General features: G+C 37.3%; 7 protein-coding genes, 1 long non-coding RNA gene and 4 pseudogenes across 9 annotated transcripts; 4 read left to right on the top strand and 8 right to left on the bottom strand.

Moving 5' to 3' along the window:
• Nucleotides 1–99: 99 nt before the first annotated feature.
• On the bottom strand, nucleotides 100–2,106 carry LOC113681843 (uncharacterized). Its single transcript, XM_089186437.1, has 3 exons — nucleotides 1,932–2,106; nucleotides 933–1,127; nucleotides 100–429 (listed from the first exon to the last, which is right to left on the bottom strand). The coding sequence occupies exons 1-3, from the start codon at nucleotides 2,064–2,066 to the stop codon at nucleotides 100–102; spliced, it is 660 nt and encodes a 219-aa protein (XP_089042563.1). The 5' UTR covers nucleotides 2,067–2,106.
• Nucleotides 2,107–7,204: 5,098 nt separating this feature from the next.
• LOC149038141 (uncharacterized) lies at nucleotides 7,205–14,685 on the bottom strand (annotated as a pseudogene). Its single transcript, XR_016181047.1, has 14 exons — nucleotides 14,429–14,685; nucleotides 13,998–14,195; nucleotides 12,999–13,294; nucleotides 12,583–12,670; nucleotides 11,750–12,040; nucleotides 11,467–11,540; nucleotides 10,920–11,102; nucleotides 10,029–10,202; nucleotides 9,227–9,373; nucleotides 8,762–8,845; nucleotides 8,216–8,390; nucleotides 8,032–8,092; nucleotides 7,731–7,797; nucleotides 7,205–7,503 (listed from the first exon to the last, which is right to left on the bottom strand). The product of XR_016181047.1 is annotated as an uncharacterized LOC149038141 (transcript).
• A 2,763-nt stretch (nucleotides 14,686–17,448) lies between these two features.
• Nucleotides 17,449–18,940, top strand: LOC149038140 (uncharacterized; annotated as a pseudogene).
• Nucleotides 18,941–19,128: 188 nt separating this feature from the next.
• LOC149038139 (uncharacterized) lies at nucleotides 19,129–21,013 on the top strand. Its single transcript, XM_089186485.1, has one exon. It carries the CDS (start codon nucleotides 19,131–19,133, stop codon nucleotides 20,433–20,435), a length of 1,305 nt encoding a protein of 434 aa, XP_089042611.1. The 5' UTR covers nucleotides 19,129–19,130; the 3' UTR covers nucleotides 20,436–21,013.
• On the top strand, nucleotides 20,532–21,181 carry LOC149038138 (uncharacterized). Its single transcript, XM_089186486.1, has one exon. It carries the CDS (start codon nucleotides 20,532–20,534, stop codon nucleotides 21,171–21,173), a length of 642 nt encoding a protein of 213 aa, XP_089042612.1. The 3' UTR covers nucleotides 21,174–21,181.
• A 2,474-nt stretch (nucleotides 21,182–23,655) lies between these two features.
• LOC149038137 (uncharacterized) lies at nucleotides 23,656–26,908 on the bottom strand. Its single transcript, XM_089186484.1, has 2 exons — nucleotides 25,947–26,908; nucleotides 23,656–24,161 (listed from the first exon to the last, which is right to left on the bottom strand). The coding sequence occupies exons 1-2, from the start codon at nucleotides 26,873–26,875 to the stop codon at nucleotides 23,753–23,755; spliced, it is 1,338 nt and encodes a 445-aa protein (XP_089042610.1). The 5' UTR covers nucleotides 26,876–26,908; the 3' UTR covers nucleotides 23,656–23,752.
• A 7,760-nt stretch (nucleotides 26,909–34,668) lies between these two features.
• Nucleotides 34,669–36,703, bottom strand: LOC149038136 (melanocortin receptor 5-like). Its single transcript, XM_089187167.1, has one exon. The coding sequence runs from the start codon at nucleotides 35,593–35,595 to the stop codon at nucleotides 34,669–34,671; it is 927 nt and encodes a 308-aa protein (XP_089043293.1). The 5' UTR covers nucleotides 35,596–36,703.
• Nucleotides 36,704–38,780: 2,077 nt separating this feature from the next.
• Nucleotides 38,781–40,079, bottom strand: LOC113672701 (melanocyte-stimulating hormone receptor). The gene has a single exon (XM_089187157.1). The coding sequence runs from the start codon at nucleotides 39,898–39,900 to the stop codon at nucleotides 38,953–38,955; it is 948 nt and encodes a 315-aa protein (XP_089043283.1). The 5' UTR covers nucleotides 39,901–40,079; the 3' UTR covers nucleotides 38,781–38,952.
• A 169-nt stretch (nucleotides 40,080–40,248) lies between these two features.
• Nucleotides 40,249–42,307, bottom strand: LOC149038135 (melanocyte-stimulating hormone receptor-like; annotated as a pseudogene).
• A 1,440-nt stretch (nucleotides 42,308–43,747) lies between these two features.
• Nucleotides 43,748–45,530, bottom strand: LOC149038134 (adenosine receptor A3-like; annotated as a pseudogene).
• An 8,300-nt stretch (nucleotides 45,531–53,830) lies between these two features.
• Nucleotides 53,831–55,124, top strand: LOC149038133 (hsp70/Hsp90 co-chaperone CNS1 homolog). The gene is made up of 2 exons (XM_089186436.1): nucleotides 53,831–53,927; nucleotides 54,922–55,124. The coding sequence occupies exons 1-2, from the start codon at nucleotides 53,831–53,833 to the stop codon at nucleotides 55,122–55,124; spliced, it is 300 nt and encodes a 99-aa protein (XP_089042562.1).
• A 595-nt stretch (nucleotides 55,125–55,719) lies between these two features.
• LOC149038132 (uncharacterized) lies at nucleotides 55,720–59,476 on the bottom strand. The gene is made up of 4 exons (XR_016180757.1): nucleotides 58,931–59,476; nucleotides 58,682–58,833; nucleotides 57,834–58,369; nucleotides 55,720–57,560 (listed from the first exon to the last, which is right to left on the bottom strand). It is a non-coding gene; the product is annotated as an uncharacterized LOC149038132 (long non-coding RNA).
• Between the last annotated feature and the right edge of the window lie 7,256 nt (nucleotides 59,477–66,732).

Genomic DNA, 66,732 nt, shown 5'->3' with positions numbered 1-66,732 from the left:
CTAACATCTTAGATAAAACAATAATTTTACTTTATAAGTATAATTGTGAAAAAAAGTTTCTAATTTAAGCCCTCCATCATTTTTCCAAATCATGAAGCCTCATTCAAAGTTAGAATTCTGGCTAGTACCATTTTCTCTGTACCTTTCATGCCACATCGTTCTTATGAGATATGCCGCTACCTCATCTTTCTCTGCCAGTAAAGCCACCTCAACTGGTAACATGGCTCTTGTTGTCCTAGGTCGTTTTGTCTCCAGAGAGAGCAATGATGGACATTGCTTCACAAGTGTTTTGGCAACTTGTAAAAATCCAAGTTCTGCAGCATAGTGTAGTAATGTTCTCTTAGTCTTGTCATTCACATCTCTGAATGTCTCATATCTGTTGCCCAAATTCAAGTCACTCCTTAGCAGAATTTCCAGCAAACGATTTATCTGCAATAAGACATCCATCCTTCTTTCAAATACTGCTTTAAAATCAGCAAGGTTTCATTTTGCTCACCAATAGCCTATAAATTAACACATACAGATGATTTCTTATAGCATGATATAATAACTCAGTGGTCAATTACTTTCTTCATGGTATCTATTAAAATAATAGTTGCATTCAATTTGATAATTTGGAAACAAGACTGCTATCTCCCACACAGAATTGGAAAATTTAAGTGTTTGGCAGAAACTAGTTATCATCAAATTACTAAGCTGAAGACTATAGACACACGATGCACAGATAAAAAATTGACTACAAGTTTACACATGCCAAATTTATAGCATAACAATCTATTTAACTTATTTCTAAGAGCATTACAAAGTATCCTAAAGACTCTGGATATGTACTAACAGCCAAACTTCATGATGGTATATTTCTTTACACCAAGGAAAGAGGTAGTGGGGAAACAAACAAGGCAGTCAACGCCGTTTTATGTATAATTAAAAACCAGTTCTTCCAAGCCTTGAAGCTTCTCAGGATTATCTTTGTACTGTTTCGATGAAGGCCAAATTTTCAACATCAACAAAGCTGGATCCTCACTATCCAGTTCCCCATTATCCTTGTCAGTCTGAATCAGTCTTCCAACTTGGACTTCATCTATAGCTCTGTTCCACAGCATTCCATGACTCCGCTTCAGACTAACCTACAGAGTAGAGTCGAAATAAAGAGGCTCCATAGTGTTTTTTGACCGCGCAAGATTAAAAAGTTTAGGCATGCTCAAATATCGACCTTGAGCAAGTTTTAAAGTATGACTTAATGAATAGCGAGCAATAGAGGATCAATTTCAAGCTGGAGGCAGAAAACAAAAGTTTTTAAAAAGCTGCCTGGGTGACCCCGTTTTCTTTCCAATATAAATAATCGGCAGGACAAATTGCACATATCATTAGAATTGAGGAAGGTTATAAAAGCTAAAAGAAAACCTTACATTAATATTAATGGCATAAAACAATAGTCCGACCCTTGCTCAATACATTTTGATCATTTTTAGTGACCTCGAAGACAAAACACTTAAACCATGAAAACTTAACGCCGGCGTGTGCGTCATGATCAGAGTAAAACTTATGGAGCCAAAGTAACCTGGTTTTCAGGTTGCGTTTTCAACAAAAAATTTCACTGGGATATGAAATAAAAGGCTAGTTATTTGCTTCATCCCTAGTTTTTGTGAATGGCAATGTAAAATACAAGTAAACTTGATCAACTAGTACTGTAACAGTTGTAAATTTTCTAATAACAGCTAAACATGCTGTTATGCAGCAAAAGTCTACTCAAAGTTTGTCACGAGGATGATTGAACTGACGATTTACAGCTGAGGAAATATTTTCCGCGAGAGTTTTCTTCCGATATACTGAGGGAATATTAAATCCGGATCGGCATCAGGATTAAGTTTAACAATGATTTTCAAGCATAAGCGTCAACAGTAGTCGATTTCCTAATTTAGCTAAATTACCTCGATCCAGAAATTTCTGTCATACTGAATGGACAAGAAATCTCCGTGGTGACGGTCAGTTTTAGTCTGAGCATTTTCTTTGATACTGTTATCCTTAACAATAAAATCCTCCTCAACTTTTTTCATAATTTTCATAATAATTTATGTGATAATTTAGAGCCTGCTTCGCAGGCGGTCAGCATTAGATTCCATCCACCAAAACCACCTTGGTCGAGAGGGACTGAGATGGAATGATGGAAAAAAATTACGAAGCTACGACAACATGCCGACTTATCCCGATGGCCCAAGTGTATTATTTGTTTGGGAAATTGCGTCAAAACTTTTTACTAAAGAAATGGTAAGTATTAATTTATTGTTCGATTGTAGTATTATAAAACATTTTACGCAATTTTATGCAGATATTTCACGTATTTAAAAGGTGCTTAGATGTTACGTAGTTTTGGTGGATGTCATTAGGGAACATCCACCAAAACTTTGACCAAAACCATCAACAATATATTTTTTAAATTTTATCTATAGCCATTGTCAGATGTTCAGGGAGACAAAAGATTTATACCACTAATTAGCAGTTAGTGCTCTGGCTAATTATTTTTTATGGTGCACAATTGCTGACCGACCAAACGTTCATAATGATTATCATAACTCTTAACACATAGAATAAAGTGGTTTTGGTGGATGTTTCTCTCCATCCACCAAAACCACCACAGAAATTTCTGCTACTTCCTTACAGAAGACTGATGTGACATAACCACAATCTATTTCTTTGTATGTAGAGATATTTTGGAAAGTTCTTGAGTCAGCACCTTTTATTATTGAAACCATAATCATAACATGGTGCATAATATAGAATACAAAAGGTTCTGGTGTGGTAATCATGTAATCTTGAAACATGAGAGTTTTTAACTGACTTAAACTGATTTAAACAAACATTTGCAACAAAATTCCAGGTCCAGAAATTTCTTCCACTATTTCCGCCAAAATCACAACCTTTAAGTACAACAAATCTGCACATTAGTAATTGTTATCAGGGGTCTGAAAATCCCATAAATCTTTCACATTTATTTCAAGTAACCTTTAATTTCACATGGATGAATAAGTATACACTCAACATGCAGAATGTCTTACAGTTTACAAACTATTTCCCTTTTTATGGATAGACAGTGAAAGGCCTTTACCACATTGGTGAATCAAACCATTGTATACCATGCATTTTGTGATAATTGTTTGTTTTTGCTCACAATACCCAGAAAAATGGAGGGGATAAATTTAAATAGCAAATTCTATGGTTAAAATTAAATAACATTGGAAGATCAAATTAACTTTGTACTGTTTAAAATTCAGTTTTGGTTTCTTGCTTATTCCAGCCTCTTGATATTCAAAAGCATTCCTTGTCATTTTTGTGTTCTTCTGTTTACATAACTTGAAAAATAAACACAGAGAAAGGAAACCATAAAGGATTAAACTTGAAGCTAAAGCAAAGTTTAAGTTGAGCCATAGCTGATCCAAATACTGAGCACTTTGTATTGTAACCCATTTAGCAGTAGAGTTTATCTATATGTCTGCCAGCTTGTCACAAGTCTTACCCCTCTCCTTCAAAAGTCTCTATAAATAAATTTTTCTTTGTGGTCCCTAATTGATGATTAGTATATTACAGCTCCTCAATTTTCCTCTCTCAAGTCAAGGTTACTCTAAATGTAACAAAGTAATGGACTTGATAAAACTCAAACTATAACTCAGCTGGCTGCTACTTGCAACCTTAATTTCTAGATATCAGTATACAATAATCAATATGTTATAAATAAGAACCCTAATGCTTAATTTTGCAGTGATCACCTTCCTCCTTTTCATTTGCAGACGAGACTGGAACCTCTATAGGTGTGTTTGCTTGTTTTGAGTGGGGATGGAAGAAAAGGAGTCATGCCGCATATCTGATTTATTAAATCGCATTTGTTCTGTTTATACATGAGTAGAACTACCTTTTTCTCTGAAAAAAATAAAATTTCTCGCATTTTTATCTGTGCTTCGCAGTCAAACTTCCTTGTGTCTTGGACAAGAAATCTTATTTTCTTGAAAACAAAATCTTTGTTTCCAGCCTTCTGTAATAGGTAAATATAACAGTGTAAGATGAGTGACAGTGTATTTCTCAAGTTATTTTTTGGAATGTGACAAAACGGAAGTGTCATAGTGTGATAAGGAGCAAACATATGATTGTTTGATAGAATGCAAAAAATGCAGAATTGCATATATTTTCTCCTTTGTCAGCAGCATATGTTAGTGAAAAGTTCTTACAATTGTTAACTTCTAAACCATCTTCAATTTAGCCAAGATTGAACTGTTATCACGTTTGTCATAAAAGTATTCTGAGATCAATGTCATATGACCCATTCATGTATTTGACCTTTCAAATTAGCAAGCCATAGTTGACAGAAACACAAAGGTTGAGGATAAAAAGAAATTATTATATACAGTACTTCTTCTGTATCTTTTCGTTTCCTTTTCTCTCCAGCTGTTCAATCTATGCCGTGCTGGCAATTGAACACTTTCCTTCCCAAAATTGGGAAAGGCACACCAGTAAAAAACGAATTTTTGCTCCTTAAATATCTCATGCATCTTCCCCCAGTATTTTGTGACTTCTGTCCGAGGAAGGAGGTGTAAGCATTAAATTAACCCGAATGATTCCACGATTGTGGTATCATCCAAGCCATGCCAGAGGACTTGAACTAGACAAACTAGTGAGAATGCACAATAACGATAGCAAAGCTTTGTAATGCTAAAGAGCTATATCAAATATATATAAATATATGTTCCCGAAACCTTTGACAGCTTTAAAGAAAGAAAACTTCGTCGTCAATCCTGTTTCAAATTCCGCAATAAGTTTAAGCGCCTCATCAACAGAATTTACGTATCCTAAATGATCTGCATGTCTACCATCAATGGTTCGCGACTTAAAATTCTCGCTATGCTGTTTCTGTTTGTTCCTCAAGAATCATGGGATTTACAGCTTCGGATGTTCGGCTACATCACTTGCGGAATTCCGAGAATCTTCGGTTATGTTTTGCAAGTCATTAAATATTCCATCTCAGTCCCTCTCGACCGAGGTGGTTTTGGTGGATGGAATCTAATGCTGACCTTCGCAGGCGAAATGCTCAACGTAAAAGTAACCGCTCCTCGAGCTCTTACACGAAGGGACCTGGGGATGGGACCTGCGGCTTAATTAACAGGTTATTTAATTCCCTTCTTTCTTTCTATTTTTTTAATATTTCTTTCCCAACTTTTATAATAATTTAATTCAAAATATCCATGGCCAAGAGATCATAACAGTTAATAATCTTTTGCCATAGCCTGAGGGATGTTTAAATTATTATGGGAACCAAAAAACTTCATAGCATCGAGCAGAATTCAAATCTGTCCCACAGTGGAAGTAGTGTTAGTAATATTAAACGAAAAAAGGGTGAAACGGCTCGTTACATTAAAGAACATCAACTATTTTTTACGACCCCCCTACTAGTTAACAAGAGGCAAACAGCATTCAAACCCAATTTGCGCAAGCAGAGAAGAATGTTTTCAAGGGCTGTTCCTGCCTTACGATAGGTGCTAATTGGATGGAAAATATAATTTTCATATGAAAAGGTACAGCTACATTTTTCAACACCATGGAGTAACTCTTGCACGGCAGTAGGTCACGCCCTTATTAGTTTTCACGAGTTTTGAATCTCAAGATCAAAGTCAATGGCAATTCACATGTTTAACCGTTGACACTTTTGATGATATTCTTCTTTAACCAACGTTCTTCATGCATTCGCTTCAGGTCGATACTATGAGGTAAAGGCGTTTTTTATCGGCACCCACCTTGTTCTTGACGTGTAAAACGCCTACTTTGCATTTCTTACTTAAAATAGTCATCCTCCTCCAGTCCTATCCCTATGATATAAATTCACGGGTGCTAACCAACACCGCAAACCCAGCTTAAACAAATCATTTGTACTGTTGTGCACATATTCCAATCGAAAATGAAGTACGTTATGTTCCTTAACACTGGACACGACTGCGACGCGGCCGAAAGACTCGAAGATTATTTACAGGGCAGATTAAGAAATATAGCTGACTTAAGAAGTATCGCGGGCATTTTAGCACAGAAACGGAATCTTTCTTGGGCACTTCGCAGCAGTGACTGCGTCGTGTTGTTCGGAACAAGCCAGGCGTCCTCACTCATCAAAGACCAGAAGCGAGAAACTGAAGATGGTTTCATTACGTTTGACGGCAAAGTTATACTCGACGCGTTCACAGGAAACAAAGAACTTGTGGATAAACTGATAATCGTATACCCGGCGGAAAGGAGGGAAAATGATTGGATTCCCGATGGTTTTGATGAAAAGAGAATATTTAATCTGAAAGGTGAAAAAATCCAAGCAGGTCCTTTGCTATACCAGCTTGAATATTCCATAAGACGGACTTTGGGACAGCCTTCAATAGATATGTGATGTAAATGTTGGCTACTTAAATAATTATCTACCCATGTAACCTTGCCCTCACCTACCAATCAGTTAACTATATATTACGTAATGACTTGGGTGTGTGTTATGGAAATCAGTTCAAGCCGAAAGAAAGACAGTGGATGAAATAAAAAATAGTAAAAAAAAAATTGAAGTGCGTCGAAAATGTTAATGGCTATACGGTGGATAACTAATTACTTTTTCTAAGCATGTAAGGATTCATTTAAAAATGCTAATAATCTACTGCATAATTAGAAATTGTTTACAGATAGGACTTTAACTTGTCAAAAGATATAAGCATAACACATGCCATTAACAGGAGTTAATAAAAGTCATCTATGACATCATATGCTGTGGCATTCGTTCACTATTCGTTCCGCGTAAACGTTTCCCAAATAAAGTATACCAATTTTAAATCTAAAAATCTGCGCAATGGATAAGTGGTGATTGAATAAGAAAAAACATTTAACAAAGATTTGTGTACGGCCCCATACCTCACGGTGGATACAGTTTCTTGATAAAGAAAAAATGGCGAAATATTTTACTAATATGGGCATACACGGAAATCTTTAAAACATTTGTAACAACATTACATGGTGTAAGGTATTCATTGACATAGAACACGAGTGGTCTATAAGTGCAAATGGACTTTGCCATTGAATTATTTGCAATGATGCGCTGACTAAGTCAAATGTCTTGACAACAACCTCGCCTTTCAGATGGGCAAATGAACATGAACATGACGAAAGGCCTGGTGGTGCTTATCTTGTTTATATTTACCATTCACTACGTGATACCCATTAAGTTTTTATCTCCTTTCATCACCACAACTGTGTCAGAGTAGTGTTTACAGTAGTTTTCTCGAACTGTTTGTCATCATAACCGTTTTCTTTGTTGCCTGATAAGAAATTCGGCCTGAACTTCTTTCTTTTCTCGTTAGTGGCGTACAAACTACAAGTGAATACAAATTCCAAAGAAAGCGGAAGTAATATATCCCTCGTTGAGTCGTCAAGAACACCAACAAATCCGTTTATTCTCGTCCTGGCCTCATCTGTTTGACCATTTTTCTCATAATGTCCCTGGAGAGAGAAACTCACAATATAGAAAACTGCTGACGCACAAAAAAATTGGAAGAGTGGGGTGGGATAAGTAAGCTTACCCTATGATTACCCTTTATCTGATTGGTCACTGTCAAGACTTCAGTTTTGGCTTCAAAGAATTCGATAAAAATGCGCTCAGTGTAGTGGATGGGGCTAATAAAGAAGCTGATAGTGAAAAAGGGAGGCAATGAAGGCATTATTGCTGCCTTATCTCTATAAGTGTCTGTTCCACCGACTCTCAAGAATTGCGATCTTCACTAAATTCAAGAAGTTCTAAAAACAAACCAAGATAACATTTCAGAACACAAAGAACGTTATACCTGTTAAGGCATGAGAAAGCAAAGTATATTTTCCCATTTTAGCTGAATAAGTAGGTATCCTTCAGCTCCTCACCATCAGAAAGGTAGAAATAAGAAACAATATAAAAAAAAACAACAACAATTTTCTCATAGCGCTGTAGATAACAATGCAGCTGGAAGCAGTCCTCGTAAAATACTTCACTCCTACCTTGCGCGAGTTTCATTTCACTGATCCAATCTCCCTCTTTGTATTATTTCACCCGCAGGTTCTGCATAAGAAAATAAAGATGTAAAACGAGGAATGCAGATATTCACAACCTCCTCCTTCCCCTGCCGGTTCTTTATCTCCCTCATAGACGCCACACATTCATTAGCGACGAATTCGTTCATACCAGAAAAGGAAATCTCTCCATGCGAGTGAGCTGTAAAATACGATCCACATCATATTCCAGACGAGCGACATTCTTGGCCTGAGTGAAGGTCGTACTCATTTGTGCAATAAGAATGTTGAGGAGAATCACAGTCACTGTTCCCATGTACGCCATCATCAGCAGAATTGAAAGCCAGCTGCAAGATACACCACTGGGATTAAAAAATTGCAAACTTTCCAAAACAGAGCCTCCTTCAGGATTATAACCCCAGCTCCAGAAATATTGCTCTCTTAAGAAGATGCCTGCGTTAAAGGAGGTCTGCAGCTGGTTACTTGACTGGAGTGCAACGAGTGAGGGCAAGCTTACCATTGCTTTTAGCGTTGGAGAAGCACCATTATAATTAGCCACGCTCTCGTTCGAAACTACGACGAATAATATAAACTGATTTGTAGAGACGTGTTCGTATATTTTGTGCCTATAATTGCAACGTCCAAGTGGTAGATATCACTAAATAATCTAGATAACCAAAATTGCTAAAAATGATTTCTCCTTGTCAGTCGCACTTACTTGAATGCTGAGTAATCTTCTACCACCATAGGTTGTTGTTCGGTCAATGCACGAAATCCGCTGATAAACACGTCTTCAAGGTTCCTAAAATAATAATATGCGTAATATATTTAAAGAAAGCAGACGAGAACACATGATTGTTTCGTGACGTGGTAGGCCAAGCTAAGAAAAATATACATACAAAAATCATCGCAAATTTAAATGATACATTTTTCAGCACTTAACTGGAGCTCAATGAAGACTATGCCGTTTTGGAAGCTCAAATTTCCTTGATTCAAATAATTCTCATTGTAATTTTGAAATGTAATTATTGAGAATTTCTCGGTCAACCAAACCAAATAGTTTTGATCTTAAAACTGCCAACTAACACTGGCATTGTTCCTTAAACAAACCAATTAGCAAAATCCCCGCTAGAAACTTTTTCAGAATAAAACAAAGCTTCATGAAGGAGAGATCAATACACACCTAAAGTGGTGGTTTTCAGTGGAGTAACGGAGAGATAAAGCTATTGCTCCACAGAAGGAGAGGAAGATGACAACGAAAACAGTCATAGATTTGGTGACATCGTGTAAAATGATTTTCGCCAAGGTTTTAGTGTATAACCCTGTAGTCCTGGAAAAGATGCGAGGGTGGTTAGACGTTTTGAAAACGCAAATTTAAATCAATCAACAGAAAGGAGAAAAAAAAAAACAAAAAGCAATTTGAAATTCTGAGAAACTGAAAGAAACGTGTCAAATAGTATCTGTAAATGCTCAATCGTGGGCGAATCATTGGACCTTCGCGCGTGTCACAGTTACGCTGAGTTTGCTTCCAATTTGCTTTTGGACTGTAAATAATGTTAAAGGACTGCGAAGATATGAAAATCGCATAAGTGACCTACGGATTAATAAATGAATGCGAAAGTAATCTTCACCGGCAAAAAGCACTACTGCTAATTTCTATTATTGCTTAAGTAGAGTTCACTATTGGGATTACTCTCGTATTCATTTAGCATATAAGTAAAATTATTGACTACTAAAGTGGCAAGATATTTCATCAAAGTGCAGCGCGAACTATTGGACTTAAAAAAAAGCTCTCAAAATTGGATTCAAATTTTCTCATTTTTCACTATGAGAATCTAAAATCGGCAGAACCGACGCCTAGGCCTTAAGTCTGAAATCTGTGTTAGATTTATAAATTGACTCATTATAAATGTAAGCAACTTATTCCAAAGTGTTATCTCCGTAGTCTTGACTTTTACGACGGTTACAACGGGTGCGAAGGTTACCTTGTCACGCAGGAAAACTTAAATATCCTCAAGAAGTTGAAAAGGAAGGCTAAGGAAGCCACCATCCACTGTAACTTGCTATGAGTGCACCGTAAAGGTATTATACACAGGATCAGCTGCAGGCCTAACCAGTCAAACAGGGTCATCCAATCTGTGAAGTACGTGCTCCCAACTCTGATAAAAATCAGACAAAATAAAGTTTGTTCTTGTGTATTCATAGATGTGACTCTCTTAATAATAACGCGATTAATTCAGTGGCCTTTTTTTTCTTTTTCAGGTGTGATCAATCAGGGCTGCTAGGCTCCGTCCTTAACCAGCGCTCCCTTCCCTCCCTCAACCCAGGCCGTTCCCTATTTCGTTTACCCTATCATCAGACTTTCTGGACTCTTAAAATATTACTGCCGTAAACGGAGAGTCGAGCAGTAGAGGAATTTATGTTGACTAGTTTTCTTGTCCTTCAGAGTTAAATTCATAAGTATCATTGGATTTCCAACATGGAAAACAGTTGACAAATGTACAAATTATGAGAACAATGGCCGAACTGCATCATGTGGCAGGCCTGGTCACATGGCATAACAATATATTTTAGGAAAGTATACGGAGAACAAGAATCATACACAAACACAAAGACACAAAGAGGGAAATTCTATCTTGTCACTGTGAGTATTGTTTGAACGCTTAGAAATGCTACAATGTGACATCGAAACTGATCTACAATTGCATGGTTTTATCATCTTAAATCTGTTTGAAGCCAAAATGAACCACTTTGCAAAAACAGGACGTATTTAAACAAGATTTAAATTCCGTTTTCACCAAGGGGTAATGATTCCCAATGTAAATTGAGCTTTCACTTGTGAGGCGCTCGTCTGATTAAGAACAAATGTCACTTACACTCTCATCTGATTGAATTCCTCACAGATATAAAAGACAGCCATAGCAAGAGTGACAACCTCACAAAATCCACGCAAGAAATCCGTCACACCCCTGTACTGAGTTGGATCCGTTCTTGTCGAGCCATGTATTAGAGAATACGACAAGAAGAGCAAGAAGATGACATAGAATGCCGCTTGAAGGCTGTGGAAAGCAAGCAAGGTTAAATTCGTACATAATTATGTTGACTGTATCATCCTGATGAAAGTTTCAAGTGGTGAAGCCTTTTCAATTCTCTTTTATATTTACTACTCCTCGAGATAAAAATTGCCTCTTGATGTTTTTGTTCTAAAGATTAAACCTCATAAATTTAAATAAGTAATTTATTCATAATTTTTTTATAGAAGCTAATTAACCCCAGCTCTTAATCTCTCTGAGAGAAAGTAATCAACAACTCAGATAGTTTGCAATGGGATACCAGCTTTTCCCCCTTTAAGAACACTCTCTGGTCTGCCTTGACCTGTAAGTTATATTACTTTAACCCCATAAAATCATCAAACAAATTTACCAGAGAAATACAAATCCATAACTGTTCCATTTTGTTTTAATCAACATCCTGACCACAGGATGCTGCAAAGCCTCCTGAAATTGAGAGTAAGAAAGATTTTTAATAAAAATTTGTTACAGTGCAAGCTAGTACAAGTTGTCTAATTTTCTTAGCTATTTTAAGTATTGAACTGTTAGAGTCTGACAAGCAGTTTGAAACAGACTGCGACAGCCCCCCTTTTATAATAAATCCAAGAACATAGAGAAATATGATTAATACCTTTGTCATCAGTTTGTTACCCTGCCATATGTTTGCTCTTTGCAATCAAGTGTAAGCATGATTTGTCCTTGAGGCTAAAGTACTTGTTATCGATCTGTTTATCTTCCACTGACTCTATAATCTTTGGAGGTCTTCCTCCTTCATCACCATCCAAAATGTGATAATAAGAATGATAGCTCAAGGGATCATCAGTAATTGTACTCCAGGCTCCTTCAATTCCTTCTTCCTCTTCATCCGTGTCATAGGTGTCTTTGCGTTGTGGTAGATAAGGCCAATAGGGAATCACCATTTGGTCCAATAAAGCCACTATTGTTTTCTGAAAATGCGATAAAAAACAATCATCTTTTGTATCAATATGAACCAGACAAGAAGGTTCTATTGATTCTCTATGTTCTGTGTGTGAGGACATCAAGATAGAAGCTTCAAGGTCATGGAGATAATAATGAATGCACTTCAATTCAGCACACATCTTCTTAACCCTTTAAGCCCCAATATCAACATGTATATTCTCGTCACTGTTTCTCCATATGTTTCTTATTTTACTGATTGAGAGAATTTGTTCAAACATCAAGACATTTCATCATTGGTGATCATCGCATTCATTCTCATTACCTGTACATTTGATCAGGCAGTTATATTGTTAGGAGAAATTAAATGCTGGTCACTATTGGGGCTTAAAGGGTTAACCCTTCAAGTAATCTGTTATGCACAGATCAACTCGGATCAAATTCCCCACCCCACCCCACCCATGCAAACTTGAAATTCTCCACCTCTGGGAAGGCCTTTGAATCAAATGCCAGTCACTTTGTGGCTTTGAATTTATCAATGCACTAGTTGTCTTTATAAGTATCTTCTTACCTTCATTTTGGGATTCTCAATAATGGCATGTAAATTGAAGAAAGATGGCTGAGGTTTTCTCATATCATCAGGTTTCCAAGAAAATAACCTTTGCGTACGAAAGAGAATTGGGATAAAATTAAATAATAAAATTTATGTGAAACTAATTAATAGGTTATTTTAAGAATTTATATTCTGATTGTTTTATTACCCCTCTCCCCTCCACACTGCTGACTTGATGGTTATTATCATTTTTGAGCTAAGGTTGAGAGGTCTAGATGCAATTCCTAGGGAGATCAAGGTGCTGTATTCTCAAGCAAGACACATTACTAAAGGGAGAAAGGAAGACATCCCATGATGGAATGAAGCATTCCATCCAGGGTAACAGTAGCAACACATCTAGACTAACCCTTTTTTTCCAACCGATGTCACTCTACCTTTCATGCCACATCATTCTAATCAAGTAAGCAGCCATCTCATCATTGTCTGCCACTAATGCCAACTCAGCTGGTAACAAACGTCTGATTTTCTCAGGTTCTACCTGTTCTGCTGTCCTCAGACCAAGGAGCAAAGGACACTTTTTTACAAGTGTTTTTGCTACATCTAAAAAACCAAGTTCTGCCGCATAATGCATTAATGTCCTCTTGATTTTGTCTTCTTTGTCTCTGAACTTCTCATATTGGTTGTCTAAGTTCATTTCAATATCTAGAAGAATCTCCAAATAACGATTTATCTGTAAAGAGAAAATGCCAAGTGCTTCATTCGACTCGATAAAGAAAGTTACTATATTTTTACAACAAAATTAGGTCATTTATTCAAAATGTGTAGTTTGCTATGTTTTGACAATAATTGCAGAACCCTATTGGATGTTAAATTTTAACAGGGATTTTAGGCATACAGCTTGCAAAGGTGTACAAAAAGACCAAACATCATTTGTGTTCAAAGCCTCAAAGACAACAACAACAATAACAACCTAACAGATTACTATGTATAATATTATTAAATCAGTTCTCTGACACTCTTAATTTTGCTGTTACTTCAGGGATCTGTTACTCTTCCATGTTTTCATTTGCCTTGAATGGTTGTATTTCTCTTAAAAGAATGTCATGGTTACAATAATAATAATAATTACAATAATAATAATAATAATAACAATAATAATAATAACAATAATAATAATAATAGTGATTAAAAACTGTATGATCTCTTGATGTTTACAGCACTGCTTACATTTACCCTTACAAGCAGCCATTTATGCATGACCAAAGGCCAGACAAAATTCTCCCAAACTTAAATACTTCCTTTAGAGAGCTGTAAGGATTAGATTCTTGGTAAAGAGCAAGGACACATTCCTGAACATACGATACAAGCTCCATTCAACAAATCCGTTTAGGAAATAATATGTAAGACAGCTATTTCATACAGAACTAACATACCACTTGTTCAGGGCCTGGAAGTTTATCAGGGTTACTTTTGTGCTTTCTAGATGCTGGCCAAGCTTTTAACATTGACAGTGCTGGATCATCACGGTCCAGTTCCCCATTATCTTTGTATTTCTGGATCAGCCTTTCCACAGTAACTTCATCCATTGCCCTGTTCCATGACATCTGCCCTTCTTTCTGCCTCTCATGGACCTATACGTAAAAGATGATCGCTAACCTGGAGCTTAATGGCCATTTGACTTAAACACATCCCGAGGTTATAAATCGGCGTTTTGAGCTTCTAAGGTACTCACCTGCCCCAAAATAAAGCTTAGTTTTCGATGAGGATCAGACACATTTATTTCCGACATACACGTAGTTCGTTCTGATATCTGAAAATACCTGACATAAGAATTTTTCCTCTGAGTACATCTCACGAAGCTCACCTTAATCCAAAATTCCGTGTCCAGTTCATCTCCTAAAACATCGTCTTGTTGATCTCCTTCAAGAGGAGGTTCTTGCTTATTGTTGATAGCACGTAAATCAATGTGCTCCACCAACTGTTGGAGTGCTTTGCTCATTTTATAGTGGATTTTCAACAACCACATCTGTGCTGCTTGCAAAGTACGCCACTTACGCGACGACACTGTGTGATGTGTTCGGAAACTTGTCGGGCCCAGAAAGATTTCGGAACCTCACCGACGCCAATCGTTGAATTCCGAAAGTATTCACCCTATGTAGAACGAAAAGAGACTGGGAGCGATCAACTTGAAAACGAGGCTAGTTGGGCCTTGTTTACGGGAGTTACTACATCACGGGCGACGAGCGGGGATAGAAAAAACGACCCAAATACGAGTGGTCAGCGGTGAAACAACTTTCATACTTTATATATAGACAGATCATTTGTAGTGTCAGGAAACAATTGTGCTGTAAAGCCGAAGTGTAAACAGTTTACTTCGCTAAATAAAATGTTAAGCAATTCAAAAGTGTTGATTGTACATATATCTTTTACTGCTTTAATAAACAATGAAGGCATCGGTGGCATCCGAAAGGTACCAAGAAGAATTAAATGTACGTTTTGTAGTTGCAGAAAACAATCGTGTTGTAAAGCCGAAATGTTACCAAGTTACACTTCGCTACTTAAAAAGTTAAGCAATTTTCCTCAAGCTTTAACTGGAACAATACTTCTTATGCTCTATTGACCAACGGAGGCATCGGGAAAGGCATTGCTGACACCGGGAAAGGCATCAAGAAGAATGATATTCACGTTATGTAACTTGTTGTGTGACGAAAAAAACGTATCTTGACTTGTTCAAAGCATTAATCACAGTTGGCTTCCTTTTCACTTGAATTTTGTTTCCACAGCTTAAGATGAGAAATTTAAAATTTCTATCTGCTGACGTTCTTTTACTGCATATTATATCTATTCAATCGCCCCCAATTTACGTGGAAAAAAGGCAAGTAGGAAAACACTGAGCTTCGAGAAACAGCCATGTTAAGGCTAATGTATTTACCATTCCTTAAATATTTACAATCAAGACCACTCGTTTAGGAGACCTTTTCTCAAAAGATCCACACGTGCAAATAATGCTGTTTTCCGTTCGAAATGTTTTTCTTCCTATTCAATTGGACAACTGACTTAGCTTTTAAGCCGAGAAAAAAAATCACAATTATTGAAAAGGTCATAGACAGGCCTACACAGACTCCCCTGTGTGGTTTTACGTTTGCGACGCAAAAGCCTTTAATTAAAGCTTCGCTCTGACGATGATGGGTAACCACGTGCTTCAAGTCGTGTTTTGAAGTTACACATGGCCTCCTGGAAATTTCTTTCCGAGGAGTTTGTTCTTAGAAGTCTGATAGCTTCTCCTTTAATAAAGCCTTTCTTAACACTTGGCGGGTGGCAAGATGAATAGTGTGTATATTGAAAGGTCTCGGTCAGTTTGTAGACTGATTTTTCAGAGATAACACTGTTGTACTTTTCAACATGTTTATTATCACTCTGAAAGCGTGTACATATAAGATCTTTCAGCTCTGAAAAAAAAAAGCCAAATTGAAAAAACGTTATCTGAGGTCTCGTTTGCCGCAAGGCAGTCGACACTTAAAAAACAAACCAAAAAAACTAAAGGCAAAATATTGCCTTTTGTGACAGCATACCACCCAGGGGTTAAAAAATTTAAAACAAATACTGATGTAAGAATGGAACCTCATCCAAAATCAGCCACTGCTGAAAACAATTTACAAAACGCCTCCGATTATATCATACAAAAGAGGTAAATCCTCAAAGACATACTCGTCAGAGCGAAGCTTTAATTAAAGGCTTTTGCGTTGCAAACGTCAAACCACACAGGGGAGTCTGTGTAGGCCTGTCTATGACCTTTTCAATAAACATTTCGGCTTTACAACATGATTGTCTCTGGAACAACAAATTATATGTCTCTATATGAAGTATAAAAGCTATTTCACCGCTGACCGCTCATATTTGGGTCGTTTTTTCTATCCCCGCTCGTCGCCCGTGATGTAGTAACTCCCCTTGTTTACTCGTGTTAGAAATATGGCCGCTCATGGCTCTGTAAGTAGCCGTCTTTCTCAGAGTCTTACGGAGGAAGATATCCCCGGAGCATCGCTTCAGGGAAGAAATCCGACTGCTCTTAAAAACAGATGAACTTTGCTTTTGGTTAAAATGTCGTGGCGATCCAGCAAAGGGGTTAAAAACAAAGGCACAATTGTCGAAAAGGTAAGTACAGTGAATGAAGATTTTAGATATATGAAAATTCATATATTTGCACTGCGGTGGAGAGATGAAATTAAGAGATCCTCGCAGCTAAGAACACTACTGAAACGAGTAGTTGTAAATAGGACCTGAAAAAATTCAGGCCCGTACGGGATATGAACCCATGACCTCTGCGATACCGGTGCAGCGCTCTACCAATTGAGCTAACAAGCCAACTGGGAGCTGGTCAATGAATTGGGTCCAAGTTAACATCCAAGTGAAGAATTAAAAGAGACTTTGATATTGTAAATGGAGATCAAAAGATTTAGGAGTTATTTTTCTCGATGAAATGTTTCAAAAATGTAATGATTAATAGTTTTTCTACTTTTCATTTTGAAGAGTTCTTGAATATGTTGCGTCTGGTCGTGATAAAGATGTTGTGGATACCGATAAAAATCTGATATACACGCGTCAAAAGGCGAGACAAGAACAACTCGCTTAAAGTGATGCGATGCCTGAGGAAAGTACTGTTAAATTTCCATCAGCTGGATGGTCTACAAGTTTGCAACGAATGCCATTATTCACAAGGGCAGAGATGGATTTACATATTTCTAAATCTGGAAAAAACTTTGACAGAAATAAACAGAACCATGCTGTTCCAACAAGCATGAAAAAGGCAAAAACATTTCTTGATGATGAATACCTGAAAGACTTAACTTGCGCAAGTGATGACCAATATTTCTATTTCAAATGCTTGTGTTACCATAGCTTTAAAAAAATGAGCCACCCCACAAATTACAAGTTGCACTTTGTTTAGTGAGTGGAGTTGTTAAATATGCTTCGTGTACATGTGTAGCAGGATCTGTTGGTTTTTGCAATCATGTGCTTGCTGTTATGATGAAACTCTGTAAGTTCAGCTTGTATTGTTGTCAAGGTATTAAGGACTTGGAAAATGAATCTGATATGACACAAGCTAAGGCATGCACTTCAAGTTTACAACTATGGCACAGGCCTGTAAGAGGAGATAAAATCAAGCCCCAACCTGTCATGGAACTTGAGGTAAAAAAGTTGAATATAGACACAGAGTATAACCCTGATAGTGGAGTAAGGTGCTTGTTGTATGAAGCTAGGAAAAATTTGGGTACACAAGCATCTGATGAAGTTTTGTTTAAAAAAAAAAGCTTCAAGAGATCAACCCTAAGTTTGCCTTGTCTCAAATTATGTCAACTGGTGGTACCAACTTACAGGAAACAAAATTTGGAAAATGTCCAAGTGGCTCATATGCAAGTTACCAGTTACAGTTCACAGAGTCTAATTTTCAAGTTTTCTGTAATATTGACTCAGTGCCTAGAGTGGACTGTAATGATGAACAAAATGCTATTTCTGTATATCCTCCATTCCCTTTGCAACAATCTGAGAAGTATGAAAAGCCAGATGACTTAAGCAGCAACCAGGAAGCACTCCTGGATCATTTGATTGTTGATGAGGCAAAGCTTAATACCATAGAGAAGAAAACAAGTGAACAAGCAGCCTCACAGGAATGGCAGGCTGAAAGGAAATTTCAGTATACAGCATCTAATTTCCACACAATTGTAAAAAGGCAAAGGAATCATAACACTCTAGTAAATAATCTGCTTCATCCCAAACCATTCACTGCCAAACAAACTGCACATGGGAAAACCTGTGAGTCTGTAGCCTTAAGAGAATATGAAAAATATATGTTTTCAACAAGGAACGCAGTTTCAGTGTTGAAAAGTGGCCTTGTTGTCAGTATGGCCTCTCCCTTTTTAGCAGCATCACCAGATGGCAAGGTCATTGACCGAGGCTGTAGCAAGCCTTTTGGGCTGGTAGAGGTTAAATGTCCCTACTCTAAATTTCATGTGAGTCCTTTAGAAGTATGTGCCGATGAAACTTTTTATGCAGAAAATGTAAATGGAAAACCGAGGCTTAAAAGGGGGCACCAGCACTACTTTCAGATACAGGGTCAACTAGGTATTACAGGAGCAAGTTGGTGTGACTTTGTTATCTATACTAACAAAGGCATGAGTATAGAGAGGATCACATCTGATCCTCAATTCTGGGACGTATTGAATGAAGGCCTAAAGAAGAGCTATTTTGAACAATTCATAGCACCAGCTTCTGTGGAGTCCAGTAACCATTAGAAGGGTTAACTACCCTAATCTAATCTTGGAACGAGTACAGAGAAATTTTGTGTCTCATACCTAACTTGATATGTTTAAAACAGAGTATCAACCAACATGGTCTGCATAATAAGATAGCTTTCTTTATTCTTTGATTTTAAGATCTTTAGAACTACATGTAAAAGCTGACATCTTTTAAGTGTTTGGGACTGAAAGCAAGCGAATCACATTCTTAGTTTTAGTTGGTTTAGAGAATATTTGACCTGAGGTGGATAAGCAGTAGTGAGTAGTGGCGTGATGGCGTGCGGACGTGATTCCGAGGGCTCCGCGAATTCTGTCGAATTTGTTGGCATTGAATCTTCCTTACTTTCCTCAAACCAATACCTACTTTGGGACGACAAACAAAGTCTATTCAAATGGAAAGGGAGCCTTACACAACTTCAAGAGTTCTGTTTCAAAGATTTGAATTTGGAAGTTTCTACAACCGCGAGTACCTCTGAAAGGTCAAGTACTTTGAAGTCGAAGACAATCACGTTGGTTTTATTTAACAGTACCGGCACCCTTCAAGTCCAAGGTCCTGAAGCGAAAACGTTAAAAGCTAAGCTGAAAAAGCTTCTTCAGCTACCGGTTGATGACGACTCGGTTATTCTCGTAAGAGAAGAAGAAGCCAATACACCGGCATTTAACAAGAACGGCGCCAAATCAGTACAACAGGAGTTGGACTTCTTAAAATCCGAAGTTCTAAACTTATGGGCTCATGTAAAAGAGAAACCTCAAGAGGAAGATCTGAGATCCGAAAATTCTCGACTTCGGGAAACAATTCTTTCTTTGAAGGAAGAAAATAAAAAGTTAGTCCAAGAACGCGATTCTTTAAATTTTGCATTGCAAATCGTATCTAGAGAAGCAGCTGCACAATGCCTTCCAACGAATAACACCCCTAATGAACGCACTATTGTCCCAAACTTGGGCGAGCCAACACCTTGTGCCAACAAACCTCAAGACTCCATTGTGAAATCAAAGAAGAAAAGAAAGAAATCGAAAAACAAAGGAGGTCTTAATAACACCCCAGAAGGAAAAGAATCCGAACCGACCAAAACAGATCCAAAACAACCGAAAGAGCGCACAACCCTGCTCATAGGCGATTCGATGATCTCAAGAATACCTGGAAGAGACCTGGGAAAAGCAGTGGGCCATAGGGTTATAGTCAAGCCTTTCTCGGGTGCTACGACAAAGGCCATGAATCACTATCTCAAGCCAAGTCTGGAATTTTCGCCCAACGAAGTGATTTTACACATTGGGACTAATGATCTTAAAACCAGGGAACCAAAGGCTGTTGCCGAATCGATAGTCGACCTCGCGAGACAGATCGAGAGCACCTGCGATACTACAGTCACGCTGTCGGAGCTTGTATGTAGAAAAGATAAGCTTGACCTGGCCGTAAAAACAGCCAACAAGCATCTAGAGAAGTTCTGCCATCAAAACGGATGGAAATTAATTCATCATGAGAACATATCTTATAATGGACTCAACAAAGGTGGACTGCACTTAAACTCTAAAGGTAATGTGCAGTTTTATAATAATTTTAAATCGCACCTAGAATGAGATAATGTGCTGTCCGTCAATGCCGTGCGAAATCGATCAAGCAGCCAAAGGGGCGTAAAATCTGCCTCAATATTGCCACCTTTGCGTGGCTTTAGAATGGCCTCACTCAATATAAATCAATTAACTACACATATAGACGAACTAAGAATCCTATTAGCAAACAACGATATAGATATTATTTCTATAAACGAAACAAAACTGAACGAGAGCATTCAAGATCACGAAGTTCATATTCCAGGATACGAAATAATTCGCCGCGATAGACTTACGAAAGGCGGCGGGGGGGTATGTTTCTACGTTAAAAATTCAATCAACTTTACAGTACGATCTGATCTACATATGGATGCATTAGAGAATCTTTGCTTGGAAATCCATAAGCCAAAAACAAGACCTTTTGTGATTGTTACGTGGTATAGACCACCTGACTCTCCTATTGGCATTTTTTCACCTTTTGAATCCCTAATTGGGAAATTGGATAGTGAAAATGTAGAATTTTTTGTACTGGGAGACATGAACTGTGACATGGTCACTGCACGATATGACAATGATACATCCAAATTAAAGAATATTGCTGATGTCTACGGACTCGAGCAACTCATCGCTGAACCGACGAGGATAACACCCACCTCGTCAACTTTAATTGATTTAATTTACACCAACTGCTCGGATAAGATCGCCTGTTCGGGAGTTTGTCATGTTGGGATAAGTGATCATAGCATGGTGTATGTTTATAGATAACTTTCTCTGAACGGGATGTCGAATGGACATAATTCAATAACATACAGAAATTTCCGAAAATTCGATTGCCAAAATTTTCGAGATGATATTCAGTCTCAATGTTGGAATAATGTATATGAGTCTTCCGACCCAAACGAGATGTGGCAGCAATGGAAATGTACATTTCTAGCTATCGCTGACAAACATGCCCCACTGAAAACGATGCGCGTTCGTTCACGAAGTTCTCCGTGGATTACCGCTGAGTTGAAAGACTTGATGCATAATAGAGATATATTAAAAATCAAAGCAATCAAAACAAATGATCCCAACAATTGGGCAGTGTTTAAGAAACAAAGAAATTTAGTCAATAAGCAAGTACGCTTAGCAAAGCAAGTTTATTACCAAAATATTTTTAACAAGCACACAAGCGACTCCCGAAAGACCTGGCAGACTATAAACGAGCTAACTTCACGTAAATCTGGGAAAATGTCAGTGACATCACTAAAAGTGAATGGATTAACGATAACTAATCCACTGGAGCTATCAAACGAATTCAACAACCATTTTGCTAATATTGGTCCAAAACTTGCCAGTGAGATAGATTTTGATAGTAGTAGCTATAAACGATATCTTGCCGGTACAGATAAACGGTTTGAGCTCCAACCTACTAATCCAAATAAAGTATTTTCACTTTTAAATAAACTAGACAAGTCAAAAGCAACGGGCCTTGACACAATATCTGCTAGGTTTATCAGGGAATGCGCTGACCTTATTTGTGTGCCGATATGTGATATTTTCAATCAATCTATTAGCCAAGGGAAGTTCCCAGATGATTGGAAATATGCAAGGGTTACACCTCTCTTTAAACAGGGTAACCGCGATGATGTCAACAATTACCGCCCAATATCGGTGATTCCAATAGTGGCGAAAGTGTTTGAAAGGATAGTTTACGATCAATTGTATGCCTATCTGGAAGAACATGATATTCTATATCAAAATCAATCAGGGTTTCGTGCTACTCATTCAACTGTAACAGCATTGTTGGAAGCGACAGATTCTTGGGCATATAATATTGACAACGGGAAAATCAATGGAGTCATTTTTCTAGATTTGAAAAAAGCTTTTGACACTGTTGATCATCAGATCCTCCTATCGAAATTAAACTATTATGGCATACATGGCAAATCTTTCAAATGGTTTCAGTCATACTTGGAAAACCGTACACAGAAATGTTCTGTGAACGGGTCGCTGTCCGGCAGCTGCTCATTAACTTGCGGCGTCCCCCAGGGGACCATCCTCGGTCCACTATTGTTTTTATTATATATCAACGATCTTCCAAATTGTTTATCAAATTGTGAGCCGAGGATGTATGCTGACGACACACACCTTACATATGCGGGCGGTGATCTTGAGAGTATACAGCTTTGTCTGAATGAGGACTTAACAAACGTTTTCAACTGGCTACAAGCGAATAAACTCACACTGAATATGACAAAAACCGAATTCATGCTAATAGGGTCAAGGCAGAGACTGGGTACTCTCACAGCTTCACCAACAATTAGAATGAACAGCACTCAGGTGAGTCAGGTTACTTCTACAAAATCGCTTGGTGTGATTATAGACGATAGGCTCGATTGGCATAGTCACATCGAAAAATTGACAAAAAAGATTGCCTCTGGTATCGGGTGCCTAAAGCGAGTCAGGCATCTGATCCCAGCATCGACCTTACATCTGCTTTACCAAGCTTTAGTAAAACCTCACTTTGATTACTGTGACATTGTCTGGGGTAGCTGTGGGATAACGCTACGAGATAAGCTGCAGAAATTACAGATTAGAGCAGCCCGTGTTTTGACATTTTCCAGCTATGATGCCGATGCAACTAAGCTACTTGAATTTTTAAGTTGGAAAAATCTGACAAGCCAGCAGGAAATTCATAGAGTTACCATGGTTTTCAAATGTCTGCACGGGCTAGCTCCTGAATATCTTAATTCTAAGTTTAAATGGCGTAACTCTGCTTATGACCTCAGGGACTCTGAAAATAAATTCAATGTTCCTCTACCTCGCACTAACTATTATCGAAAAAGCTTTAGCTATAGTGGAGCCACATTATGGAATAGTCTTCCATGTGATATAAGGAACACAGAGTCTCTGGGGTTATTTAAACGCAAGATCAATGCCACTCTATAACGCACGGCATTCACGGAAAACAGCTTTTAAATATTAGTTAGAGTTTTAATTTTTAAATAGTTTTAGTTAATGTAATTGCTGATGAATTGTTTCGTGCTTAAATAAAGATTATACTACTACTAAATAAAGATTATACTACACTATACATTTATTAAATTGACTGAAATTCTGTAGTGTGCCTCAGAGCTCTGCCTAACTCAGTGTTAAGTGGAAATAGGAGGGTCCTGAATGTTACAGAAAAAGGCACAGACACTCCACATTTGGTTTACTACCCCAAACAAACTGAGGGGTACAACACTATCCCATAAGTGAAAATTCTTGATTTTATTGATGGCCCGTTCAACGTGTACTCTAACAGAAGCAATTTCTTGAGTCTTGATAACATCTTCTGCTGTCATTTGGCTATTAGACCCTTAAAAGGGGGGAATGTTTAGGGTTACACCTAGTGGGAGTAGGTCTTCAATTGTAAAACCTTTATCGGCCATCACGGTGTCACCATCGTCAAATTCTAACTTCAGGAAACCACTTCGTTCAACAACTTCGCGATCGGAAATGCTTCCACTATATAGCTGACTGATAAAAGTTATAGCTCCACTGGGAGCAATTCCAACTAAGCCTTTTAGAGTTACATGGTTCTTATAGGAGCTGAACAATTTGGAATTCAACAGAAGGCTGGAAGGCATTTGGCATCTAATTTCTGTACAATCGATTATTACACGGGTGCAAGAGTATTTCTCTTTAAAGCTGTCAGGCATTGTAGCTCTTATAACCTCCCTATTAGGCCATATAGATACTTGACCAAATTTTAAATACATGTAATTTGTGACCTCTCACGCGAAAACGTTCCTTACGGTTTGCCGTTTTGAAACGGATAGCCGTTCGTTAGCCGTTCATCAGCCGTTCGAGCGGGATGGGATGCCGTTCGAACGCCTTGAACTATCCGTTCAAGAACAACTAGGAGCCGTTCGAACGGCTGGAGCTATCCGTTCCAAATAGATTGGGAGCCGTTCGAACGCCTTGAGCTATCCGTTCAAAAAAAAATGGGAGCCGTTCGAAAGGCTGGAGCTATCCGTTCCAAAAAAATTGGGAGCCGTTCGAACGGCTTGAGCTATCCGTTCAAAAAAAATTGGGAGCCGTTCGAACGGCTGGATCTATACATTTCAAAAAAGTTGTGTTTTTTGCTGATGCCGTAGAGGTTCAGAAACATCTCCTTGCAGATGGGCTGAGACCGATAAAGCAAGCTGTAAGGTGGACTTCTTTTTCTTTTTTCCCCGATTGCTTCAATCGCCGTAAAAGCTTGAATGTTTGCTAAGACAACCAAGTCCAGCTCCACGTGAGACAGTTCCAGGCAGTTGTATAGATTATCTAGAACGGTTTCCTCTGTAAGTTGATCAGAACACCGACTACTTTTCAATCCTCGACGACATCCGCACCCATCTTGCATGAATTTTTGCACGTTGGCGATGATACTTTCCTTGTTTTCCGTTTGATTACAATCCATCTCGACTCTTGATGATTCCTCCATTTTGCGATTGTGATATAAGCCGAGTTATCTGGCAGTTACCAGGGCAACGCATTTTCCATGAGAATCACTGAACCGAAAATTAACAGTGATTATGCAAAGTGAAAAATTTGCGGCTTTGTTCTAGAATCGATAAGAAACATGTAATCTATTTTACGTTGAGATTTTCTTTTGCATTGCATCGCAAGATTTAAAAACTTCGCATTCGAGTTGCTTTACCGTGCCGCGCCACGCCGCACAGACTGAATTCAGTGAGTTAATATCCCATGAATGCGTCAAACGGCAGAGAGTTTCGAATCGAGCGAACTTTTTCACACTGTAATTGAGCCGTCATAAGCAGCGCATTGATTCTTATAATTTCCCTTACCGGTAACTTCAAATGCGATATAATTATTATAGTCCAAGACTATGTTTTGTTCATGCCTCGCACGTCTGCCTCGCATGCCTCGCTGATTCGCTTTTATTGTACACACTCACATCAACGCAGCGGACAAAAATAATGGCACCCGCTTCTTTGTTAACTTAAAATAATTGCTTGCACTCAAGGTAGCGAAAATTACTCGGCTCATCGTAAAAATTGTCACTATAAATTGTGCCTGTTAGTTCCGAAGATACATGGTGGGGAAAGCGTCGCCTGTGTTCGGAAACGAGATGTTTACAAAGTCAATTAATGGCGTTACATTACGAATTCTGGAAATGGTTGCATGACAATTATTTTAAAAGAGAACGCAGACTATTACCGGCTTTTGTTTCTCCCCCGCGAAGACGAATTTGCTTTACTCTCAAAAGACTTATTATTTTCAAAACAGGATTAGATTTATTCTAGGTTTTCTATCAGTTTTCAGATCTAAGCGGCGCGTGTCGCGTTTATCTTAATTACTGTCATTTCGTTCGAATGTTTTTGATCGGCCGTTCAACTGTTTACTTTGACCTTATCCGTTGAAAACTTCTGCCGTTCAGCCGGTCGAAATTTTCCTTCAGCCGTTCAGCCGTTCGACTTCAACCGTTCGAAACTTTTCTGAAGCCGTTCAGCCGTTCGACTTCAACCGTTCGAAATTTTCCTTTAGCCGTTCAAGAAAAGAATGAAGAAAGAAAGGAATATTCTGCTTACTGTCGACTGCGAAATACCAAACAAGTGAGCTAGATGTTTTTCTGCAAATCCCCTTCTCAGTCTGCAAAGAACAAGGAAGAACTCCTCTCTGGGTTCTAAGCTTCTTCGTCTACCTATGCTAGTACATCCCTCTGGTTCCTCGTTTCCACTATCGTAAAACTCCTTTTGGACAGTTCTTTCTTTTGATGAACAGTACTTAATGTTTTCCCCTTTCGATCCAGTATTTAAAAATTCAAACACAACACTAAATGTTGCTAAATTAGGAAATCCCGTATAAAAGGCAATGTCCTCGTCGGTAGTAAAATTGCGTATCTGAAAAAGGCGAGAATCTTTAAGGCTCCTCTGGCGTTTTAATACCTCTATTTCAGCCTTTAACTTCGCATTTTCAAGTTCAAAACCTCGAATTCCTTCAAGTTTTTTAACTTCTTCTGTTTGATCTTCACACGAACTTAAGCTGTTTTCCACATCATGATAACTAAAAGCTGCTGATGAAGTACAGGTTTCAGAAGTTGCTTCAGCTGCATCTGCAGTTGTTTGACTTTGAGATGATTGCAACTCCTTGTTTGAACACTCTGTTGTAGACGAAAGATTGCGACATTTAGGAGGTGCTCGCTTTTTCGGAGAACCTTTGGACCACGAAAATCGAGATGGAATTACCCCTGCCTTTACATAAACACGCTGACCTCCAATAGCCTTAACCAAGTCCTCGGGCTTAAAATGACGAGAACAGATCTTCGTGTTTTGGTTGACTCTAAACGCTTTTCCTTCGTCTCGACGAATGGCATGGAGCCAACGTTTTTTGACGATAACGTCGTCTGGAAACTTCAAGTAAGAAATTTTCTCCCCGTTTTCGGTTCTGTAATTCTTTTTGGTACAGTTTGGAACACAACAATTTTGTGGCATTTTCAAAAACTGGCGCCCTTCACATCAGGCGGCCATTTTTATTTACCAGGCCCAACTAGCCTCGTTTTCAAGTTGATCGCTCCCAGTCTCTTTTCATTCTGCATAGCGTGTATTTGAAGTCGAGGAAAGCCACAAAGAACTTTCAATTTGTCAACTTTCAATTTGTCCCAGACATAGCGACGACTTCGGGACTAGATGGTTGTGCAATAAAAAAAAAGAATGCTCCTATCCATCGGATTGGGCTCCACATGGGAAGTCTTCTCGGAAAGGTGATCGAGGCATGACTCTGCAACAGTCTCAAAAGCTTTATGTTTTAACATCTACACTTCAGTTCCGGTGGGGGTCACGTGAGTATACATCAGAATTCCATCCTGACCGCCACCTTGATAAGAGATAGCATCAGGATAGTAGAAGAGAAAACTACCCTCATTGATAAAAGCAAAGATACTCAATGTGCGCTAAAAATGAAAACGGAGAGCGTCGATTTGCTGCTGGCGAGTTTTTATCACCACAGCAGATAAAGTCGTACTTCTCAAGGTCAGCAGCAAAGATCAAACAGGCGGAATCGGTAGCAGAGATCGATGTACCAGCCATTGATGAAGAAATGGCATACTCCTCAGCTCATGACAAGATAATTCAAGAGTGCCAGCTTAGTCATCCCATTTTGTATGACACATACAACCTCTGTCAACTGTATGCCACGAACAAGCTTACTCGTTTCATTATTTCTTTCCTTCAAGATATATGCACATATTTCCAAATGGAAATTGATTCCCTTCCTGCTACACGAAAAGCGCCATACGTTGGTCTGATCAATGAACTGATAAAGTCGTGTACGTGCAAAGAAAAATAGGAACTTTCCAGCTGGAAGTGACCATAGTCTTCGTATTCAGAAAGTAATGACTCCTGAAATAGAGGGACACCAACATTATTCCAACTGCCTTGAGAGAAATAAGTACAATAGCTGCATATGCGTCATACACAGCTACGATATGACATTGTCCCTTTGTAGCTTTGTTATAAAAAAAATTGACAGTGAAAACCTCACGTTTACATACACATGTTTTAGATCGAAAGGATTTTATAAAGACCAACCTTGTTCTGTTAAAAACGTTGGTCATCTTCTTTATTATTTTCACTAATGGGCTTCCCGTGTGTAACGCAATCACATACCATCGATCGCGCTGTGGTGGCGAGAAATGGTAGCATGGATAAGTCTTGAAAACGGTGGAGCGGGTTAAAGTGCATACTCTAGGCATGGAAACCACTTCTAAAGGTAAAATTTTGTGTAATTATAGCCTGGACAATTCCTTTTGATGCTAAAAAAGCGTTTGTTATCGTTGGGTTGCAGTATTAGTTGCGTATATGACCGTTGTAATAACATGAACTAGTAATTTGCATATACTAGACTATCGAAGATTGCTCAGATTGCTATGAATTTTTGGCTTCAGGAGAAAATTATATGTATATTTAACATGAAGGAGACCTTTTTCGAAGTTTTTATATGATATAAGAGGGAATTCGAGTGTTTTGGTATTGTTTTTCTTGATGTGACGTGCAAGTCATGTTGGTCACGTAAGGCGCCTCTTGAGCTCAAATACGCTTATATAAATCGCTCTAAAAATTAGTGGTTTGAGTAGCCCAAAAACTTTATTGCAGTTTCTAAAAGAAGAAGCCTTATTCTTGAGAATGGTTATTGTCTCATGGTCAGTCTATGGAGCCATGTGACAATGGCCGATTTTAGTCGCCAAAGTTGAGCTATGTTTGATGAATAAAATTTTACCTGAATTAGAAAATTCGTAAAAAAAATCGCTTTTCAAGGAATCTTGGAAAAAATACTTCACAACCTTTAAAAAACATCTCTTGTTTTAGAATTGTTATGAGGTTTCCGAATTGCTGGCGAAATAAGTTTTTTTCGGCCGTTATCTTTAGGTGTACTATTTCACCGGGAAAACACGGTTATGAACCCCCAAAACACAAAATGTCACCGTTCTCCCAACATAATTTTTTTCGGCATTTTTTATATTTTTCCATAACTAAGGCCATTTATACCTATGTTCTTGCAAAATTTGAAAAAATTTCAATTTTTTTTATTTTCAACACCTCTGCTCGATTTTTACAGACGACCACTCTTAAACCACTTTTTAAGTTTTATCCAATGCTCTGATATTGTTTACAAAGAATTAATTCGTTTGACGGTATTCAATGCGGACTTATTTTAGCTTTTCAGGTTTTTGAAGTAAACGGTTTTGAAACATCTGTTGATGTTTCGCTAAATGCAGTCTTTAAATCGAACTAAATGCTCAGCATTTCGCTCACTTAGAAAAACCCACGTGGTCTGTCTCTTAATTAGCAGCTTTAGAACAAGCTTTAGCTTCAATAGACAATATTATTCGTTACCTACCTCTGCACTGAGTCGTTTTGGTCGACTAAACTGTTCAGTGGAAAATTTTGCGGCAGATTTCTTTTAAAACTTTCATCACATATGCAACATTGTCAACCGATTCGTTCAATAAAAACTCGAATTACCAGGACTCCAAGAATGCAAAACAAGAGCCCTGTTTCGATTTTTACTGACAAGTAGGATTTTAACAAGCGTACACGTGCGTTCGAGAAGGAAGAGCCATTATTTAGCGAGAAATTGAACAAATTTAGAACTAGATCAACTCAATATAAGTTATTTAAAGCTTGTTAACTTGTACATTGTAAAATTTATTGCTAATTAATTCAGAATATCCAAGATAATCCGTGAAAATGTTTAAATGTCAATGAAGGATCGATCGGCACCAGAGCAGCAACCATCTGAAACCGCATTCTAGCCAGTCCTTAATAAAAACTGTAAGAGGCAATTTTGTCTCTTTCGCTTTCTCATAATAACATTCATGAGAGTATTATTTACGTCAAGAGATTGTAAGAGACTATATTCTCTTTTGCACGTATATTTTTCCTTCGATGAATAATTTATGCATTCAAAATAAAGTTCGGTAGCATGTAAAATGCTCTTTAGAAGCTTAGGTTCGTGTCTCCATTGCCTTCCATTTATTTGTTTTAAGTGACCAGCAAAAAATACTATCGACAGACCTCGAGCAAAAATTTAAGCGACAAGCGTTTTCTATCGGTCAGCTTTGCACTAAAAGTACTCATATGATCATGTATAACTCGAGGATGGTTTAACTCCATGGACAGCAAAGTGCTTGTCGGATTGTCAGCCTCATTGCTCGTCTCACTTCACTAATCTTCCAGCAGTAAAGAAACGGGTTTAACGTCGAGTTAAAGTAAACTAAGATAGTTGCCATTGCAAATGCGACGCTTAAATGTGAGGAATATGTTTTACCATAAGTGACTACAATTCCTACAATAAAGAATGGTGTATAACAAACAACTAATGCTAACTGTACCCACAGTGCACTGTGCACTGCCTTTCTGTATCGTGTCATGTGCAGTGTATTTGGTTGCCTCGGCTGTTGTTTAACGTGATCTTGTACTTGAACCTGATGATGTCTTAGAGTACAAAAAATCTTCGTATACGAAGCGAGTGAAATAAGCAGTGAAAGTGGAAAATTCCCCTGAGCGATTTGCCATTCTCCTCCGATAACCAGAGTTATATGATTATGCTAAATTGAACATGATAATCTATTGATCGAGAAAGAAAATGAAGGAATACATACTTAAAACTATCAACATTCGATAAAAATATTTCACAGCTATTTGCCGAAGATGAAGTGAATAATATTATTGTTGAATAATTCCCGTGACGAAGTCGAGTTAAAAATTACACCTTGTTAAACCTACATAAACAGCATTTATTATTTATAAACCTACGATCACTCTTGGTTGCATGTTAAGCTACTCCAGCGTATCTTTCCAGCTCTTCCCAAACTTCCTGTGTGCATCGTATATTAATGACCGCTCACTGACGCGCGAAGCAATTTTTAAAAATACCCTGTCAAAGATTAGGAAAAATTAGTTAACCACCACAGATTCGCTGCCTCGTTTTAAGTTGGAAAAATTTCGTTTTTGCAGAATATTTACTCTCTATAAATTCAACATTTTATTCCGGCTTCAAATCAGTCATTTTATTTACCAACGGAGGATCAGCTGACAAAAAAATCAGACGAAAGACTTAATCACTATAAGATGCGTCAATCCTTCCTTTAACAAGAGTTCTTTCCCAGGGAATTTTCTTTCTGATCCTCTATGATAATTCAGTACCTTGATAATTAAACAAGAACATGTTCGTCGCAACCAGCTGTTGATTTCAGTAAGTAACCTTTCAGTTAATTTCAAATTAGCATTGAAAGTGAATTCCCTTGACAAACACAAATACATGGGCTATATTTTTTTTGTTTTACAATACGATATGGGACTCCTCAGTCTTAAAAGATCTATTTCATCTACATTAACGGGTGAAATAAACATGTCGTTATTAGGGCGATAATTAGATGGTATAATATTGAAGCAAACTCTGAGCTCATACAAAAGCTTTGAAAACGACTCAAAAAAAAAATTGTGGAACTTAGGGACAGCAGTTAATCGCTCGGAAATGGGGGAAATAAATTCCGTAAAACTAACAGACAACTTAAAGATACACTAGCGACAAACTGGACATATGGTGATCTCTGTACAAATGATGCGAAACTTGTTTTTCGCCGTTGCCAATATAATTTCAGAATATCGATCGATCTGTAAAAAAATTTTGTAATAAACAGAGATGGTCAATTTTATTCCGTATACTTTTGTAACCTTCAGGTAAATATACAAGTAGCAAAAACTTCTTCGCATAAGCTTTACGGATAATTTTCTGATCACAAAACAAACAAATTGGACCGTCTCTTTTGGAAATATGGCGTCAACATCAACGTCAAGCGTTTCCTTTTAATTATAGGAAATAAAAAAAGTAGTTGAAATCGTTTTATCGTAACACACAACATCGGCCTTAAACACATCTCTTAAAATACTCTTTCAAGGTTTATCTGATGCCTTCATATTACTAAGAGGAGAAAACATGAAAGTAAAATGTTTGCATATCTTTTCTTCGATTATGACATCTTGTATTTTAGGAATCTTCCCTGCATACTTCAATTAATGATATTTATACACACTGAGAATTCTTCATCAGTGTTTACTCGTTCAAAATACGTCAGAAAGTTGTCTGTTGTGTCCAAAAATTGAACCTTTGAAATGCCTCAGGTATGAAATGGCAACAAGTAGAAAATGGAGACATCTGTGGTATTATTCTTTTAAAAGAACGACGGACAATCTCCTTTTATTTAGATCAACTTTCACTGATAGGGTGGTAACCTGGTGTCCATATTATTCGTGTGAAGTTCAGACTTGTATCATTAGTAACCATGAAAAATTGGAAATAAAAATTTCAAGCTGGCGCAATTTTTTTTCGTCTTAGAAAAGTGCGATTTGAGACAATCTGTGAATGCATCAAACGATTCAAATTTAAATTTTGGCCACAGATGTAAACGTATTTTTAAATGTTTGAATCAATTTGTAATGACAGGCTTTTTCTTTCCGTTTTTCGTCCCCGGACTGATATTAAAAACAAAACCGTACCAAGATGTTAGGCCGCGCGCCATCGATTTTTAAAACTCGTTCTCTACCAGCTTTTTCACTTTCGTTAGGAAAGTTATGATGATTTTTTTTTTAACAGAAACTGTTTTGTTTATTTTTCCTATCTCGCCCTATGATGTCATTTCCTTTCTTCATCCCCTTTGGTCAACAAGATAAGAAAAATGGGCGCTAACTGAAAATAGAGGAGGCGGAGAAACCATTGTTTTGCACCAGCCATGATGGCCCTACGCGCTCGGTATCTTTTAATCCCAGAGTTCCATCGGGTACCGACAAAACGAGAAACAAAGCAGAAGAAAAGCAGGAAATTACTTTCTGAAACAATTTTTCGCTGTTTCTTTTACGTTCTCTATTTGTTCTCCTCCTTTCGCCAAAAATTTTAAAATGATTGTCCGGCAAAAATTATATAAGAAAGTTCGCCCAAATTTTTCTCTGCCAACGCTTTCATGTATACAGCAGTGACTGAATTCTTCATGTCGTAATTCCCCTGAGCGATTGGCAATTCTCCTCCGATAACCAGAGTTATATGACTGTGCTAAAGTGAACATGATAACTTATTGATCGAGAAGGAAAATGAAGGAAGGGATACTTAAAAACTATCAACACTCGATAAAAATATTTAACAATTATTTGCCGAAGATGAAGTGAATAATATTATTATTGAATAATTCCCGTGACGAAGTCGAGTTAAAAACTACACCTTGTTAAACCTACATAAACAACATTTATTATTTATGAACCTACAATCACTCTTGGTTGCGTGTTAAGTAACTTCCGCCTATCTTTCAAGCTCTCCAAACTTCCTGCGTGCATCGTATATTTAATGACCGCACAGTGACACACGAAACAACTGTTAAAAATACCCTGTCAAAGATTAGGAAAAATTAGTTAGCCACCACAAACACGCCGCCTCGTTTTAGGTTGGAAAAAATTTCGTTTTTGCAAAATAATTACTCTCTATAGATTCAATATTTTATTCCGGCTTCAAATCAGTCATTTCATTTACCAACGGAGGATTAGCTGACAGAAAAATCAGACGAAAACTTAATCACTGAAGATGCGTCAATCCCTCCCTTAACAAGAGTTCTTTCCCTGGGAATTTTCTTTCTGATCCTCTATGATAATTCAGTACCTTGATAATTAAACAAGAACATGTTCGTCGCAACCAGCTGTTGATTTCAATAAATAAAGTTTCAGTTTAATTTCAAATTAGCACTGAAAGTGAATTCCCTTGACAAACACAAAGACATGGGCTATATTTTTTGTTATACAATACGATATGGGCCTCCTAAGTCTTAAAAGATCCATTTTGTCACTTCTTTAATGGGTGAAATAAACTTGTCGTTTTTAGGGCGATAATTAGATGATATGATATTGAAGCAAAGTCTGAGCTTATACAAAGCCTTGAAAACGACTCAATAAAAAAAAAAATTGTGGAACTTAGGGACAGCGGTTAATCACTTAGAAATGGAGGAAATAAAATCCGTGAAACTCAGAGACAACCTAAAGATACATAAGCAACAAACTGGACATATGGTGACCTCTATGCAAATGATGCGAAACTTGTTTTTCGCTGTTGCCAATATAATTTCAGAACATCAATAGATCTGTAAAAATGTTCTGTAACAAACAGAGATGGTCAATTTTATTCCGTTTACTTTCGTAACTTTCATTTAAATATACAAGTAACAAAGACTTCTTCTCATGAGCTTTACGGATATTTTTCTGATAACAAAGCAAATTCAAGACTGAAGCTGGACCGTCTCTTATGGAAACTTAGCGTCAACATCAACGTCAAGCGCTTTCTTTTAATTATAGGAATACTAGTTGAAATAGTTTTATCGTAACACACAACACCGGCCTCAAACACATCTCTCAAACTACTCTTTGAAGTTTTATCTGATGCCTTCTTATTGCTAAGAGTAGAAAACTCGACAGTAAAATGTTTGCTTATATTTTCTTGCGTTATGACATCTTATCTTTTAGCAGAGCGACAAGAAACCTTATTTTACACATAGCTGGGGCTACTTAGTCCGTCGTTAAATTGTTCACGGAGATATAAAGACTATCGATAACAGCTTGCGCAACTGTTTCGTTGAGCCACTTATTTGGTTTTTTATCCAATAACTTATTTAACGACTGCTCTCTAATAATAATCGTGACTTTATAAGCCTGCTTTGAAAGTCTGATGAACAACTCAAGAAAGACCTATTTTAGCAAAGAGCTTCTTTCAGTGTCCGCTTCACTGCTTGTCTCACTGCACTAATCTTCCAGCAGTAAAGGAACGGGTTTAAAGTCGAATTAAAGTAAAGTAAAATAATTGCTACTTTCCGTAAGACGACTAAGAGTAATGAATATTTGTTAGTGCGAGTGACCACAATTTCCACTGTATACATTGGCGCATAACAAACAACTAATGCTAACTGCACCCACAGTGCACTGTCCACTGCCTTTCTGAATCGTGCCATGTTCAGTGCATTTGTTTGGCTCGACTGCTGTTGATCTCGTACTTGTGCTTGATGATTTCTGAGAGTGCAAAAAATCTTTGTGTACGATGCGAAGGATATTACCAGGCAAAATGGTGAAACTAGGGAGCTGTACAAATAGATTATACTAGGATAAAAAATTCCACATAAAGAGGCGACAATGTTAAAAACCCAAAAGGTAGTTACAATGATATACGTGCGCTTCAAAGTTACAATTTGTTTGTATCTCAGCCCCAACAACAGGGCGAGAAGTCTGTCCACGCTTATGGCCGTCATCGTCATCAAAGACACTAAAATCAATACATAGCTTGTGACGTAGCCTGCATCCCTGGCGTATCGACAACGGCTCCAATGTTCTTGAAACACGGACATCCAATATGTAGCATAGAGAGGCTGGGCAACAAGACCAACCAACAGATCAGTGGTTGCCAGACAACGATACAGGAGTTTGGACGGCGGATGTAGGGAAGATTCTTTATAAAGGGCAACAAGGATGAGAGAATTCCCAGCAAATGCTGTGATGGAGAGGAGAATGTAAACTGCCAAGAAACAAATTGATAGTTGTTGATGCCCACCCATCAAAGAGGGAGAGCATATCAGTTCTTCATATGATTTCGTGTGACTTCTGCCGCTACTGAAATTTGATATCAACATAATTCTGTCGTCGGCTTTTCCCTTTTCTTGTGGGTTTCTGTTCTTGCAACGAAAAATGGCAGCAATGACTACTGAAGCCTAACTTTCTACCTAACAGTCGCATAAAGACTTACTCATTTAAAATGCAACTGGAAATTCTCCATTGGGTCAAAAAAATATTTTTTTCCTCGGGAACCTTTGGGTTCCTCAGTTATGAAATAGCAACTAAAGGCAAATATAGAAACATCTGTTATTTCAGTTTTTTTTACAATGCGGTAAAGAGTCACTCTTTATCAGTATCAAATTCCATTATAATAGGATGCTAATCAAGGGTCCATATCTTTCGTGCGAAGTTAAGACTTGAATTATCAGCTACGGAGAGCTAAAAATGCAAAAGCTCAAGCTGGCGATGTCAATTGTTGTAAGAGAAAAATTAAATTCGTGACAATAACCGAATGTACTACGTAGACTACACAACTATTCAAAATTAATGTATGCGGCCACACATACAAACTTGTTTCAAAATATTTGAAATTAACTGTGTATCTAATTGCGCTTTGAAGCCTTTTTTCTCTCCGTTTCGTATCCTACTAGAACTAAAAACAAAATAGTAACAAAATCAAGTTGTCACACCAGCAAACCATTTTCTGCAACTGTAAAAGGAAAGTTATTCAATTTTTGTTCCAGCGATTCTCTTAAACAGTTGATGACTCTCCTTTAGTGATGACAATTAGTTACAAGATAATTTATTAATCGAGATGGAAAATGAAGGGATGGGCGCTCAAGGTTTATCAGCAGTCGATAAAAAAGTTACAATTGCTCTAGGAGGGGCTTCGTCTTTACCAACCCTGACCCATATTTCAAACTCACTAAAACTGCCTCGTGCTTTTTATCGCACACTGAGAAAGAAATAAGTTGTTAGGAAGACACCTGCTTGTCAAGACAGATTCGACCTTGTTTTAGGCCTCGTTTACATGACTGCGTTTCCTTCGGCTCTATAAATATATGTAAATACCTGTTTTTGAAAACCTTTCAAATCTGAAAATATATATCAAACAAATATATATTTTCTTTGCTCATCAAAAAGAGACACTTTGTGATGAGAAAAGAAAATATATACACAGACTATTTAATATATTTTTTCAAATATCAACGTTTTCGAAAATGGATTTATATATATATTTAGATATTAACTTTAGATCCATTGTTTTATTTTCGGACGGGAAAATTGCTGATAGACAAACAAACAACTCATTCAATTCTTTAATACAGAGCAGGAGTTTTATCCTGGAAATGTTAATTCCTCCGAATAGCGACTGCAGCCGATCGAACCACTAGCGCGTTTGGGTGTGCTGCGACAAGTTTCTAATCTGAATCAGTGAATTTAAATTTAAGTACAAATTAGCACTAAAAGTTAATTTCTTTGACAAACAAATAGATTAATAATACCTTTTTTAAATGATAAAATAAACAGTATATTAAGATAAGATGTCATTTAAGGGCCGATTTTTAAATAGAAATATTCTCCCTTTACTGAGAACAATACTAAGCAATTACGGGGAAAAGTTAGCCTATGTGACCCTGTGATATAATATCCTTTCTTCCTACGTCTTGTTAGTGAGATAATAAAGGTGTTTTTGTATAAAGAAAGCTCTCGTGTAAACGGCAGGTAACTTTGTGATGCTTTGGGGCAATTTTCAAAATTCTACTTTAATTGCAACGGTCACATCATAATACTGAAGTGAAGAAAACAATTTATAAGTGGTGGTCCAAAATCAATGGACGTATGCTAAGGAATTATCAAAATTCGCCGCACAGATCTTCAATTCTACCTTCATCAGCAACATTTACTTCAAAACTCCCTCACTAGCGTTTACTCTTTGAAAAGACTATTGACAAAAGATAGACGTACAACGATTCTACTGAACTTCTTATTTCTTCCGCTTAATAAATAATATTTTTGACGAGCGCTCCCTAATAACAATCGTGACTTAATGAAAGTCTTACAAAACCAAACCGAGGAGGAGGTAACGCTACGGACAACAAAGTGCTTCTCTGATTGTCTGTTTTACTGTTTGTCTTACTTCACTAATTTTCCAGCAGTAAAGAACGGACATTCAAGTTAAAGTAAAGTAAGACAACTGATACTCTCCATATAACGACTAAGTGTGACTGATATGTTTTACTATAGATTGGTGCGCAACAAGCAACTAACGTAAACAGTGATAAATGGGCAACACAGCGGTCAAATGATTACGCATGCGCTTTTAGATGGATGATTTACTATTATAAACGTTGAGAATCTAAGTGATGCGTAGTTTTTTGCTGTTTCTTGGGAAAGTTCAAAGTTTCTAAGGCCTAGACTTATACACATTGTTGTTTTAGACTTGATCCATGTTGTGCTAGTTTATACTCTCGTACTTTTTTTCACACTTTGCTTAGCGGTGTAAATGAAGTCGCAAGCTTGGCCATGCTGGCGAGGGTAAAAGTAAGCTTCTGTAATTTGCCTTCATCGCCGGAACAAGGCGTCTGTGTTAAAAATAAGTTGAGATATCTCAACATAAAATAAGACCAAGCTTTAAGCTCTCTCGGAAATCCCTCTTTCAACTATATTACGCATTCAATTTGAAATAGTTAGGAATCTAAACTTTCCTTCTTCACTTCACGTAATACACGCAAGCACAAATTAGCACTAAAGTCATATCCCATGGCAAACGTAAAGACATCGGCTATATTACTGTTTTCAATACATTAAAGGAACTCGACTTCGACTTTTTAAGTAAAGAAATAAGCAGTATATTTAGATATAGTGCTATTTCTAGGCCCGATAATCAATTGGAAATATTCTCGCTGTATTTTAGTCAATTCTGAAATCAATAAAACTTTATGAAACGACTTGAAAGAAATATAGGGGAAAGTTTGGGACTGTTAATCGCTCGGAAATGGTAAAAATAGAATCAAAATCACTTGGAGACAACTAAAAAATAACCAGGAACAAGTTGATTATAAAACGACCCATTCTAACTAATATTTTTAAAATTCGATGGTTTTTTTTTTCATTCAATATTCCTTTTTCTCCGTTAGCATATAATTTCAAACGGTGAACCTGAAAGAGAACTTTGTACTAATCGTTCTTACTTCAATTTTGTTCCTTACACTTTCTTATAATAACAAACGTGAGAGTATGATCATGCGCGCGCATATATTTTCTTAGATTATGAATTGATCTAATCATGATAATGTGAGGTAGCATTAAAAATAATTTTACAAATTTATGGTTAGCTTTTTCATTGCCTTCCCTTTAGTTGTTAAGATGTGAAAAAAAATACAAGTTTTGAACTGAAAGTGCCAGTACGATCGGGTAAAACTCGAGATGGTCTAACTCCATGGACAGCAAAGTGCTTGTCTGATTGTCTGCTTCATTGCTTGTCTTACTTCACTTATCCTCCAGCAGTAAAGAAACGGGTTTAACGTCGAGTTAAAGTAAACCAAGACATCGGCTATTCCCCATAGGATGACCAAGTGCGATGAATGTGTTTTGTTACTATGTGCAATCGCGGTCACCACGATAAAGAATGGTGCAAAACAAACAACTAATGCTAACTGCACCCACAGTGCACTATATACTGCTTTTCTGTATTGAGCTATGTTCAGTACATTTAGTTGGCTCGGCTGTTGTTGAACGGGATCCTCTGCCTGAACCTGATGATATCTGAGAGTGCGAAAAATCTTTGTGTATGATGCAAGTGAAATAACCAGGCAAAGTAGTATAGTTATGAGACGGTGCAAAAGAATTATACGGTCATCAAGTAAAGCGCGTAAAGAAGAGACAAGAGCCAAAATCCAGATGGTAGCTACAATGATATATGTGCGCTTCAAAGTTACAATTTGTTTGTACCTCAGCCCCAACAACAGGGCGAGAAGTCTGTCCACGCTTATAGCCGTCATCGTCATCAAAGACACTAAAAACAATGCATACCCCGTGATGTAGGCTGCGTCAAATGCGTATCGACAAAGGCTCCAGTGTTCCTGAACTAAGGAAATCCAATAAGTAGCATAGAGAGGCTGGGCAACAAGACCAACCAACAGGTCAGTTGTTGCCAGAGAACGGTACAAGAGTTTGGACGGTCGGTGGAGGGAAGATTCCTTGTGAAGGGCAACAGCGATGAGAGAATTCGTAACGAATGCTGTGATGGAGAGGAGAATGTGCACTGCTGAGAAAAAAGTAAATATTTCATGTAATCCACCTCCAAAAGATGGGTTGCATATCAGTTCTACAAAGGTTTTCGTCTGTGTTCCACTCCTAGTGAAGTTTGTTGTCGACATTGTTCTGTAATTGTTTCCTTTTTCTTGTACTGAGGCAACTGGCAACGAGAAATATTTCGCTTAAACAGCCCAAGCTGTGCAACGATGACTGAAACTTCCTTCAGTAAACACATAGAAACTTCCTCATCAGCGTTTGCTTGTTCAAAGTGCGTAAACAAATTGTCTGTTGTGCCAAAGAGTTGATTGCTTTTTTCCGGAACCCCTCAGATTTAAGCTTCTTTTTAATATTAGAATTCATTAACATTTTAGTGGTTTGATGCATAATTTTATACAGATGATATGGACACTTGACTAGCTCCCTATCAATGAAAGATCATTAGGAAACATGACCAAAATATGAACAAATGAGCTTTAAGAGTCAAACGTACAGACAGACATCTTTGATACTATCAGTATTTCACAATTATTTTAAACGTCGCCTTCTCGGGTAGAAACTCACCTTTATCTGAGTGGAGAAGATGGAGTCTTACGTTTAATCTCGGAAAATTGGAAGTTTTGGAAAGAATTAATTAAGGAAAGGAAAGTGTTTATTTAAATCCACACACCCCCTTACACAATGTTTGTTATTATCAATGACATTTTCAAACATTCATAAGCAATGTGGATATTTTTCTAATGACAGAACAAATTCAAGTTGACAACTGTTTATAACAAGGACAAGAGAGTTTCCAGGAGATGCTGTGATGGGAGGAGAAAGTACACCGCAGAGAAGGAAATGGCTGCTTGATGCCGGCAACTCATCAGCCAGGAAGGTTGAAAAGCCACTTTCCAAACCTGGTGTTCCTTTATGTTACACCTCCTATATAATTAGTTGTCACCATGCAGTTCAATATACGGTCGTTTTCTTTTCCCCGCTAGTTACCCGTATTTGAAACGACAGATATTTCCTATCAACGGCACCTGGCCGGTCACGATCACTCAGACCCTTTTTTCTTAAGGCCCGGCCACACGCACGCAATATTTCAACGCAACATCTTGCAACATAATTATTATTAACCAGACATCTTGACCGAACAAGCTTGTTCAAGATATGATTTATGATATAGGAAACATTTCGCTTCAAGATTGAAGCCCACATTCCTCCAAAATTAAATCATTTACAATTCCAATACTCAATTCTGTCACAAGAGAAGCCAATTTCCTCCTACAGTTGCATTAAATACAACTCTTTGTCAATTTCTTTGTAACGAGTAATTCTCTCACTGATATGTTATTACGTCGATAAACTCTAAAAGTTCCTTTTATAGATACACACGTTTTATGTTACAGGACCATGAAGGATAGAAACACTGCCTCTCGTGGGAAAATTTTCCTGCAAATTGTCTTCCATGATAAGCGAGGCAGGATGTTTTTCCAGTTTCTCATATATTCCTTTGCATTAAAAGATCCGACAAACGTTCAGTGTCCAGAAGCATCATGAAGCAATTAAGTATAGATAGGAGTGAAACCCGAAAAGGATCTAGCTCCACGGACAGCAAAGAGCTTGTCTTATTGTCAGCTTCACAGCTTGTCTCACTTCTCTACTCTACCAGCAGTAAAGAAACGGATTTAAAGTAGAATTAAATTGAACTAAGCCTATCGTCAACCGCCAGAAGACGACTAAGTGCAATGAATCTGTGTTGCTTTGGCTGATCAAAGTTTCTATTATAAAATATGGTATATAACAAACAACTAATGCAAACTGTACCAACAGTGCACTGTACACTGCTTTTCTGTATTTCACCATGTTCAATGCATTTGGTTGGCTCAGCTGTTGTTGGACAGGATGTTGTACTTCAGCCTGATGATGACTGAGAGTACGAAAAATCTTTGTGTACGAGGTGATTGAGATTAGCAGAAATAGTGATATGCTTATATGACCGAGCCATAAGGCTATACGGTAATTTAAAATACAGCACAAACCAGTTAAACTTGATAAAACCCAAAAGGCAGCTACCATGATATATGTGCGTTTCAAAGTTACAGTTTGTCTGTATCTCAACCCCAACAACAGGGCTAGAAGCCTGTCCACGCTTATGGCCGTCATCGTCAATAAAGACACTCCGCAAAATGTGTAGCTTGTTGTGAAGGTGGCGTCGCTTGCGTATCGACAAAGACTCCAGTTATCGTTAGCCAAGGACATGCAATAAGTAACCATCATAGGCTGGCTAAAAATACCAACCAACAGGTCAGTCGTTGCCAGACAACGATACAAGAGTTTGGACGGCGAGTGAAGGGAAGATTCCTTGTGAAGGGCAACAAGGATAAGAGAATTCCCAAGAAATATTGTAATGGAGAGGATAATGTAAACTGTACCTGAGAAATGGATTGATTGTGGTTGTAATCCACCTGCCAAAAAAAGGGAGCACCGAAAATCTTCAAATGCGTTTGTCTGTGCTCCATCTTTGTTTAGATTTGTTTCCGCCATCATTCTGCAGTCGTTTTGTTCTTTCCTTCAGATTACGTGTGATTGAAACATAAAATGTTGCGTCTAGAGAGCACCTGCCAGCCTTGAAATCGCTTAAACTGCTTTGATCACTGAAACTTAATAATCATATGAATAATCATATGAATCATCATATGAAAACTTTTTCAATCGCGTTTACACGTTTGAAATGCTCGGGAATATTGTCATTTGTGTCCAAAAAAAAATGGTGAGCCATTTTTTTAAAGCCCTTCTTTTGATGAGTAGGTCTGATTTTCTTCTGATCATTTTGCAAAGTTTGTTTTTCACAAACGATTGATCCTTAAAAGAGAACTTTACGAGAAACAGCAATAATCAGGTTTGATGTTAGTAAAGTAAAACGTTTAATCAATGCCATTCACCACAAATTGTTGTTTGGTTAGAAATCCTTGATTTCATATTTCACACGTCAGGATTTTCGATAAAAACGAAATCTCGAGTCAATATTTAGTTCTACCTTGGTGATATGTTTCTTAGTTCGATCGCCATCAGGAGATGCCTGTATAGTTCTCCTTTGCTATTTCTGCAGCTTTCTTTGTGAAATGGTTACGATAATCTGGTGTTGGGTAATGATAAACACCCTCAAAATAAAAACAATCCTTTCTCATCACCTGTGTTCTAGATGATGTCTTCATTTGCACGAAAAATCTTTCCGGGTTTTCATTGATTCAAACAATGTTATCAATGAGCTTCTTACAAGTTGGTGAGTCCATTGGCACCATTTTGACTATATCTACCAAAAAATGCTATAAATATAAGTCTTCTCTACTTTTGCGAAATATTTTGCCATCAAACAAAATATTAGCTGTTCAATATTGAAGGGATTTCTTCAAGAATAAAGTGTCTGAAATGTTTACTAGCCTCACGAAAGTTCTTTAGACAAAGTTTAGTCGTTGTTTTACAAAACTGCGTTCTAAGCCATCTTCAATTTAGTTGAACCTCTTATCTTGGTACAAATTTTTGCGAATAGTATCTAGAGGGTCGAGATCTAATAAAGGAAGGACATTTATTATGTTTTATCTACCCTCTTATAGAGAACACCTGCTTTTCACTGCTTGCATAAAACCATGGTTTGGAATAGACATTGTGTAAATAACCAGCCCCTACATTTTTTATGAAGCATACCATTTATTTTGCTACAACACTTTTCAGTATTGATAGTAAGTTTCCTTCTAACTTATCAGTTAATTTCATATCAATATAACCCATTGAGTACACTATTAATCAAAACATGATTATGATTAATTGATGATTAATAATAAATTTTGAGAAACAAACGACAATGGTTAAGAGAATTATCTTAGGACATTGTAATTTTACCATTAATTTGTCCTCATTAGTAATTTGATGATGAATTTTAAGCAACAAAATATTTAAGAGAATTCTCAGTAAGAGCCTGTAATGTTAAACTGTTTCTCACTCGCTTACTTACTAGCTATTTACAGTTTATAGAAGTATCATCACACATTGATAAGCATTATGGACTTTTTCGCTCAAAATTACGATTTCGTGTCTTTAACAAGCCTTACTTTGAACGGTTCACGCGGTAATATTGAGTCAAAGTCAAACGCTTTATTCCATGAAGTGAGGTTAAAAATTTGAAATTATTTCACCATCCGTTAGATAAGAACTTAAAAGTCACTCCTTCACTACCCTTTCACAATCAATTTTATCCTATACATGTACTTTCGTACCACTAAGATTGTAAAACGAGTAAGTAAAATCAAACTAGCTTCCCGTTTTTTGCCCTACCTTGCGTGGACGGCATTTTTTATGTCGATCAAATCATAATTTGTTGTATTCAAAATAACTGCCGTCGCATAAAACTTACTTGTCCCAAGTATTGCCGTTAGTGATACGACTCTCTGGCCTTTAGCTATACGTGCACTTGGAAATAAACTTTATCCACAGAAGCCGCGATTGAAGCCACTGGTTGTTAATAAGATAAGGAATTTTTTTCGTATCAAGCCAGCTGTAGTCAAACGCCTCCCTCAGTTAAGATAAATACCATTCTTAAATTCCTACGATATCGTTAACGTGTATATTCCATGATTTTTGCTTTTTCATGCACAAAATGAGCCATGTTCATCCATGATGAGAATATCTAATCAGCTTTGTGCAGCGACTTCATTAAGCTTCTTACTTCTTCCTATTCAATGATATACCCGACAGGATGCGTTATCTAATAGCGCCGTCACGTTACATACTTGCTTGAAACAACTAGGTAAGAGTATAATGGAAGAACTAACCCCGTGGACAGCAAAGTGCTTGTCTGATTGTCCGCTTAACTGCTCTTCTTACTTCACTAATCTTCCAGCAGTAAAGAAACGGATTTAAAGTCGAGTTAAAATAAACCAGGGTATTCACTATTCCAAGAGCGACGACTAAATGTGATGAATCTCCTTTTATATGAGTCATCAAAATTCCCACTACACTCATTGGTACATAACAAGCAAGTAACACTAACTGCACCCACAGTGCACTGTACACTGCCTTTTTGTATCGCGCCATGTTCAATGCATTTGGTTGGCTCGGCTGTTGTTGAACATGACTTTGTACCTGAGCGTGATGACGGCGAAGAGCACAGAAAATCTTAGCATATGAAGCAATCGAGATTAATAGGCAACATGAGATGACAATTCGACCAAACCAAGGCGCTATACGAGAATCTAACACGTTGCAAAGAGTAGCGACAAAGGTTACAATACAAAGAGTAGCGACAATGATATATGTGCGCTTCAAAGTTACAATTTGTTTTATATCTCAGCCCCAACAACAGGGCGAGAAGTCTGTCCACGCTTATGGCTGCCATTGTCAACAAAGACATAAGAGATAATCCATACCCTGAAATGGAGGCTGCTACCCATGCGAATCGACAAAGTCTCCACTCTTCGAAAACAACCGACAACCAAAGAGTAGCAGTGAGAGGCTGGCTTACAAGACCAACTAACAGATCACTTGTTGCCAGACAACGGTACAAGAGTTTGGACGGCGGACGGAGGGAAGACACCTTGTGAAGTGCAACGAAGATCAGAGAATTCCCAAGAAATGCTGTCAGGGAAAAGAAAATGATGATTGCTGACAGACGCAATGAGTATTTTTCAAATTCGCCAGCCAAAGATGAGGAAAATACAAGTACTTCAAATGTGTTCACTTGCGTTCCATCTCCCATTGAATTTGCTGCCGCACTGAGAGCACCTGCTTTTTTTTTTTTTCAAAATAACCATATGAAAACTTTTTCAGTCGCGTTTAATCGTTTGAAATGTTTGGAAATACAGTCATTTGTGTACAAAAAAATGGTGAAGCATTTTTCTTAAAGCCTCACTTTTGCCTCAGCTATGATTTATCAAAACGCGATAAGAACAAAACATCCACGAATGTTAATATTTTATGGCGCGATGGACAATCCTTCGTTACTCAGACGAGCAAGAGCTGTCAATTTCTTCACAAGAGTCACATTAAATATAACTCTTTGTAAACTTCTTTGTAACGGGTAATTCTGTCACGTTATTCCATCGATAAACTCTAGAAGTTCCCTCTAAAGATGAAATAGTTTTTTTTTTACAGCGACTTTTCCTTCAAATTATCTTTGTTAAATAGGAGAGGCAGGATGTTTGTCGCCTAACAGTGTTAAGCGTCACAACTACACCACATGTATATTCAACTTGTTAGGTTCAATCTTTGAATGACTTTGCGCTAAGAGGTAAAATTAAAACAAAATATTGTGCTTTTTTTTTCATCCCACAGTTTAAGGCAAAAACCAGCCTTACTAAGGAAGAGTGACGTTGATAGCCGCATAAATGAGTAAGTGTTGTTTAAATTATGATCAGCTTCTGGAAACCAAATTTGAATGGGAAGGCGAAACGTCAATCAGTTGGAGACAACTTGAATGGTGACTGTGGACTTCTAACATAAAATCAGGGGCAAAAATGATTTAGTTTCTCGACACCACTGTCGTTCACTGAGTTCAAAAGCTCATGACATCAAGAGGACTCTGTAAGAACCGTTTGCAGTCAATTTCATTTCACATATGCACTGCTGAGAAAAAAGTAAATCTTTGATGTAATCCACCTCCAAAAGATGAGGGGCATAATATTTCGTTTAAACAACACACGCCGAGCGACGATGACTGAAACTTCCTTCCATAAACACATAAAGACTTCCTCATCATCGTTTGCTCATTCAAAGTGCGTAAGCAAATTGTCTGTTGTGCTAAAGAGTTGGTTCTTTTTTCCGGAACCTGTGACGAGCATCTTGTATGAAATAGCAGTAAGAGGCAAATAGAGAGACATCTGTGATACCATTTTTTCACAAGGCCAAAAAGAATCCTTTTTCAGCTGATCGACCGTTGGAACCTGTGGGGTGGCTCACGGATAAAATAGCAATATACAAAACGACTTAATCTAGTAGAGTATCTCTGTCTAATCCGAAGAACTAGTGATAATTCTATCACTTCAAAAGACTTAAACCCCTTAACTCCCAAGATCCGATTGTTAATTCTCCTCTCTCGCTGCTATACATTTCCTTTTAACGAGCTGTTCGATCATTTGATTTATGCATACGGTATTTCATTTTCGTCAAACGCTTAAACGTTAATTCATATGATCAAATTTCTTTCAAACAAAGAACACTAATCAAGAAGAAAACGGCTTTGAATGGAACATGAACTCGATAGACTGGAAAAACGTAAAATAATAAAAAAAATATAAAAATAATAAAAATAAAGTATAACTAATCAGATCGTATGAAAGTGAGAGTCATGTGATGCGCTCGTGAAGTATTTTAGTAATGTTAAGGTATGTGTATACGAAGTATGCTGAGTTTTTGGGAGATTTCTACTCAAAGCGCAGTCTATTAAGTATATTTTGGTTGCTTTTGGCCTCGCACCAGCGGCAGGCATTGTAATCAACAACGTATGAATAACTGGGTTTAGTTTATAAGGAAATTGTGGTGCCGCGTCGGTGAGGGGTACAACGAGATAATTTGGTTTTATAATCCAACTGCACAAGGTAGAGTTCAAATAATGCGAATATATGTATATACCACATGTGTACAGTTGGTTATTTTGTACTGTAAAAAAACCTGTTTAACCGGTCGGCTACGCACGCTGCGCTTCTCTATCCACTTTGCTTTTCCCGCCTTATGAGAAATGAGCAGAAAGACATGGCGAATAAAAAGCAGTTGGATCATAAAAAACCTATTAGACTATTCATTGGTTTGTAGTATTGCCTAGTACTTTCATTCCTTGTTTGAATTTGACGAGCCTGTGGGGAAAGTCAAACTACGGCACAACTCATAAAAATATTCAGGTATGCCACCGCCAGATAAAGAAAATCCGAAAAAATCCGCAAAAATCACCATGAATCTTATTTCGCAAGATGATCATCTCGCAGCTGGAGTTTGGGCTGCCTGTGGTGTGAGTTCAGACATGGTGAAGTAACGCGATATTTTCCTCCGTTTGAAGGTCATGCTCTTTTTCTGTTACAAAAATGAAAACATTAGGTACACAAAGTGTTCCATCTCAACCCGCCCATGCTACGCATACCTATGTTCTTATAGATGATGTCATGGATCAGGGGGCTGTGCACAAAGAATAACATTAACCAGAAATCTTGGGCTCATTTGATAAGTGTGGTGGTTTGTGGTCTTCGCGAGAGCCTCGTTGATTAAGGTCGAGATTTATCGGGACATGAAAGTTTCGCATTTCATTTTTTGTATTATTTTTAAGTCAAACGTGTTTTTACGGCTCCTTTACGCGCAACGAACACACCTAATAACTCACGTTCCATCACGTACCATAAAAACAACGTCCAAAGTCCATTAGAATATACCCAATCATTGCACTACGTGAAAATTAGGCAATTTTTCACGCGCTTGAATTGTATTCCATCGACCAAATTCGCATCTACGCGCGCCCGTGTATTATTCACTATTTATGACTCATTTCCTCGGGAAAGTTCACAATGCGTCATCAACTTTTGGTTTTCCTGAGAATGTCACGCAATGGTAAAAACATCATTATGGTCGTGAAACAAAAAGTGAGTCATTTGCATCATTTTGGTGGCAGCGAGAAATTTTTAACGCTCGCCATCCCCAGCTCGAAGCGTTGCTTCTAGATTATCGCGAGCTAAATTTCAGAGGAATAAAATCAAATATTCCTACGTCGTGAGACCACTAGGAAAAGAGTACCCTCTCGACACCGTTCGTGTTACAAGTCACCTTCTGAAGAACTCATCCAAATAACTTCGGTCTTGCAAAATTTTACAAATTTAACAGGTTCTTAAAGACGAATTCAACGCTCCATCGCTGACGAAACGTCGTTTTAAGGTAAGCTCTGAAACAATTAATTAGACCAAGAGGATTTTTGTCTCACCCACTCGCAGTGTTCCATCAATAACATTGCCAGTTTGTATTAACAAATAAAAACTTCTTACATTGTAAAATATAGACAATCCGGTATGAGGCGTGGGGTCTTGGTTTCATATAGGTCTTTCAGCAAAGTGAGCCGGCAACAACACACAAGACCATATGATCGCAGACAAGAGCAAGTTATGAAAATGTTATCGATTATTGATTATAAACTACCGTCTACGTGTTACATCCTGTTCACATTATAGAAATTGAAAGAGGAAGCAGTTGTCACAAACACACGTTTCGAGGGGAAGATGTAAAACGCTCCTTGCTTATTAAATGATTCAAAACTTGGCAGGTATTTTAAGTCAGAGAAAATTTTAAGGCGACAAATCAAAATAAGAATTCTTTAACACATCATTTGACCTCTTTTGAAAAAATGTATGTTATATTAAGAACACAGCGTAACTGAATATTTATCAGCACACCTGTAGAAAATGAAAATAAGCTGAAATCCAGCTCACACATAGATTTTGGAATAAATGATCGTCTTCTTTGCTCTTTTTTTTGTCCTACATAAATTAACGAGTGAACCACATGCTCCTCGTTCTTGTTCGTCATAACTCGAGTCGGAAATTGAACGAAATTTGAAATGAGATTGCCTAATTGCATTTGCTCGTTCCACATAAAATCATGAGTGCTACCCGTTGGTGATTTTCATTGAAGGCATTCTGGGTGGCGAATATTTATCTATTAGTTTAGTTTGAAATAACAGAAGGAAATAGTTCAATATGAAAGAAAGAAAACATTACAATTAATCCGAGTCATTTTGTTAATGCCATACCCCCTGACTGTGGTGTACTCAAAGTTCTACGGAGCATGCCCGAAGGTGTGGTTGCATAAACAACATGGCGCGATCGGTAAGAAGTAAAGATCGTGTAGATTATTATTGCTTCTAAAGGCAAAAGGAAATATAAACCCGGGGTAAAATTGTATCAAGTGGAAAGACTTGTCGACAAACGGAAATGGTCGAACAAAGTTTCGCATATTATCATGATAATTTTGCAGAGTTGCAAACAGTGGAGTGCTGATTTTATGACTAGCGTTTTTACGTGTACACTATAATTAATCACCTTTGAATTACCTACCTTAAAATGCCTGGCTAAATTTCCAAAGTGGCTACCGAAACAGCGAAAAAAAAAATGCCGATGCGGCGAGCGCTTTCTATATTTTTTGACTTGTTGTGATACATCCCTGGTGAAAATCTTTGAAGGATCCTTAACGATCCTACAAGATCTTTATGAGAACCTTTAAAGATCTTCAAAATTCTTGTTAATATCTTCAGGGATATTTCATTCTCTTGCTTGGATCTTCAAGGATCTTAAAAGTTATTGTCAAGATCTTCAAGGATCTTTCATTTTCTTTCCAAGATCTTTAAGGATCTTTCATTTTCCTGTCAAGATCCTCGAAGAGCTTGTCCGGATCTCCAAAAATCTTGACAAGAACTATAAAGATCCTTTAAAGATCTTTGAAAATTCTTTGAGGACCTTCAAAATTCTTGTTAAGATCTTTGAAGATCTCTCATTTTCTTGCCAAGATCTTCAAGGTTCTTTTAATTTCCTGCCAAGATCCTGAACGATCTTGGCAGGAAAATTTTGAAGATCCGTAAAGATCTTGGCAAGAAAATTAAAGATCTTGGGAAGAAAATAAAAGACCCCTGAAGATCTTGACAAGAAAATGAAAGATCCTTGAAGATTTTGAACATTTTTTTTTATCCCACACATTTCTTTGTAATTGTTTCTTGGCCAAGGCCTGGAGAGGTCAAGTATGATCGATATCTCGGATTTCTGGTAATGGAAAACTACCTTGTCGTCGCAAATAGAGTGAATTAATACTTAGAAACGAAATTACCACCAGAAAAGCAAGTAAAAGGAGGCATTAAGGGAGGGGGTGTGCAGATTTTTGGGATATATATATGTCTTTTTCTTTTGCTTCCCTGACCTAGTCTACTGATTACAAATTTTATTTCGCCAATTAAATTCCATTTTGCCAAATTAAACTTCACTCCATCGCGTGTCATTTCCTTGTAAACAATCTGCCTTTAATTACGTATTCTAATCGCAATGTCCAACCCCACTGGAAAAAATTCACACTAACTGCTACCGATAGTGAACTTTTAACGCAATTCTCCCGCGTTTTGACTTTTTCTACGAATAAACTCGGCTTTTAACTACCTTGAACTTAATCCAATCGCATGTTTATTCCTTGTAAACAACCTGCATTTTATAAAGTATTTCACACACAGTGCGCAAATTCCAGATAAGCAACAACCAATCAAGGAGCCCTCTCTCAAATATTATCCTTTTCTCTTGTGAAATGTATTGAACCATAAAAACATTAGGTACACAAAGTGTCCCATCTCATCCCACCCGGTCAAAAAAAAAAATAAATCTGGCATGCTACGCATGCCTATGTTTTTACTTGGAAGCCAGAAAATTCCCAATAAACTAGTTTAGTGCAAGTGACATTAATGCATGAGTATCACCTTGCTTTCGTGAGCTGTACTGAGAAATATTGGGACTATGACATTTCTATACTGCCGTAACCTTGGGCCAATATTCCCTAGTAAAGACTCGTGCTCGAATGGTTAGTAAGAAGTTAGTACTGGCTTTCGAAAATGTGATCTACACTGTACATGTATCTAAGGCTATTTTGAATTCCAGAACAATTGATTTCCTTGTGCCTCTACATTTCTTGAAATTTTTTGTACGTGAAGATAGCCAGCAAGGATTTTATGATATTTGAAAAACAGCTAGTCTGGATTATCAGGATAGTTAAAGTTAGCATCAAAGACAAATCAATTCTGAGCACAAAACAGAGTAAACATGAAATGATTGCAAAAACAATTAGTTTAATATATATATACTGGTAAACCACAAACATCAGCACCTGTACCAAATTGAAATCCATATCAACATACATCAGCATGCATTAGTGTATATATTTCATTGTTTTTCCTGTCATAAGTGTCCAGTTGAACTAACAGCCAGCTGCACACAAATGGATTTCGGTTCAACTGGAGGAAATTGAATAAAAAACTTACACATTTTGTAAGTTTTGACCAGTAATCCCTATTTAAAAATCAGCTAAGAGAATTTTACTTTGGTTTTGCAAAAGTTGTTTCTTATGAGAAAGGATTCACCATAAACTCTCCCCTCTTGTGGAGACATGGTGGCCTTATGATTAGTGAGGTGGAGTCAGGGTCAAGAGATTTGCATATGTAACCTGGCCAGGTCATGTGTTTTTGTGCAAAATAATTTACTCTCATAGTACCCCTCTCCACCCAGGAGTATAAATGGGTACCAGACATTAGTCAGGGGAACCTGATGAAATGACAGGAGGGAAGAGGGAGGGGGGGGGGGGGTAAACATGGGGTGGACTGTCATCATGTCCGGGGAGGAGTAGTAATACCTAGTCGCTTCATGTGAGGAATCCAGGATTATAAGCTCAGGTCCTGGATGGGCCACTGCTTAAATACAGACTTTACCTAACTACGTACTACAGCCTCTGGTTTAAATAATTTCATACTTTTTTTTGTTTTGTTCGTCTTGACATAATTTGGTTGGGATTAAAATAACTGTACGTCTGCATTTGTTAAACAGACTTTTCAAGTGCATCCGGAAATCGATCTGTGCACTTCTAGTCAAATTTACAGTAAACTGCTTGCGTGTCATCCTTTGTTTTCAAGGTGTCCGACCAGGTATGACTGAAAATGGCACCTCGCTTTGATAAGAATCCTTTGTTGTTGCTTCTTGCTTCCTGAAATTATCACTTGAAATTCGCTCCGTAATGTAAAAAAAAACAACAACAACAACGCGAGTAATACTTATATATCCAAATTCTTTTATCACAGGAAAAATTGTAGGTTTCGTTCTGGAATGGAAACCTCTATAAACTCATTCACAAATTTCGTTTCGAATAATTTTACTCTGGTATGCGACAACCGGGATGAACTCGTTCTTGAACAAAACTCATTACGATATCATGTAAAAGGCCCCAAAGAGTTTTTATTCCCAGAGCATCATGCTTTGCTTTCCTGCCAGAACACTATGAATGTCAATAGCGTTGAAGCAACAACCCGCTTTGAACTATTCATTTGTGTTGGTATCAATTATTGCGTGACTAGCTTCTAATATAGCTGGGATAGGGGAAAACACAACGTAAAACCTGAGCTCCCGGCAAAAAGTAATACCCAAGCGTAATATAATGACCGAAACAGTTATTGGTCTTATAAAATCATAAATAAACTAGATGAGAGTGTTGTGTTAGATTTGTTTACAAATTGTAGTGATTTATGCCTCGATATGCCAATAAAAGGTGGCGACAAGTAGGCGCACCATGTATATTTCATAGTCGCTAGCAAGTAAATTTTGCCGGACTTTGAGTTCGTCTCACAATAGAACAACACAATTGCACAAGAAAATTTTTACAATAACTTTATAACCATCCTTTTGTCTTTTAAAAGCAAGAAGCTCAGTAGATTTTGTCATATCGGTCATTGTTAAAACTGTCTTTGTTTTGATGCTACTTTTCGACATAGAAAAAGTATGTCGGACAAAAATATTTACCAAAAAATAAATATTTCTTTGCCATCCTTAATAATGTCAGGGGGTTAAGTTTAGTTGATTAAACAAAGGATTATGCCCACAGAAATACCGGAGGTCAAGTAAATTCGTTACATGAGGTCACACAACTCGGGTAATATTCAGAATGAAAATTTGCATATTTGAGCGGTCCAACGAAAAACATCATTTCTCAAAAACTAAAATGTATTTTCACAAAAATACTACACCACAATTATTAGGACATATTGGGCTACAAAATATGAAAGTAGGAGAGAAAAAGAATTTGGGTGACTTGCCGCTGTTTGTCTGATGCATGTTGACATTAGCTCTTAATTGGCTTCTGATTTTGTGTCTATGTATCCCTCCCATTCTCAGAAGGGAAAACATATTTATTTTGCAACTGGATAATATGTTGAGCTGATGTTTATAACCATTTGCAATCACCTTTTTTCAGGCCAGGATGACTTAAAAGAACAACTTTGTAAGAAGCATCAGTATTCTAACAGTTGCTATGGCTACAGGAAGAAGTTCAATTAAAGTTCCATGTGAAAATGAAGACTTACCTGACAAAGAAAATGCACCAAATTTTGACGAGGACACTTTACGAGGTGAGCTAGGTTCAACTTCGGCTTCAGTAATTGTTAGAACAATTTCTATTCGATCAGGATCAGTTTCAAGAATGCAAGCAAATGTGGAAAAGGATACATACACTGCATGACCACTTTAAAGGATATTTGGTCATTCACGACTCTCTTCTATGATTACAATATGCTGTTCATTGAGAAGATCTATGACACAGAAACTTTTGCTATTTTCTTTTCTAACAGTTCAAAGCAATAACACAAAGTTATAATAAGTTAAGACTTTATTTGATCATCATATAGCATCCATTGTGTAAGTTTGCATCATAGGTACCATCATCATCATCACCATCATCTTTCTATTTTAATGAAACACAATCACTTTGAAACCTTCAACATTCCCTCCCTTTTCCTCGAGCAACCCACAGGTATTTGATCTTCATCCAAGCCAAAGAGGGTGGGGGGGGGGGTTTAACCCTGCCTGACTGGCGTTAGGGAATTTGAATAAAAACTGTCACAAGTTTTTATTCAAACTGTCACTAATTTCCAGTAGAGTTCAAGTGTTAATTATCATTGAATATGGAGGTGTTTAAGGTAGATAGTGTACTTTCACTAACAGATGGTTCAGAAGAAATAAGGCTTCAAGATCTAGGTTTTAAAGCTTGGTCAGTTAGTTTTTAAAGCTTAATCAACTAGTTGAAAGTCAAATTGCTAATTATTTCGCCTTTTACATAAAATTGTGTGGGGCATTTGAATGTTTTATTAATTTTGCCCAGGGAATGGGAATTTTAGGGAAACCTATCTCCAAAAATTTAAATGCCCAGGGGTTTGCCTCAAGTTGAGTTATGCTTAATTCTCATTGTTATTCTTACCCATGATGTCACCTACATCATTGGCATCATCATAACTATTGAAAATCTTGGCAGCTCTGATTATACACTAATAATTATTAACTACGACCACAGACTTTGACACCTATTTTTAATTTTTTTTTTCGAATTATTTTATTTTTTCTTTGCAGCCACAGCTGATGTTTATAGAAATGAGGGTAATGAGGCCTTCAAGAAAGGAGATTTCATCAATGCTATTCATTTTTACACCAAAGGAATTAAAATGAACTGCAACGAGAAAGAACTGAAGGCCAAACTGCACAACAACAGGGCTATTGCACATTCTAAAATTGGTAAGATGAGAGCTTTAATAGGCATTTTTTTTCCATTTTGAAGCTATTGAGTTGTCAGTAGTAGTTTTCTGAAAAAGGGGATAATTTTGAATGCATGCCCGGAAAATTTACACCTTATCTTGGCCTCTCAAATATACAAAGAAGTAACCTCTTACCCCAGATATCAACGAGCATTACAAGTTTTTCTCAAAATTGTAGTAATGGTACTTGGTTTCCAACATGTATGGCTAATCAGAGATATTTATTTCAATAACAGGAAATCACCACACTGTAAAATTAAAAGAGCTGATTTGGCCCCAAAAATGGGGCCAAAACGAGTGAGTCCAGTTTGGCACTTGCTTAGGGTCAATTCAGCCCCATTGAAATGGGGCTGTTTTTGGCACCAATTTTGGGGCTGAATTGACCCCGTTGTAGGGGCCAAATTGGACCATGTGAAGGGTGAATTTGAAAAATACAGGAGCCACTTTGAAATTTATAGGGGCCAAAACAGCCCCCGAAATTTCAGCCCTCTCACAAATGGCCCCTTTAAAAAGAGCCAATTCAGCTCCATTGTGGGCCACTTCAGAAGTAGAGGGCTCTTTCCTCTCCATGCTGATTTTCCCCCTTACATTCAAATAATGAAAATACACCACATACTTTATCTTTCAAACACTCATTTATTAGCTTCTAGATATTGTTTCTGTAAAAACCTTTTATGCTACCTGATTTTACAGTTATTAAGAATCTTAATTGTGGTATAAAACAGACAAACTTTGAAACATCATGTGAAAGAATATAACATACATACATATTTAACATTAATTCAACCATTTTCTAAAATAGATCTCTTCCCTAAATCAGTATACTTCTTAACAGTGCAAGCATTGCAAGAAATTACACCCAAGAGACACTTGTGAGTAAAGCTTCCCTTTTCAATGACTTAGCAAATGTGGTAATGTAAAGCAGCTTATAATTAAGACTGATTTAAAGTACAGAAAATTATCAAAATAAGACAGAGGCAACAAATGGTCCAGTTCCTGCACAAGAATATAGACCTTGTTTGATTTGTGCATATGAAAAACAAAGAGCCTTAGAGCAGCAAAGAGTATTCTTCCAGTGGATGTGAGAATACATGCACTCATATTACTACTCTAGATATTATCAAAATATAAACTATCAGCAAGTACTACCGCAGGCATTTGCCAAGTCATTGAAAATAGAGGAAACAGTGACAAGAGTCTGCCTGTGCCCAATTTCAAGCAATGCTTGCTCTAAAAAAAGTCAAAATTGCCTTTGACCGATTGTAAGAAAATATAAATAAGCCAAGTAACCCAATGAGAGCATCAAGAATCTTTTCTTATGAGAAGTGACAAATTACACTTCCCTCTGTTACTATATTCAGGTGATTGATGTACTGAAGATCTCCAACAATTAAAATTTGTGCTGGACATAATCTCTGATTGCTGAATCAACATCAGCTACTCTATGCAATAAAAACAAGTTTTACAACCACATTAAAATCAAGCCAAAGTGCAAAAAGTGCCTGTAGCCAGAAAAAAAGAATATATATATATATATACACACTTAAGTTAAAGAATTAAAGAGGATGCATCAATTCTCTGTGACTGAGTTTTGTGCCTAAGTGCTTGTCAGACAGAAAAGTTCTGTCTGACAAGCGCTTAGGTGCGAAATTTTGAGTCACAGAGAATTGATGTGTCCTCTTTAATTCTTTAACTTATGTATACTTAGCTCTACTACCACAGCATTGAGCACTTTATGCCAAGGTAGACTCTACCCCCACATTTACATATATTTATATATACATATTGTTTTTCTAAAACTATAAGCTAAAACACCAGAAATGGAAGTGGAAGTTTAGCTCAATGTGTGTAATTTGTCTCCCATTCAAGACTTGAAAAACTAATGTATGACTCCCAAAATATCTGAAAAAAATCAGCTATTCTATGTCCAATATTTATCTAATGGTTTGACAACAGGAATATTTTAAAAAATTGCAAAATCAAAAAAACTAAACAAAAAGGCAAAATTAATACAACCCCAAAGTACTTGAACCTTTGTATCTGGACTTCATTGGCAAATGGGCTCAGAAATTTTAGCTGTTCATCTTAGTACCAAAGTAGCAGTTTTTTGGACTTGTACCTCCAAAATGGTCACAACTTCATTAAATGCATGTGATGACAAACACACAAGAACAAAGGTCATGAACTTAAAAGGTGAGAGTGATTATTTTGCAACTTTTTATTTTAAGGCAAGAGCTTCAGCACCACAAAATTGTCTCTCTTCACTGCAAGCAGAAGAGGTGAAGCAATAGATTTTTAGACCATACCAATCCATTCAGTTTCCAAGTCAACTTAGTCTAGTATCCTGCTAACCATACAAGGATACTCTGCAATAATTTTTTTTTGCAATCCACTGATGCTCAGAGTACTGCTGATGAGATATCCCTTCTGGGTATCCAACTCTACTGAGGCAGAGAACTGTACAAAAAAACAAACAAATGAGCAAATTAATTTGTCGGAGAACAGTAAGTTTTTGCAACTACAAAGTTGCAAAATATTTGTAAGCAAACTGTGCATAAGAAGTAAAAACACAATAATGGTGATCATCAATGATGTATTTTCACCAAACTGTATATGTACTTATCAAGAAAAGAAATGATACATCTATGCACTTCAGTTTTAGTTCAGTATTCATGAATAAATAAGGATTGCTTGTAGACTTAAAAAACAAAACAAAGAAAAGTTTCTTACCCTCGATGGTAGTTGGAATTTCGAAAGCCATTCAGGAGGAACCTGTAGGTAAATATTTGTTTTCAAAAAAATTAAACTGTCTGATAACATCCTATCAATTCACTAATTTTTTAATTTACCAGATTTAAAAATTGGGTTTACTTTGTTTTATGTATGGTGCAAGTAAATACATATCTAATATATTTCAATAAAAATAAAGCAAATCTCGCCATTTTTGTAGGTGCAATCCCCGAGATTTGTCATCTTTAACTGACCAACTGGCACCTTGTGTGTTTTCCTTTAGGATATAATCGAAAGAAAGTAGTCGATAATGTACTCTTCACCATCCTGCTAAGTTTAATATACAAGAACTTACTTAGACAGTGCTCAGTTCTGTCGCCTCGTCCATAAAACAGAGATCCTTGAGCGATTTATAATATTGATTTACCCATTTCTTTCGGTGCCAATGTCACCTCTAAATTTTCATAATCGCTGATGTTTTCTGAATCATCAATCGACGTTTGAACCGTCTTACTCGAAGGACTTGATTCTGCACGCTGAAAGAGTGATGGCCAAAAAATCAGCTTAAGTGGATGCAAACAAAGACATAGACATAAAAATATCAGTTCATCTTTTCAAGAAAAAGATTAAGAATTCAGAGTGAGAGATCCTAAAATCAGAGAATCTTGAAATAAGTTAAATCCATCTTGTGCAAATGCAGTATTCGAACTGTAACCGTCTCTATCTCTCGGCGCCAAAATTTGATCACGTGACTTTAGTTGCGAAACCGCTGAGACTCAACAAGACTCGGGAGAAGAGGCGAACCATTCATGCGTCAAATTCTCTAGTGGGAAAATTAATTATCGTACCGACGAAGAACTCGTGTCATCTCTAGGTTCAGCGTTCATTGCAATCAATTTCTTGAGCTTTAGACGCTCTTTTATAATAGGGATGTAGTGCCTTGGTACGTCTGCATCTTGGGCGATCGCAAGGAGATCTTGGCCACCGCAACCGTCTTTTTCTGCAAGATAAGATACGAACAAAGATCAATGGAGCGGTCAAGTTTGTGAATGTAAAGTTGCAGTAAAATACGTTGTTAAGAAATTTCTTTTGCCTACCTTTCCTTTCTTAAGTCTCATTCCATGCGACTGTAGCCAAGAAACAGCCTCTTCAGTGACGAATTCGCTGCTATAATTCATTATTGTTTCCGACGCACGTGGTCTAGGTTCGACTAATGCCATCACAGCCAGCTCACGCTCACGTCTCGAGAAAAAGCCAACGATTAATTCGTTGTGTGACTCGGTGTTCAGTTACGAGAGGAACCGTTGAAAATTTGAACACTTTATAAGGAATAGTATAGGGAACGAAATATGGTCGAAAAACGAAAATTATTTTCATATTTTCTTTTTTTTTCAAAAATTGCACCTCGTTGGGGCCAAATTGGTCAATCCTACTTGGCTCTTGGAAGGGCCAAATTGAGAAAAAGTTCCAAAGTAGAATTCATAGGGGCTAATTCAGATTTTGGAGGGGTCGAAATGGTACTTGTCACGCCCGTTTTGGCTCAAATAGTCCAAAACGAACCTTGATGGGCCAAACTGGCCCTCGAGAAATTGGGGCCAATTTGGCTTTTGGGGTCAATTTGGCTCTTTTCATTTTACAGTGCAGGATTCACTAAGGGATGCAGAAGCAGCCATTGAGTTAAATCCAACTTTCCTCAAGGCAATTGTGAGAGGTTAGATATGTTAGCTGTACAATAATAATAGTTCGTGTAGTGTGATCGTCCGGGTGTGTGTAGTTCTGAAAAGAACTGTTGTTGGTGACTGACGTTTCGACTATCTGTGCGATAGTCATCTTCAGAGTCAAGTGAGGAGTAGTTGTCAGTCGATGATGTTATAAAGTCTGGTCTGTTGAACGTGATTTGTCTGTTTAGCCGTGATGTGATTGGCTGGAAGACTCGTGTAGAGTTTGTTAACAGTCATTGGTCGGTTTCGATCCGTCTGTTGTTTGTCGGTCTGTTTGTCGGTTTGTTCACGTCGTTAATGAGTCGTTTGTAAGGTGCTGGTAATTGTTGACATCTGTTGAGAGGCGTCTGTTCTAAGTTAGTGAACCAGCTTTCCAGAGTCAGTCGTTGAAAATAGTTTGTACTGTAGGTTAAGCATTTAGCAGAGTCCCAGTCGATTCTGTGATTACAATAATAACAATAATAAAAAAAGAACTGAACACTCTAAGGTTAAATGAGGTTAAATAGAGTTCAATCTTGTCTCAATTGACTTTAATTAAGAGGTCGAGACCACCCAGATGTACATTTGAATCCAGCTCTTGACTGCTACGCCATTACTTTCCATTAATCATGATGAGAATATTACTTTGGACGGGATTAAGAACTCAATGCGGAATGCAAAGCAAAATTTTAGCATGAATATTTTAGTTCCTTAAGTTCAATGAGTCACAGGTGTCAGATATGTTAAGAGCGTGTACATGCCATCTCACCGATTTCAATGAAACTTTGCCAGTTTAAAGGGTCTACCCCAAAACTCAAAACGACAAACTGGTTTCTGTTTTGGTTTTTTTTCCGGGGGGAGATAGACCACCCCCTCGGTTTTTCTTGGTTTTCACCAAGGAAATCGCTTCAAATAGGTAAAATGCATGAAGCTCTCACTGCGATGGTATTTAACTGATTACTCTGAGGATTTGCACACATATTTTTACATCCTTAGTTAATGTCTGCTGCGAGTATCAGACCGTTTGATCGACGGCTTGTCAATCAACAGAGGCAAATATACGCCTGTGTTTTTAGACTTTTCGATTCATCTAAATATTTTAAAACTTTGAGGTCAAATATCTCTATCGTATTTTTGCCTTGGATATTTTTTAAAATCTGCGACTGTGACAAATTTCTCTCAACTACACCTGTCACGCAATTCTTGCTCTAGGCGGTCACTTGACAAAATAAACCTACATTTTTTAGCTCTTTATGCAAGATGATTGGTCAAGAAAGGTGAAAAATGTGAAAAACTTTCGAGATAATTTGTAGGAATGGCAAATTTCACGTTTAGAGAGATGCATGTTGACGGAAGATCAATGGGAAAATCGTAGCGTTTCTTTCTTCAGTCGTTTATTACTTTGAAGATTTGCTAAAATCAGGACATAGGGCTCTTGTACAGAACAAAACATTCATTAGCCTATACTTTGATCGTCTATTATCATTATCGCACAGTTTACAATAAGGAAACTTTAACAGGAGAGGAGATTTTAAGGTCGCATGTCGCCTGCTTGTTGACGTACAAGTTCCGAGTGTAACAACTTCGGCTTTTCCATACCGCGAAGACGGGAAACTCTGCCCCCCTTATTTGTTAGGAATTATAATAAAGTTCGCATATAACGCGCGCTGTCATTGGTTGAAAGAGCGTGCTCTATGAGAGTATAGAGCATAGAGCTGAGCTAGAGCTGTCACGCCATCTGCCAATTGCACTATGTTCGACCTTTTCCGGGACTTCTTTTCAGCTTTTTTCCGATAATTGGAATTTCGAAACTGAAGCGAGCCGGCAAGTAGCAGCAGAAGAATCAAACAAAGGTTTGTAAAATACCAGGCGCCGTAATTTACGTTATTAAAACGTGAGCGGATACGAAAATCCTCAAAGGAAAAACAAAATAAACATTCCGAGTTTTAAAGATTTTCACGCTCAGTTAGATTGCAAGCTTACGTACGGCAATAAAAATCAAACACAGCTAACACTCGTATAGTATATAAAGTTCAGTGTTCAAAAACAAAACAGAACAAAACAGAAATGATGAAAAATATAACCAAACTGGCATAATTGTTAAAATTCATACTAAACATGACGGTGTCTTAGCGAATATGATCATGCTGAAGTTCATCGCAGCTAGCTCATCATGGCGATCTCCGGTCATCACAGTAAAGCAAGCCTCAGAAACTACATCGGCCGCCCTTCGAGTGAAAAAATAAGAGCTTGCTATGATATCCTTTCCGATACGATGAGTGGCAATTCACATAAGCCACTGCAACCGAGTTTTGCGGCGCCGTCGTCACGAGCGATCTTCGATCTTCCGGTGAATTCGGCTATTGTTCATTCAAAAAACACTCGCCTTCAACAGTTTGTTTTCTGCTTTGTCATGTGGAAAAAACTCGCGTGTTTTTATGAGCCATAATTCGGCTGAAGTTCACTGAACATTTCACTTGAAGATTCTGTATTAGAGACTCTAAAACTTCAGGCAAAAGTGTTAAGTTCGACTTGCCGAACTATTTTAGTTTGTAAACTATCGTAGAATGTGAACTTTGACAGTTTTTGAACTTTGATGGTTTGACACTTTTGACAGCTTTAGTCTTGTACAGCCAATCAGATTATTTGAACCATTCTAACAGGGATTCTGATTGGCTTATTGTAGCATGCTCTATGAGAGTATAGAGCATGCTGACGACATTGTTGTTCGCTTTGGAAATAAAGTTTGTTTTGGAAATTGAAAGTAATGCTTGGGTAATTTAACGGATTCTTTATGATAAAATACGTCTCGTGTTTCTCCCTACACTTCTTCCTGCGTGCTTTATAACAGAACGGAGCACAGTCAAGGCTTCTCTATTTGTTAAATATCAATAGCCCCATAAAATCATTAACTACGCCGTGTTTCCAGAAAATAAGAGTGGAAAATGTTTTTTCCACTTTCCACCATCAAGAAATTCCACGTATAGGAATGGTATTTGTAGGGTCACTGCGTGACCTTTTATGAGAGGTAAAATTGTTGGTTTTTTTTTTTTTAAAGAAGACACTTCTAAAAAGTTCCTAATCTTCCAAATATCATCTGCATTTGCCATTATTTTCGCTGATTGTCGTGGCCTTTCCTGCGTGCACGTGTGAGCTAGTTCATATACAGGACTCTTTCGAGTTTCTCTGGCTGGTGTCGGGCTTACGTGTGTAGGTCTGATTCAAAAGATATCTGCACGCTGCAACACGGGTTCCTATGTTTTCTCCCTTTTCTTTATTTGTATTTTCATTCTCTTACTTGCATTATCACACATTTATGTTTTTTTATTCCCTCAGCACGTTCCCTCAGATTTGCAAGTAGGCCATGAAAAGTCAATATTGACCAGAACTGAAATCTTTTTCTATCATTATTTGTTTCGGAGAACCCCCGTCATTTGTGACTTTATTTCTCAAGAAAATGTGTTTTTATTTGCTATTTATTTCCATTAGAACATGAAACTAGGTCCTGATTAGTTTTTTTGTCTCGTGACTCCCAAAAACTGTTTGCGACAACATCAATTGAGAAATCAAAGGCAATTACGCCTGAGAAATTCGCTTGTAGTCTTCTACCCGCAGAAGGCAACTCCATATAATGACACGTTCTAAGACGTCTGTAAACTAGAGACATTGGGTGATGTTGAGGTGTGAAATATTTACACTAAATCTTTGACCCTTAAACGGATCACGTACTCGTACATGTAACGTCCGGAAAATGTCACGCATGTATAACACCGTAGGCGCACCTGGCGTATTCTATCCACTGACTTCAATAGTAAAGAGATAACTTATTTACTAATTGTATATGAGCAAGCTTATTTACCCTGCTTGAAAAAATCCTTGATGAAGTCTACTATTGTCAGACAAAACGCGTGGGAGATAAATACAAGTTTTTACTTTCTCAGTTGGTGCAGTGATGCTCATAAGTTTGTTCCGTCAAAAATGCTTTTAATGTGAAGTCACGTCGACCTCGACAGAAAAACTAAGCTCACCCTGTCATAATCAATGGTTTGATACCGTACGTACCAATTTAGGTACATCATTGGGCTTTGATCACAATCATGAAAAAAATGTGCGTTTCCTCACGCTCGCCACGTTTATTCTTTGGAAAATTTTTTTACTGGAGGGTGATGTCGCTTAGCTTGGCGCGTCTTGACTCTGGCCGACAAAAATTATCGAGGTGAACTCCATGAAAGTCTAGTCAAATGTTTTAAAAACTTTGTCTACCCTTGATTTGCACGCAGAAAAAAAAGGCAAATCCCGAACGGTATTTCAAAACACTTTATTCATTAGTCAATTTATGAACTGTTTCATAGCAGCCCGAGGAAAAAGAAAAATTGAAACAACCGGCGTATCGGTCAAATGAATTCCAATTTTTCAACAAGCAGTTGGTAAGTTCATTTTTCTTAATTTAAGTGGGGGTCATTTTTTTGTGACAGCCGATCAAAGATAGACATCTCTGAAACGTCTCTAAAACTCTTTTTAAAAAGAGCGTACACTTCCGGTAATATTTTCCTCCTTCTAGCAACAGCGCAACAGACATTGTTAATCCTATGTAGTGTAGGTGCATCAGTTGTATCACGTCTTCATAGTGATGCCATATAAGAAATCGAGTGTCTAAAAAGCCCTCAACAATTAGTAATATCAACCAACACGCAGCATGAAATAAAATGAGCAATGATGATGATTAACAATCATATTATAGACTAATGAATGTTTTGTGCCGTACAAAAGCCATATCTGCTGATTTTAGCAAATCTTCAAAGTAATAAATGACTGAAAAAAGAAACGCTACGATTTTCCCATTGATTTTTCGTTTAAATGCATCTCTATAAACGTGAAATTTTCCATTCCTACAAAAAATCTCGAAAGTTTTTCACATTTTTCACCTTTCTTGATCAATCATCTTGTATAGAGAGCTAAAAAATGTAGGTTTGTTTTGTCAAGTGACCGCCTAGAGCAAGAATTGCGTGACAGGTGTAGTTGAGAGAAACTTGTCACAGTCGCAGATTTTAAAAGGCATCCAAGACAAAAATACGGTAGTGCCCAAAGATTTTTTTGATGATTTTCAGAGATGAAATGATGGGTTATAAAGGGGAATTAGGATTAGTGTTGTAGCTTTCTGGCAACGGGAGATATTTGACCTCAAAGTTTTAAAATATTTAGATGAATCAAAAAGTCTAAAAACACCATCGTATATTTTCCTCTGTTGATTGACAAGCCGTCGATCAAACTGACTGATACTCGCAGCGGCCATTAATTAAGGATGTAAAAATATCTGTGCAAATCTTCAAAGTAATCGGTTCAACACCATCGCAGTGAGAGCTTCATACATTTTACCTATTTGAAGCGATTTCCTTGGTGAAAACCAAGAAAAAGCGGGGGGTGGTCTATCTCCCCCTGGAAAGAACCAAAACAGAAATCAGGCTGTTTTTTGGAGTTTTGGGGTAGACCCTTTAAACTGACAAAGTTTCATTGAAATCGGTGAGATGGCATGTAGCACGACTGCCCGGTGCTCTCGCGGACACGCTCTGAAGTCACTATCTAGCTGTTTTAAAAAGAAGGATCAGGACTTACCTAACTTTTAGTGTTTTTGTGGGAGTTGTTGATCTTAATTTAAGTGTTCTTAGAAGTTTTAGTTGTCTGTAAGGCTAAAAAAATCTAACTGAAACCTAATAGGGCCTGTTTATTCTTTTCCGTTTAGTTTTTTTATATTGTTTTGTTTTGTCTTTTTTTTTCTTCTGGTCTGTAATGGTTTCAATGGTTTCAGGTTCTTTTCTCAGAATTGAGCTACAGTAATAGTATGTTTCTTCGTGTTGTTGCCTACAGGAGCCACTGCTTGTGTTGAATTGAAGAGATTTGAAGAAGCAATCACTTGGTGTGATAAGGGACTAGCTGTATCCTTTGAAGGAATCTTTCATTTGTAACCGTGGGTATAATGGAAAAAGTTTCCATAATTTGATGTTTCAAGGGAGAAAATACAAACAAGGGTGTTAATTATGATGGGAACTTGTCAGCTCATATACTTTAAGTGGGTGTGATTAAAAACATAGGAGAAGTTATTACCTCATGAATTATTAATGAAATTACTCCTTTTAGCCGATTTGACTTAGTTCTACTCTCCATGCCAATAACTGGTAGATTAGTTTACATAATCCTTTAATTTCCCAGACCAAATTTGTAATTATCCTTACTGTCAACCATACAATTCTTGTAATGTTAGTACAAAGAGTTCAGTATTGCATCAACTAACTATTTTTAAATTGATATATCTTTTTTACTCTCAACACTTATCTGATTGATATTGTATTGCTATTGTAAGGAGAAATTCTCTTTTGGTCACTCACGGGAGTTAAAGGATTAGGAGACTAAATTTTATCCAGTTTATACATCGTACTTGGGTAGATGATCTCTCTAAAATAAGCCAAAACAAAAAGCTCGGTAATGTTTACATATCTTATGCAGATTTTCTTGCCTTCGACCTTTTGCCACTACTTAGAGACTCGGAAATTTTCGTTGTGCTTTCCTATGGACAAATAAAAATTTTAAAGACATGTGTTTGTGTTATAGACTCATTTCTTCCACTGCTGGAAAACATTTGTCAGATGCTAAAGCTATATTAATTTAAAAATTGAGCAAGTGCTGCTCAGTTTTTGGAAACTAGGGATTAAATCTAGATATTGTGCGTTAAATTTTGAAGCTGCACACAGAAAAAAAACATTTTTTGAAGTGTAGATTTACTCCATAACTGACTTTAAGACTGAATGTTGATAAATCCTCTATCTTTCATGCAAAGCCCTCCTAATGGGCCATTTTATAGTTGTGTACTTAGTTGCCAAGCCTTTGATTTGGAGTGAGGCTGAAGGTGACCTTGTTGTGATAGAGACCAGTATCTAGAAACGATAATAACAAAGTAGTTTGCATTTAAAAGGCAGCAATGTTTTTATTATAACAAGGTCACCTTTAATCATCCCTCTTGTTTAGAGGTTTGGGAACCAAGCACGCAAATGTTAAAATGAACTATTACATATCAATATGATCAGAAACATAATCTTTTTTGTTTTTTCCACATTTTTAACCCTTAACATAAAAAAGATTGACAAAAACAATAGGATCTTCTTGTCATTAAGACTTCAGTCTGTCAGGGAAGTGAGAGATAAATC

Source organism: Pocillopora damicornis, chromosome 11 (assembly GCF_964200805.1).
Source record: "Pocillopora damicornis chromosome 11, jaPocDami1.2, whole genome shotgun sequence".
Classification (NCBI taxonomy): domain Eukaryota; kingdom Metazoa; phylum Cnidaria; class Anthozoa; order Scleractinia; family Pocilloporidae; genus Pocillopora; species Pocillopora damicornis.
This window is presented reverse-complemented; position numbering and strand designations above follow the sequence as displayed.

Excerpts from the sequence above, each read along its gene's own strand:
- LOC113681843 (XM_089186437.1), bottom strand. The coding sequence starts at position 2,066 with ATGAAAATTATGAAAAAAGTTGAGGAGGATTTTATTGTTAAGGATAAC. Across the intron at positions 1,128-1,931 it reads ACAGAAATTTCTGGATCGAG|GTTAGTCTGAAGCGGAGTCA; the intron begins GTAATTTAGCTA and ends TCTACTCTGTAG. Across the intron at positions 430-932 it reads TTCAAGGCTTGGAAGAACTG|ATAAATCGTTTGCTGGAAAT; the intron begins GTTTTTAATTAT and ends GTCTTATTGCAG.
- LOC149038139 (XM_089186485.1), top strand. The coding sequence starts at position 19,131 with ATGGCGTGCGGACGTGATTCCGAGGGCTCCGCGAATTCTGTCGAATTT.
- LOC149038138 (XM_089186486.1), top strand. The coding sequence starts at position 20,532 with ATGGCCTCACTCAATATAAATCAATTAACTACACATATAGACGAACTA.
- LOC149038137 (XM_089186484.1), bottom strand. The coding sequence starts at position 26,875 with ATGCCACAAAATTGTTGTGTTCCAAACTGTACCAAAAAGAATTACAGA. Across the intron at positions 24,162-25,946 it reads AGAATATTCCTTTCTTTCTT|AAATTACATGTATTTAAAAT; the intron begins CATTCTTTTCTT and ends GTGAGAGGTCAC.
- LOC149038136 (XM_089187167.1), bottom strand. The coding sequence starts at position 35,595 with ATGTTGATATCAAATTTCAGTAGCGGCAGAAGTCACACGAAATCATAT.
- LOC113672701 (XM_089187157.1), bottom strand. The coding sequence starts at position 39,900 with ATGTCGACAACAAACTTCACTAGGAGTGGAACACAGACGAAAACCTTT.
- LOC149038133 (XM_089186436.1), top strand. The coding sequence starts at position 53,831 with ATGGCTACAGGAAGAAGTTCAATTAAAGTTCCATGTGAAAATGAAGAC. Across the intron at positions 53,928-54,921 it reads TGACGAGGACACTTTACGAG|CCACAGCTGATGTTTATAGA; the intron begins GTGAGCTAGGTT and ends TTTTCTTTGCAG.